The sequence below is a fragment of the Thalassophryne amazonica genome, chromosome 17 (genome assembly GCF_902500255.1).
Source record: "Thalassophryne amazonica chromosome 17, fThaAma1.1, whole genome shotgun sequence".
Classification (NCBI taxonomy): Eukaryota; Metazoa; Chordata; class Actinopteri; order Batrachoidiformes; family Batrachoididae; genus Thalassophryne; species Thalassophryne amazonica.
The window spans coordinates 68,338,353-68,410,441 of NC_047119.1; the positions used below are offsets into that span (position 1 = coordinate 68,338,353).

Consider the following 72,089-nt stretch of genomic DNA (forward strand, 5'->3'; position numbering starts at 1 on the left):
CATAGTACTCCCACATTCAAACCTGTCGGGAGGAGTGACGTATGGTGGTGGTGTGGGGATAACAGAATCTTTGACAGACTGCCACGGAATGTGTCAGGTTATTGTGCATTAATATCATTATTGTTACCAGTTGAAGCCATACCCATGACCCCTGAAGACTTTACGACATATGCAGCCTCTCTTATTCCTGAAGATTGGCAGAAAGGCATAGCCAGACATAGAGTAAAAAGAGATTGGAAAGGAGTGGGAAATCCAACATATATTGACGCAATAGGAGTCCCCAGGGGAGTGCCTGACGAGTATAAACTGGTTGATCAAATAGGAGCTGGATTCGAATCTTCCATCTGTTGGTGGTGTTCAATTAATAAAAATGTGGACAGAATAAACTACATCCACTACAATGTACAGAAATTAGGAAATTGGACTGAGGAAGGATTTAAGGCTGTCCATTCACAGTTAGAAGCCACGTCCCTTATGGCCTTCCAGAATCGTATTGCTCTGGATATGTTGTTGGCAGAGAAAGGAGGTGTTTGTGCCATGTTCGGAGAACAATGCTGCACATTCATTCCCAACAACACGGCTGCAGACGGCAGTCTCACTCAAGCCATTGACGGGCTGAGGACGTTGAACAGGAAGATGAAAGAGCACAGTGGAGTAAACACCGAAGGCTGGGATTGGTGGCTGGAAGGGATGGGAAAATGGAGGTCTTTGATTTCTTCACTATTAGTGTCTATAGCAGTATTTGCTGCAATTCTAACATTGTGTGGATGTTGTTGTATTCCATGTCTCCGAGGCCTTGTAAATAGAATGATAACCACAGCAATAAGTCCAGGACCAGGAGGGGGTCCGGCATCATATCCACTTCTGGGGACAGACGACGACAAGGAGGACGACGGCTCTCCTGACCTGTACCCAGACCAATGGAAGTATGATGACCCAGACACCGATGATGGTGACAATGATGACATCACCTCTGGGGTGTAAGCCTATAGAGAAAACATACCATGATGAACCTCTTAGTGAAAATCTCAAAAAGAAGTGCTAAGCTGAGTGATGCCTACTGTATGTTTAACAGGCGATAAACAGGAGGGGAATGTTAAAGATTTTGTATATATGTTATCACTGTTAAACATTTGTACATTTGTCTTCTTTCTCATGAGAACGGTGTTGTGCTGTTTTGCACTTCACCCTGAGAATGTACGTGTTATTCAACCTTGTTTTAGCTTTGTCTTCTTTCTCATGAGAACGGTGTTGTGCTGTTTTGCACTTCACCCTGAGAATGTACGTGTTATTCAACCTTGTTTTAGCTTTGTCTTCTTTCTCATGAGAACGGTGTTGTGCTGTTTTGCACCTGTCTTAACCAAGCCTGAGAATTCAATTTTGTTTTAGCACTCTGGGGTCAATCTGAGCTGGGAATGAAGGGCTGGATGTACTTATTATAATATAACTTTGTTTTCGCAGCCTCTAACGACTGGGAGTAAGAGAACGTTTTGACTGTTGTGATGTGGTGCTTAGTGTGAAGGAGTGTGAAGGACAGGACACTTCAGGCAGATGCAGAACAGCTGATAACTGCAACAGACGAACGAGATGTGCTGACCTGTGTAAAAGAAAGTGTTCTTCCTTACAGCTGCACTTATTGACGTATGCGTTTATGTTACGGGAAGAAACTTGTCTTGCGTCATCACCCCCACCCTTAGGACAAGTTTTTTGTTTATGTGATGAGGGCGTCTCTTAATAAAAAGAGCGGAAAAGCAGGCCAGACTTTAGTGTAGCCTTGGTGTACAGCCTGACTGCACTCCGCGCGTAAAATTTGACTTTCTGTCTCACTGGTGTTTCTTGACTCTGTTTGTCTTGTTAAAGGTTTTAAAAATGTTTGGAGGAGAAAATACCCAACAGGGTACTAGACTGGCCTGCCTGCAGTCCAGACCTGTCACCCATTGAAAATGTGTGGCGCATTATGAAGCGCAAGACACAACAACAGAGACCCCGGACTGTTGAACAACTGAAGTCGTACATCAAGCAAGAATGAGAAATAATTCCACCTATAAAGCTTCAACAATTAGTGTCCTCAGTCCCCAAATGCTTATTGAGTGTTGTTAGAAGGAAAGGTGATGTAACACAGTGGTAAACATACCACTGTCCCAGCTTTTTTGAAGCATGTTGCAGGCATCCATTTCAAAATGAGCAAATATTTGCACTAAAACAAAAAAGTTTATCAGTTTGAACATTAAATATATTGTCTTTGTGGTGTATTAAATTAAATATAGGTTGAATGTATAAGAGGATTTTCAAATCATTGTATGTTTTTATTTACATTTTACACAAGGTCCCAACTTAATTGGAATTGGGGTTGTATTCCATGTGCCTTCTGGCCAAATGTAGCTGAAATTTCACATCTTTTTTTTTTTTTTACGAAAATCCATCTCTGTTGTTGCATCAGACAAAACAAAACAAAACAAATCTAAAATTATCTTTTAAAATCTGTGTGGAGTGGACAGTTCTCAAAAACTGAGTGACTGTGCAAGAAGGAGAAGAGTGAGGAAAGCCACCAAGACACCCAGACAACCCAGAAGAGGCTCCAGGCTTCTGTGGCTGTGATTGGAGAAACTGTGCACAGTGCATGTTCTGCATTTTGTATCCCCAGTTATACAGCTTCATGATGAAGTGGTACAGTATGGAGCTAAATCAAGGCCAAAAGTTTTGTAATCTGAAAACAAAAAAGATTGAAAAAATAAATTTTGAAACTGGAAATTAAAGTTTTGTTCTTGAATTTGATAGCCATTTAAAAAGTATTATCAAAATAAAAATAAGTGTAAGATATATATTTTTCAGTTTAAATACATTTTTGATTCAGCTCTGTAATTTTTTTGATCAAATAATTTATTTTCATTCATATTTCTTTTTTTCACCTTCAGCTCTTTTTTTCACTTTCAGATCTAATTTTTTTCAGTTTCAAACTTTTGGCCCCGTTCTGGTGTGGGAGGGCGTGGCTTCGATTGAGAGGGGCGTGTAATTGTGAGTGACAGCAGAGCAATCAGTCCTCACATGATGTTGCTTTCAGGAAACGTGGGTACTTTGATAGCTAATGACTTAACACTTTCTCTCCACTGTATTGTCTTGATACCTGTAAATAAAGTGATGCTAAACATGTCTATTACAAGTAATTCTACAAGCTGCCCTTCCAGCACCTGGTGAGAGAAATCGCTCAGGACTTCAAGACCAACCTCCGCTTTCAGAGCTCCACTGTGACGCTCTGCAGGAGGCCGGCGAGGCTGACCTGGTCGGCAGCTTGCGGATCAGCAGCTCGGTGGATTTCTGGTACCGGCGGATCTCTCTCAGTGCCACGGTGCCGCGCCTGTAACGTTGGGGCTTCTTCTGGGCGGCTTTGGATTTGGATTTATGGGCGGTCAACTTTGTTACATCGTCATTAAATTCACTATCCAGTACAACATACAGATCCACTGAACCAACTGCTACACATCAACCATAATAAACAGCTTTATCTCGAGGGTTTAAAGCCTCGTAATAAACTTTCATTCTATTTTCTTTCACGCGCCAACCGCGTAGTAATCCACGATGGAGATGGCAGCAGAGTCATTATCTATCAAAGTACCCACATTTCCTGAAAGCAACATCATGTGAGGACTGATTGCTCTGCTGTCACTCACAATTCCACGCCCCTCTCAATCGAAGCCACGCCCTCCCACGCCAGAACGGGGCCAAAAGTTTGAAACTGAAAAAATAAGATCTGAAAGTGAAAAAAGAGCTGAAGGTGAAAAAAAGAAATATGAATGAAAATAAATTATTTGATCAAAAAAATTACAGAGCTGAATCAAAAATTTATTTAAACTGAAAAATATATCTTACACTTATTTTTATTTTGATAATACTTTTTAGATGATTATAAAATTCAAGAACAAAACTTTAATTTTCAGTTTCAAAATTTATTTTTTCAATCTTTTTTATTTTCAGATTACAAAACTTTAATTTTCAGTTTCAAAATTTATTTTTTCAATCTTTTTTATTTTCAGATTACAAAACTTTAATTTTCAGTTTCAAAATTTATTTTTTCAATCTTTTTTTATTTTCAGATTACAAAACGTTTGGCCTTGATTTAGCTCCATAGTACAGAGGAGGGTTTTCTTAAAAGGAAGACCTGAAAGTTCAGCTACAGTTGCCACAAGGTACATCTGAGATGCAAGCCTAGATTTGATGTTTTGGTGAAAGAAAACCCTCCTCTATACCACTTCATCATGAAGCTAACTGGGGATACAAAAGACATATTCATATTCATGCAGATTGTATTACATTTGCAAATACTTTTGCTACAATAATGACCCATAGCCGTGCATCAATTAAATATCGTTGATTGATTGAATTTATTTTGTAAAAGCAAAATAAACAGACAGATTAACATTGACTACGATAACATGCCGTTAATATTCGGGTTAAGGTCAATATTCCGGTTTCTGAATCATTAGGAATAACCCGTTTACATGCTTAAGCAGACAGCGTTACTCCTGTATACATGGTCATTGGTATCATTTGGAATATCCCCATCTAAACAGCAACGCACGTCTTCCACCGGTGCTTAATTTGGTCTGGCGTTCGTGCAAATCATGCTTCGTGTAAAACCCCTCACAACACACTTTATACACTTTTCTCAAACAGGCATTAACATTTTCTCACTTTTCTCTCCTGTGTAAACACTCTCTTTTTCCTTCTGGGTGAGAAGATTATAAACAGACACACGCAGAACACAATGCGCGTGCTCTCCCTTCACTCACTGCCTCCGCGGGTACGGATGGGGGACCCGCAAAAAATCCAAGTCATGGCCACGGAGCTCTGCGGCTGCAGTTACTGAGACCCTGCGGCGCTGTGGATTTTTTTCTGCAAGAAATCTATCCTTGCAGGCTGCCTCCGCATCAAAACAGTGAGCGTAGTCTCTGGACCTGTTGGCAGAGTTGGCGCAGCTCTGCACAGCAGAGAGGGGGGCGGTGTGAGTGGCCCGCTGCGGCGTTTACTGAGCCTGCAGACTCAGTAAGCGCATCGGAGGCAGTGCGAACAATCGCGGTGATGCCGACCGGTGCCGCGACTGGCCCGCCTGATAAGGACGCAGAACACAGTGCGCTATTTACCTCTGCTTCTGTGGTGTCCGGTGGGTTGCGCGTGCCGCATACAAGTAGTTGGCGTACTCAAAAGACCAAGATTCCTTGCGGAGAGGACATGCGCAGAACACAAAATAATGTTCCTTTCTATGGGGATATCCCAATGCACGTTTATATGACCTGATATTCGGGTTAGAAAAGGAGTATCCCAGGGGTCTTATTCGGGTTTTTAAAAAACAGAATGGGCCTCATGTATCAATGTTGCGTACGGCGATATTTGAGAGTATATGGGGTGTATGCCAAAACGGCTGCGCCACTTGGCATTTATCAATGTGGTCGTTGACGTACGCTGCGCTGAAAATATACACCAGGTCGAGAGGTGGCGTAAATTATACACTAAAATGCACCAGCGCTGGAATCCACATAAAAATGAAGATGATCAACATGATAAACAGTGCCATTATACAAATCAATGCATATGTTACATAAATAACACTTTCCTGATTATACTACATAATAATCAATACAAATCCCGCCTTTGCGGGATTGTTACGGAGCACAATCCGTGCTCACAGCGCTGACTGCAAAGAAAGCGCTGCTCGCCTTTTTCTCCAGACTTCGAGCCTGGAGCCAGAGCAGCGCTGATCTTAACTTCATGTGGTGTGATCGTTTTAGACAATGAAATTGATAATAACAACTGTAGTTTCGTCATTCCCTTAATTCGCCCGTGCTGCAACCAGGTTTTGTCGTCTCCATTTGGTTGTCACAATAAAATAAATACAGAAATCGCTATAACGCCGTTCACCTGTCGTGGCCTCGGAGTCTCGCGGAGTATTTAGTCCAATTTTGCATGCCTTTTTTTTTTTTACAGTGTTCTGTGTTCTGCGTATCTGTTTATAAGAATCTTGTTGCCCAGAAGAGAAAAGAGCGCCAACAACTACTCATAACTATGTTTGTCACTTGGAAACAGACACCTGCTGCAGCCAGGTGTGAGTGGAAAAAGGCGCGGCATCAGGACACAGAGGCGCGATTTGTGACATACTGGTGAGTCACTATTAATAATTTCTTATGTGTCCGACCTCATTTATTGATCGTTAAAATTAATTCGTTAGTTCTAAATGCCATCATAATTATTTATAGGAAAACATTCTATTTTTATTTCTCAAACAAATGTTTGGGCCTGAAAACAGTTTGGTATTATTTTCCTACTCAGGTTTGAACTTTGAGAGTGTTTACACACGAGAGAAAAGTGAGAAAATGTTCATGCCTGATTGAGAAAGTGTATAAACTGTGTAGTGAGGGGTTTCACAGCTTTGAAACGTCTATAATAATTGTAAAAAATAACACTGACTACCTCGCGGTTTCACGTATTATGGGCTATTTTTTAGAACGTAACTCCAGCGATTAATGAGGGACCACTGTAACACTTTATTGATTATATACTACAAAACAATTGATACGACGGCCGCTTCTGACGCTCTATTGGCACGCGTCGTGATTGGTGGAGTTCTTTTTCATTGCCGTCTCCCGGCTTCCATGTCGTAAAATGAGGGTGTGTCTGAAGCAGAGTCTGAATATTTATGGGCGTGTTTATTATAATTACGATCGTTTCCACCCACCGCATTTATCAAGATCATGTCAGGCGTACGCCAGAAATTGGCAGGTGCGCACTGCTTGATACATGTCACGGCGACTTTGGTGTATTTCAAGTTTATGCCGTAAATTTACGCCACAAGTGCGCAACATTGATACATAAGGCCCAATATGAGCATATTGGGGTTTTTGCGGGTGTTTACATGGCCGTGCACAACCGGGTTATTGCTAATATTCTGGTTATGAAAGGGTTATTCGCTGCATGTAAACGTAGTCACTGACTCCGTACATATATGCAATTTGCATTTAACGAAACTAATGAGGTTTTGGCTCCAATAACCGTCTATTTATAGATACTGCATGCAAATTAAATTGTGTGAGTCCCCGTCTGTGATTGGTAGATGTCTCAGGGACTGTGTGTTTTCATTTGACCTTTTCTGCATAAATGACACTGTTGGATTGTTTACTTGGAAAATTGTCTCGTCTTTTCCAGCCCGACATTTACCTTTTGGTCATTTGTGGGGCCATTATTGTAGGAAAAGTATTTGCAAATGTGTATTTTGATCTCTTCGATAGACCAGCCAGGCTTAAAAAGACAGCGGTGAGCGATGTCATTGGTGCTTGTGCCGTCTGATGGTATGAAGCTGTTTAACCACAGAGGCACACAGACAAGTCTCCGCACAAGTACAAATCACTTCACGCATTTACAGATCTAAGGGCCCTGTCCCACCTTAGCAGGATTTGCGAATGGATTGCGCACAAAATTGGCCCATATTCACCAAACATCCGCAATATCCGTGTAACATGCCTGTATGAGTCGGCCGTCATCCGAACATGCCCATGATCATCCGCAGAGGCACACATGTCCGCAGCCAGGATTTTTGAGTAGCTCAAAAATCTGGATGCGGATAATATCCGCCTTACATACTCCATACATACTCAATTCATACAATACATACTCACTCTATGCGCTGTATATCTGCCGTTAACCGGTGATTTCCGCAACTGACAGGGATTTGTGGCTTGGCAGCGGACCGGGACAGTGTGTAAAACAGATATATATCGTGCCCATCATGTCCACATCACAAACTAAAATAAGTTGTAGCGAATGCATACAGATTGGCCACGAATAAAGCGTTGTTATTACATCTGCTTTGCAGCTGACTTACGGACAATCTGTGAATGCATAACAAACACGACACATAAACCCAAACTATTATATGTGGCAGAAAGTGACATACCTGCCAGTCAGTGCCGGTCCAGTTGTGTAAATCCACAACCATGTAATAGCTGCTGCAATCCAGGACATTTATTTAACACCAACAAAAGGGAGAGTTGCTGTTTAGCCACAACTCACTCTGAAGTCTGTTTTCTGTGAAACTCTCAAAAAAACAAACACCGTCTCACACCCCGAGCGGCTTCCCCCCTCCCGCTCCCCAAACTCATGAACAGTTAACCCTCACATGACAAAATCAACATTAACTGAGTCAATCAATCAATCAATCAATCAATCAATCAATCAATCAATCAATCAATCAGTCAATTTTATTTATATAGCGCCAAATCACAACAAACAGTTGCCCCAAGGCGCTTTATATTGTAAGGCAAGGCCATACAATAATTATGTAAAAACCCCAACGGTCAAAACGACCCCTTGTGAACAAGCACTTGGCGACAGTGGGAAGGAAAAACTCCCTTTACAGGAAGAAACCTCTAGCAGAACCAGGCTCAGGGAGGGGCAGTCTTCTGCTGGGACTGGTTGGGGCTGAGGGAGAGAACCAGGAAAAAGACATGCTTTGGAGGGGAGCAGAGATCAATCACTAATGATTAAATGCAGAGTGGTGCATACAGAGCAAAAAGAGAAAGAAACACTCAGTGCATCATGGGAACCTCCCAGCAGTCTAAGTCTATAGCAGCATAACTAAGGGATGGTTCAGGGTCACCTGATCCAGCCCTAACTATAAGCTTTAGCAAAAAGGAAAGTTTTATGCGTAATCTTAAAAGTAGAGAGGGTGTCTGTCTCCCAGATCTGAATTGGGAGCTGGTTCCACAGGAGAGGAGCCTGAAAGCTGAAGGCTCTGCCTCCCATTCTACTCTTACAAACCCTAGGAACTACAAGTAAGCCCGCAGTCTGAGAGCGAAGCGCTCTATTGGGGTGATATGGTACTATGAGGTCCCTAAGATAAGATGGGACCTGATTATTCAAAACCTTATAAGTAAGAAGAAGAATTTTAAATTCTATTCTAGAATTAACAGGAAGCCAATGAAGAGAGGCCAATATGGGTGAGATATGCTCTCTCCTTCTAGTCCCTGTCAGTACTCTAGCTGCAGCATTTTGAATTAACTGAAGGCTTTTCAGGGAACTTTTAGGACAACCTGATAATAATGAATTACAATAGTCCAGCCTAGACGCAATAAATGCATGAATTAGTTTTTCAGCATCACTCTGAGACAAGACCTTTCTAATTTTAGAGATATTGCGCAAATGCAAAAAAGCAGTCCTACATATTTGTTTAATATGTGCATTGAATGACATATCCAGATCAAACATGACTCCAAGATTTCTCACAGTATTACTAGAGGTCAGGGTAATGCCATCCAGAGAAGGATCTGGTTAGACACCATGTTTCTAAGATTTGTGGGGCCAAGTACAATAACTTCAGTTTTATCTGAGTTTAAAAGCAGGAAATTAGAGGTCATCCATGTCTTTATGTCTGTAAGACAATCCTGCAGTTTAGCTAATTGGTGTGTGTCCTCTGGCTTCATGGATAGATAAAGCTGGGTATCATCTGTGTAACAATGAAAATTTAAGCAATGCTGTCTAATAATACTGCCTAAGGGAAGCATGTATAAAGTGAATAAAATTGGTCCTAGCACAGAACCTTGTGGAACTCCACAATTAACCTTAGTCTGTGAAGAAGATTCCCCATTTACATGAACAAATTGTAATCTATTAGATAAATATGATTCAAACCACCGCAGCGCAGTGCCTTTAATACCTATGGCATGCTCTAATCTCTGTAATAAAATTTTTTTGGTCAACAGTATCAAAAGCAGCACTGAGGTCTAACAGAACAAGCACAGAGATGAGTCCACTGTCTGAGGCCATAAGAAGATCATTTGTAACCTTCACTAATGCTGTTTCTGTACTATGATGAATTCTAAACCCTGACTGAAACTCTTCAAATAGACCATTCCTCTGCAGATGATCAGTTAGCTGTTTTACAACTACCCTTTCAAGAATTTTTGAGAGAAAAGGAAGGTTGGAGATTGGCCTATAATTAGCTAAGATAGCTGGGTCAAGTGATGGCTTTTTAAGTAATGGTTTAATTACTGCCACCTTAAAAGCCTGTGGTACATAGCCAACTAATAAAGACAGATTGATCATATTTAAGATCGAAGCATTAATTAATGGTAGGGCTTCTTTGAGCAGCCTGGTAGGAATGGGGTCTAATAGACATGTTGATGGTTTGGAGGAATTAACTAATGAAAATAACTAAGACAGAACAATCGGAGAGAAAGAGTCTAACCAAATACTGGCATCACTGAAAGCAGCCAAAGAGAATGATATGTCTTTGGGATGGTTATGAGTAATTTTTCTCTAATAGTTAAAATTTTATTAGCAAAGAAAGTCATGAAGTCATTACTAGTTAAAGGAATACTCAGCTCAATAGAGCTCTGACTCTTTGTCAGCCTGGCTACAGTGCTGAAAAGAAACCTGGGGTTGTTCTTATTTTCTTCAATTAGTGATGAGTAGTAAGATGTCCTAGCTTTACGGAGGACTTTTTTTTTATAGAGCAACAGACTCTTTTTCCAGCCTAAGTGAAGATCTTCTAAATTAGATGATAAGATGATAATGCATCTTGCCATAGAGCAAAAACTGTGAAAACATACCTTGCAAAAAGACACATAGGGTCAATGTCATGGCCTGCAAATAGTCCGGATCTTAATCCAATTGAAAATCTTTGGTGGAAGTTGAAGAAAATGGTCCATGACAAGGCTCCAACCTGCAAAGCTGATCTGGCAACAGCAATCAGAGAAAGTTGGAGCCAGATTGATGAAGAGTACTGTTTGTCAATCATTAAGTCCATGCCTCAGAGACTGCAAGCTGTTATAAAAGCCAGAGGTGGTGCTACAAAATACTAGTGATGTGTTGGAGCGTTTTGTTTTTCATGATTCCATAATTTTTTCCTCAGAATTGAGTGATTCCATATTTTTTTCCCTCTGCTTGGTCTAAAAAAGTAACCGTTACTGACTGCCACAATTTTTTTTCCTGATTTCTTATAGTGTTTCTTAAAGCCAGAAAGTTGCCATTTGAAATGACTTTAGTTTTGTGTCATGTCTGTGATCTGCTTTTTTTCTACAAAATTAAACAACTGAATGAACATCCTACGAGGACGGTGATTCCAAAATTATTGCCAGGGGTTGTATGTATACAGTAGTGTTCAGAATAATAGTAGTGCTATGTGACCAAAAAGATTAATCCAGGTTTTGAGTATATTTCTTATTGTTACATGGGAAACAAGGTACCAGTAGATTCAGTAAATTCTCACAAATCCAACAAGACCAAGCATTCATGATACACACACTCTTAAATCTATGAAATTAAGCTATTAGTAAAAAAAAGTAGAACAGGGGGTGTTCACAATAATAGCATTGTGGCATTCAGTCAATGAGTTCATCAATTTTGTGGAACAAACAGGTTTGAATCAGGTGTCCCCTATTTAAGGATGAAGCCAGCATCTGTTGAACATGCTTTTCTCTTTGAAAGCCTGAGGAAAATGGGACGTTCAAGACATTGTTCAGAAGAACAGCGTAATTTGATTAAAAAGTTGATTGGAGAGGGAAAAACTTTTTTGCAGGTGTAAAAAATTATAGGCTGTTCATCTACAATGCTCTCCAATGCTTTAAAATGGACAAAACAAACAAACAAACAAACAAAAAAAAAAACAGACCTGCGTGGAAGAAAATGGAAAACCACCATCAAAATGGATACAGGATCCAATCCAATCCAAATCCAATCGTAGGGCAGATTCACCTCACGTGACACACCAAAGATTGTTTTTAGGAGTGATGTGTTCCTTGTTTATTATAGTTTGCTGTGAGTTTTGAATAAATGTGTGGAAAATTATTTACCACTTTACTTTTCCTTTCTTATTTCTGATTGTAAACCTTTATTACATTTATAAAACACAACTATATATATTTTGAAAGTACAGGTTGTCCTGAAAAAAAAAAGAGACATAAAACTTGATTGTGGGATGCAGGGAGAGCTGTAACAGCAATAATAAAACATTTATGACAGGCGAGTGAACTGTCCAAAAAATGCCTTCGGGCCCCAGAGGGTTAACCACTGAATCTGAAACATAATGGTAGATGCAGGAAACGACATGGAATAAGTCTCTTTGCCAAATGTTATTCCATGTGAAGTCATTGACTCTATGGCCTTGGGGGAGGTTTGCGCTCTCCGTGTGCTTCTAGTTTATGGTCTTCTCCTTTTTCTGCCCCTGACCAAGGCAGCATCTACAGTAATAGTAGTGCTATGTGACTAAAAAGATCTAGGTTTTGAGTATATTTCTTATTGTTACATGGGAAACAAGGTACCAGTAGATTCTCACAAATCCAACAAGACCAAGCATTCATGATATGCACACTCTTAAGGTTATGAAATTGGTCTATTAGTAAAAAAAGTAGAAAAGGGGGTGTTCACAATAATAGTAGAGTGGCATTTAGTCAGCGAGTTCGTCAATTTTGTGGAAGAAACAGGTGTGAATCAGGTGTCCCCTATTTAAGGATGAAGACAGCACCTGTTGAACATGCTTTTCTCTTTGAAAGCCTGAGGAAAATGGGACGTTCAAGACATTGTTCAGAAGAACAGCGTAGTTTGATTAAAAAGTTGATTGGAGAAGTGAAAACTTATATGCAGGTGCAAAAAATTATAGAAGAATGGATAGAAGAATAGCCAGAATGGCAAAGGCTCACCCACTGATCAGCTCCAGGATGATCAAAGACAGCCTGGAGTTACCTGTAAGTGCTGTGACAGTTAGAAGACGCCTGTGTGAAGCTAATTTATGTGCAAGAATCCCCCGCAAAGTCCCTCTGTTAAATAAAAGACATGTGCAGAAGAGGTTACAATTTGCCAAAGAACACATCAACTGGCATAAAGAGAAATGGAGGAATATTTTGTGGACTGATGAGAGTAAAATTGTTCTTTTTGTGTCCAACGACCGCAAACAGTTTGTGAGACGACCCCCAAACTCTGAATTCAAGCCACAGTTCACAGTGAAGACAGTGAAGCATGGTCGTGGAAACATCATGATATGGGCATCTTTCTCCTACTATGGTATTGGGCCTATATATCACATACCAGGTATCATGGATCATTATGGATGTCAAAATACTTGAAGAGGTCATGTTGCCTTATGCTGAAGAGGACATGCCCTTGAAATTGTTGTATGGCTGGGGGGCCTGGCTGCCTTTTTGTTTCTGTCTTTTGTTTTTCCTTCCAGGTGGCTTGCATTTGGGACTGAGTGGCTGTGTTGCTGAGGTTATCAGGACCTCACCCTGATCACCTGCGGCTCGTCAGGACTCACAGCTGTGGTGCATCTATATGGATTGGAACATGGTGGCATTTAAGACTGGAGTATACAGTGTGTATTTGCCAGAGACTCGACCTTGTGACCAGACGGGTGAGATCGTCGTCTCGGGAGCCATCTCATCATCAGTGGATGCAGAGAACGTCCAGGGTTTGATGCACGGTCTGTGAAAGAGGAGGGGGTGAGGTCTCACGCTCATCAGCACACTTCCTGAGGTACGTTAGATTTTGTGACTAACGTTTATACAGTCAGTAAATGTGGTGTCCCTCACACCTTATTATATTGAGCTGTACGTTAGTCATGTATCGGCTTCCACTGCAGTGGAGTTTTGTGAACTGGATGTTCCATGCCTGCAGGTTGGGAAGCTGATTAGTAATTAAGCCAGGAAGTGTTTGCTGTTTATGTACACCTTTGAGTGGTCTCTCTGTGTGTAGAGTGTGGACTCACATAATGGTTCCTTCTTTCACAGACTCGGTTTGTTGCGGCCACCTGGGGGGTGTCGGCGGGGTCCTTGGGTCCAAACGGCTTCTGGCTCCGGACCGTTAGCGCTGCTGGGAGCGCACCGTATCACCACCACGCCAGACCGCACACTCTTTTGTTGTTTTGTATCACATCACTGTTATGTATTAAATTCAGTTAGCCTTTGTACCGTGCTCTGCTTATTTCATACTGGGTCCTTCAAACGCTGGTCGGTTCTCCGAGCTGCGTCCGACACATAACAGAAATGGGTGTTTCAACAAGACAATGACCCCAAGCACACTAGTAAACAAGCAAAATCTTGGTTCCAAACCAACAAAGTTAATGTTTTGGAGCGGCCTGCCCAATCCCCGGAAATCCAAATCTAAATCCAATTGAGAACTTGTGGGGTGACATAAAAAAAAAGCTGTTTCTGAAGCAAAACCAAGAAATGTGAATGAATTGTGGAATGTTGTTAAAGAATCTTGGAGTAGAGTAACAGCTGAAAGGTGCCACAAGTTGGTTGACTCCATGCCTTGCAGATGTGAAGAAATAATGAAAAACTGTGGTTATACAACTAAATACTAGTTTAGTGATTCACAGGATTGCTAAAAAAGCAGTTTGAACATAATAGTTTTGTGTTTGTAGCATCAACAGCAGATGCTACTATTATTGAGAACATCCCTTCTACATTTTTTTTTAACTAATAGCCCAATTTCATAGCCTTAAGAGTGTGCATATCATGAATGCTTGGTCTTGTTGGATTTGTGAGAATCTACTGGTACCTTGTTTCCCATGTAACAATAAGAAATATACTCAAAACCTGGATTAATCTTTTTAGTCACATAGCACTACTATTATTCTGAACACTACTGTACATCTGGAGTTGGTCCCCGGGTGCCGGAGTGTGGCTGCCCACTGCTCCTAGTGGTTGGATGGTATCTAACTGTAATTAGAATGGGTTAAATCCAGATGATCAGTTTTGTTGTATGTATGTACAGGGTGGGCCAATAAAATGTTACAACGTTTTTAATTCGTACAATTAGAGAGCGTACTGCAACAACCCACAGACCATTGAGGCCCTGAAGACCAACATCTGTCAGGAAATTCGGAGAATCCCTCTTGAGATGTGTGGCAATGTCATCACAAACTTCAATGTGCGTGTTGCAGCTGTAATCCAAATGAAGCAGCAGGACCTTCGTGGCCGGGACGACGGTGGGGGATCGAACCCACGCGGCTCGCACCAAAAGACCGTTCCTCTACCAGGTCAGCCAAAGGGGAACTCCCCGTTAGCCAAGCTAGCGGGAACGTCTTTTCAATTGGGACCCGGGACTTTCATCCCGCTACACAAAGAAAAGCAGCGTGGATCGAACATGCCATCAATTATTGAACTATGCAGAAAACAAGAGACAAAGTGGGAAACCTTTGGTATCAAATGTTAATTTGATGCTTGTTACAAGTCTGTAAATAAAACTTTCAAATAAGTTCTCATTTCAAAAACTTGTGTACGATCAATAAGTGGTAACATTTCATTGGCCCACCCTGTATATATGTGCAATGACAATAAAGATTCTATTATTCTATTCATATCTCCAAGGACTGCGTATGCACTTTAAATTACTTTGAATAAGCTCAATGTTGAATCACTGCTGAATTTGCATAAGTCAAAATGCGACCACCAGGTACCTCACTGACCACATTCTACTGTCTGCTGTATTAGGCCCCATAAAAAAAAACATTCATTTATCATCCCCGCCCGCATACCAAAATCGGCCCGCCTCAATTTTTTTTGGGACAAATTTCATTGATGGCGATACGTCTGGTGCAATAACTGGCACAACCGCTAGATGGCGAGTATGCTTTAGCTGAAGATGGCTGAAGTTTATTTACCAAGCTGGACCTGGTCTCGCCAACCGAACAGTCCACCTTAAAAATTGGTCAACCTTTTGCATCTGCGCATGCGTCATTAGCCGCGGTACATGGATTTAAACTTCGTTTCTGCTTCAAACTGCACTCATCATCTGTCTCAGCAACATACGAGGTCTGTGAGAAAAGTATCCGACCTTTTTATTTTATGCAAAAAATATATGGATTTGATTCATATGTTTTTACGTCAGCCAAGCTTGAACCTTCGTGCGCATGCATGAGTTTTTTCACGCCTGTTGGTTGCGTCATTCGCCTGTGGGCAGGCTTTGAGTGAGCACCGGTCCACCCCTCTCGTCGTTTTTTCATTGTGAGGAAATGGCGGAATAATTTGGGCTTTGATCCATCAGAATTTTTTCAGAAACTGTTAGAGACAGGCAGCTGGAAACCATTCGGAAAATTCACATGGCTTTCGGTGAAAATTTTATGGGCTTCACAGAGATTAAGGAGTGTTACTACAGCTTTAAGGATGGGCCACAATGGCCCAGCTCTCCACAATTTCTCTTATACTCACTCGACTGTGCTATGAGCATTCTGACAGTTAGTGTGACTCGGGGGTGTTGACTCATTTAAACTAACATATTCATCCTGCTGTAACCTGGTTTCTATAAGGTAGAATAAATCAATATGTTGATCAATTATTATATCATTTACTGCTCCATCCAAAGTGGGATGGATGTCGTCTCTCCTAACAAGACCAGGTTTTCCCCAGAAGCTTTGCCAATTATCTATGAAGCCCACCTCATTTTTTGGACACCACTCAGACAGCCAGCAATTCAGGGAGAACATGCGGCTAAACATGTCACTGGGCCCCTCCCCAATCGGGGAGTGGACCAGAGAAAACTACAGAGTCCGACATTGTTTTTGCAAAGTTACACACTGATTCAATGTTAATTTTAGTGACCTCCGATTGGCGTAACCGGGTGTCATTACTGCCGACGTGAATTACAATCTTACCAAATTTACGCTTAGCCTTAGCCAACAGTTTCAAATTTCCTTCAATATCGCCTGCTCTGGCCCCCGGAAGACAACTGACTATGGTTGCTGGTGTCGCTAACTTCACATTTCTCAAAACAGAGTCACCAATAACCAGAGATTGATCCTCGGCGGGTGTGTCGCCGAGTGGGGAAAAACGGTTAGAAATGTGAACGGGTTGGCGGTGTACACGGGGCTTCTGTTTAGGACTACGCTTCCTCCTTACAGTCACCCAGTCGGCCTGCTTTCCCGGCTGCTCGGGATCTGCCGGAGGGGAACTAACGGCGGCTAAGCTACCTTGGTCCGCACCGACTACAGGGGCCTGGCTAGCTGTAGGATTTTCCACGGTGCGGAGCCGAGTCTCCAATTCGCCCAGCCTGGCCTCCAAAGCTATGAATAAGCTACACTTATTACAAGTACCATTACTGCTAAAGGAGGCCGAGGAATAACTAAACATTTCACACCCAGAGCAGAAAAGTGCGGGAGAGACAGGAGAAGCTGCCATGCTAAACCGGCTAAGAGCTAGTAGCTGCGCTAAGCTAGCGGAGTCCTAAAAACACGCAAAGTGAATAATGTGTAAATAATTTAGAGGTGATTCAGCAGAGGGAGTGCTGTAGTTAAGGCACGTGAAGATTACACTGTGAAACAAATTGTTATCTAGTTAACTAGATCAATCTAACTGCGCAGATTAAACAGCTAACAGATACAGCAAAACACCGCTGTGCTCCGGAACAGGAAGTGATACAATACCGCAGTGAGAGCCAACCACCAGTTGAGGCAACCAACCAATCCAGCATGTGGCTCAGCATGTGGCTTTGTAAACTTGTAGCATCGCCTGCTACATTGATTAGCACTTACATTAGTTATGGACATGTTCTACGGTCTTCTGGGATTTTTATACATTTACTTGCCCATCAAAATAAGCGAACTTCGTCAAGTAATTTTTTAGTGCATGCATGTGCAGTTACACGAGGCACCTCATCTCGACAGAACAACGGCCCCTCGTGTAAAAAAGGAAAGAAAAAAATATATCCTTCATGTGTGGTTTTTGTGGAACTTCACTGATTAAGTGCTTTTCTTCCAAGTGACTCGTTCTCTGCTGCTGCCAGCGTCTGTTAGCAGCTGGTTGTCGGTCCTCCGGGCCGCAGGTCCGACAGATAAAAATCCCCCCTCCGGATGGGGAGGAGAAGGACCGTGGCTCATGGCAACCAGTAAACAGAGCGGAGAGGCATGAAAATTCACATCGTCCCTTCCTCCACAGTCCACACTGACATTGCTGCTGCTTTGATTAAAGCAGAATGGGATGTTGCTTTGACAGTGAGACCATCATATTTCGGCCCCAAAACACGTATTACACAATGTGTGCGTGCGTATGTGTGGTTAAATTTTCCAAATGACGGAAATCCGTCATGGTGACGGAGAACTTTAACCCATGTATTACCCCCAAAACACACCCAGGATTACTGAAGAACTTTGATTGATTTAGACTGTGTGCTATGGATTGTCAAGCTCGGGGCCAAAATATATTTTGAGTAAAACAATGGCTGAATCTCAATTCTCCCCCTTACCCCTTCCCCTCCGTTTTGCGTGGGTACGAGAGACAGAGGGGTGTCTCAATTCTCTGTTTGGAGCGAGGCGGAGGGCTACAAACCCCTTCAAACGGAGTGAATCTGAATGCACACTCCGTTTGGAGGGTAGGAAGAGCTTACCGCTGTCTCCAAAGAAACAAACATGAAAGAGCCGCACAAATGAAACGGCTTTCATTACAAATTACGCTGTTTAGAAAGTTATAACTTGCCAAAAAACTTTACAGGCAATTGCCTGTTACAGCAACATGTATGCTGCTGGATGCATGTTGTGTATGTCGTCGTTCTGAAGAATATCGTAATTTTGCTTGTGTGCTGAGGCGTTATAATGCATATACACACGAACACTACGATAACACACTTTTATATCTCACAATGGAGAAAATCATGATAAAGTGTAAGCAGGTTAATTTGTATGTTCATAAATCTTTGGATAATATCAATCCCTGCTGTTGGATTTCAAGGTCTGTAACGTGTGCATTTTGTAAACAAACAGGGAGCCCTGAGCACACTCGTCTCCTAATAAACTTTCAGGCAGAAAATGAGGAGAAGTTTCATCAATGGGAATAAGTTGGAAAATATATACAGACACAGTGTTACAAGATTTTCTGTTCTTAACACGCCGTGAACATGGTGAGTGTTTAACCAGCAACTTACAGGTTAAATGAGGTTTTTAAAGCTACAGTGTGCAGGATTTAGGGCTGTTCACATGTTCAATAGTGTATAATTACCTGCAACAAGTGTAAGAACTTTCATTTTAATCAAATGGAGGATCAAACATATTGATTATCACATGAGAAGCCATGAACCAAAAACACGGCAGGAAAAAAAAAAATCAGGATCAGTGATGGCATAAAAAGGTTCAGCCTTTTGGGGATGCACCACAAAATGTGTGGTGCATTATGAAGCGCAAAATATGACAACAGAGACTCTGGACTGTTGAACAACTGAAGTCGTACATCAAGCAAGAATGGGAAATAATTTCACCTACCCATTTTTATTTACATTTTACACAACGTTCCAACTTCATTGGAATTGGGGTTGTACCAAGTTTTAACATAATATATGAGAGACATGCATATAAAGTGGCATTTCATATACCGGTGTATCAAAAAAGGGTGAACTTGTAATGCTTAATTAATTTTTATTAACATCAGATGTAATTTCTTGGAGAAGACCTATCAAGACAATCTTTGTGTCATATTAAAACTTAGGATGTTCTCTTTCCAGTGATATGTATTTCATAACATTTGCACATAAATCAAGGAACTTCTGGTCTGTTAAAATAATTTTGTCAGGGGTGAACTCGGCGGTGGTGATTCAATAAACATACAAATTGCTAATATATTTGTCATTCTTGTGTTAGTTTTTGATTCTGCCAACACGTGTCACTAGATGAGAAGCCACACATCAAGGTCAAGGTGAAAAAATTGAAGTCATGTGCTTGATTGCAAGCTATAATTAATCCATTTTCTCTTCATTATTTCCACATTGTTCTTGATCAAACAAGGTTAGAAGTATTCTTTAATTTATAGAGCCCACATTTGTCACATATATGAAGTATATAATCCCTGCTGAGAGTATCCTATATGTTGGAATTGATATTAATTCCCAACACAAGTAGCTGACTATAGTACTATCAATGAACTTGGTAATCAGAGTTCTAAGGTATGGAACAACACAACATGCAATCAATGTCATTACTAAGAACACAAACAAAAATATCATAGCAATCTTGATCATCCATTGTCTCCAACCTTCTGAAAATAACCAGTTAAATAATCCCCCTTCATCTTGCACATATCCCTTTTCAATTGCATCCCGAATTTGAGTCAGATTAGCTTTGGCTTGAGCAATGACACCACTGTTACCTGAATTGTCTGGAATGAATGTACAACAGTCAGGTCCCACAATTACCTTCAACCAGATCCAGTCTCCTGGATCTATTTTCGGCACTCAACCCAAAACACAGTAAGTTATAGTTAGCATTATAGATACAGTTAGCATTTATGTTTTTCATGTGTGCTATAAATTTAAGCATTTTTAACTGAAATTTAAAGGTGGAGTCCACTTTGATTTTTTTAACAAAAATTGATGAAATTGACTTTCTGTTGACATGTAGTTACTGTAAAATACCATTAATTTTTGTGGTACACAGCAAAATTACAGCAAATTTTATTGTGAGTAAACTATTTGGTGGGGGGGTGCAATTTTTTGACAATAACAATAATTTAGGTCGTCATTATCACATTTACTATAAAAAATAAAATGCTTTAATATATTGCAAAGAAAAGGTCATGTGACAGTGATGAAGTCACAAACAGAGATCACCCCCCTTTATGACAAATGAGGATAACAAAGACAAAAACTTTCATGTAATGCATTTAGTTTAAGTCAGACATCCACAGAGAGAGCAGACAACTGTTTTACCTAACAGCTATTTACTGCACTCAACCAAAAACACAGTAAGTTATAGTTAGCATTATAGATACAGTTAGCATTCATGTATTTCATGTGTGCTATAAATTTAAGCCTTTATAACTGAAATTTAAAGGTGGAGTCCACTTTGATTTTTTTTTTTTTTAATTGATGAAATTTACTTTCTGTTGACATCTAGTCACGGTAAAATACCTTTAATTTCTGTGGTACACAGCAAAATTACAGCAAATTTTATTGTGAGTAAACTATTTGGTGGGGGGGGGGGGGGCAATTTTTGGACAATAACAATAATTTAAGTCGTCATTATCACATTTACTATAAAAAAATTTAAGGTTTCATTATACTGCAAAGAGGAAAAAGTCATGTGACACTGATGATGTTATAAAGAGAGATCACCACCTTTATGACATTTGAGGGTAACAAAGACAAAAACTTTCATGTAATGCATTTAGTTTAAGTCAGACATCCACAGAGAGAGCAGACAGTAGTTTTAGTCAACAACTATTTACTGCACTCAACCCAAAACAGTAAGTTATAGTTAGCATTATAGATACAGTTAGCATTTATGTATTTCATGTGTGCTATAAATTTAAGCCTTTATAACTGAAATTTAAAGATGGAGTCCACTTTGATTTTTTTTTAACAAAAATTTATGAAATTTAGCTGCTTTCTGTTGACATCTAGTCACTGTAAAATACCATTAATTTCTGTGGTACACAGCAAAATTACAGCTAATTTTAATGTGAGTAAACTATTTGGCGGGGCGGGGGGGGGGAGCAATTTTTGGACAGTAACAATAATTTAAGTTGTCATTATCACATTTACTATAAAAAATTTAAGGCTTCAATATACTGCAAAGAGAAAAAGTCATGTGACAGTGATGATGTCACAAAGAGAGATCACCACCTTTATGACATTTGAGGATAACAAAGACAAAAACTTTCATGTAATGCATTTAGTTTCAGTCAGACATCCACAGAGAGAGCAGACAACTGTTTGACTCAACAACTATTTTCTGCACTGAACCCAAAACACAGTAAGTTATAGTTAGCATTATAGTTACAGTTAGCATTTATGTACGAGGTCTTTTAGAAAAGTATCTGACCTTTTTATTTTTTGCAATAACTTTATGGATTTGAATCACGTGTGACTGCATCAGCCAAGCTTGAACCATCGTGTGCATGCGTGAGTTTTTTCACGCCTGTCGGTTGCGTCATTCACCTGTGAGCACGCTTTGAGTGAGCACTGGTCCTCCCTCGTCGGATTGTCATTGTGAAGAAAATGTCTGAACGGCTGGAGCAGCGCTGCATCAAATTTTTCCAGAAACTGTGAGAGACAGCCAGGTGGACACAATTCGGAAAATTCAGATGGCTTTCAGGGATGATTTTATGGGCATCACACAGATTAAGGAGTGGTACAGCTGGTTTAAAGATGGTGCACAATGGCAGAGGGCGCGCCGCGCTCCGAGCGGCGATCGACAGGCTGAAACGACCAGATCATTTCCAAACTGAATGCTGTGTTGATCCGGGACGTCGTCTGACTACCACAGAAATGGCAGAAAAGGTGGACATAGCACTTTCCCGGCACATTACACTGTTAAAGGAGATTTTGTCATGAAAACAGGAGTGGAGGAATTCGCCACGGAGCCGCTAATGGCGCGGAATGAAAGCACCTCCGTGTTGGTCTCACAGGACATGTTGTGACATGTTCAGCTCTTCGACACTTTCTCGGATACTCACTCGACTGAAAAGCCACCCAAAGCCGTCTGAATCTGAATGGTGGAAGAGCTGGGCATGTCCCGTGAGACTTCCAACACAGAGGTACTTTTTGTTGTGCGCCATTAGCGGCTATGTCCTGACGCGCGAATTCCGCCGTACGTCTTTCATTACAAAATCTCCTGTAACAGTGTAATGTGCAGAAAAAGTGCTATGTCCACCTCTCTTGCCATTTCTCTGGTAGTCAGACGATGTCCTGGATCAACACAGCCTTCACTTTGGAAATGATCTGGTCGTTTCAGCCTGTCGATGGCCGCTCGAAGCGCGGCGCGCCCTCAGCCACTGTGGGCCGTCTTTAATCTGGTTGTAATGCTGCTTAATCTGTGTGATGCCCATAAGATCTTCACCGAAAGCCATCTGAATTTTCCGAATGGTTTCCACCTGGCTGTCTCTCACAGTTTCTGAAAAAAATTTCATGCAGCAAAGCGGCAGTCGCTCAGCCATTTTCCTGACAATGAAAATCCGCCGAGGGGGCTGGACCACTCCTCCCACAAAGCGTGCTCACAGGCGAATGACGCAACCGACAGGCGTGAAAAAACTCACGCATGCGCACGAAGATTCAAGCTTGGCTGATGCAATCATACGTGATTCAAATCCATAAAGTTATTGCAAAAAATAAAAAGGTCCGAAAATTTTCTAACAGACCTCGTATTTCATGTGTGCTATAAATTAAAGCATTTTTAACTGAAATTTAAAGGTGGAGTCCACTTTGATTTTTTTTTTTTTTTAATTGATGAAATTTACTTTCTGTTGACATCTAGTCACTGTAAAATACCTTTAATTTCTGTGGTACACAGCAAAATTACAGCTAATTTTATTGTGAGTAAACCATTTGGTGGGGGGGGCAAATTTTGGACAATAACAATAATTTAAGTTGTCATTATTACATTTACTATAAATTTAAGGTTTCAATATACTGCAAAGAGAAAAAGTCATGTGACAGTGATGATGTCACAAAGTGAGATCACCCCCCTTCTTGACAAATGAGGACAACAAAGACAAAAACTTTCCTGTAATGCATTTAGTTTAAGTCAGACATCCACAGAGAGAGCAGACAACTGTTTTACTCAACAGCTATTTACTGCACTCAACCAAAAACACAGTAAGTTATAGTTAGCATTATAGTTACAGTTAGCATTTATGTACGAGGTCCTTTAGAAAAGTATCTGACCTTTTTGTTTTTTGCAATAACTTTATGGATTTGAATCACGTGTGATTGCATCAGCCAAGCTTGAACCTTCGTGCGCATGCGTGAGTTTTTTCATGCCTGTCGGTTGCGTCATTCGCCTGTGAGCACGCTTTGAGTGAGCACTGGTGCTCCCCCCTCGTCGGATTTTCATTGTGAGGAAAATGTCTGCTGGAGCAGCGCTGCATCAAATTTTTCCAGAAACTGTGAGAGACAGCCAGGTGGACACAATTCGGAAAATTCAGATGGCTTTCAGGGACGATTTTATGGGCATCACACAGATTAAAGATATCAAGAAGGTGTTTTGTCTCATTAACCGGGTTAATGAGGCAAAAAGCCTTCCTGATATCTTTATCCTGAACAGCAAAGATATAGAGGAACATAATAAAACAAGTTTCAATGAAATCCAAAGGAAGTGCACCGAGATATGGCCAAATGTAAATCACCAAAATTCTACGTTCTTAACAAAAAGATCGCCACCTATGCAAAAGCACCCTAACTAAGCCACCGCCATTTATGCAAATTTGGAAAGAACTTGTCCCAGTGTATCCAAATATGCATAAATGAGCAAGGCTTATTCAGGGTGCAGGCCCTGGGAGGGTCCCAAATGTAGCCCAAAATGCCAAAAGTGCCTTGAAAAATATAACGCTAAATGGGAGAAGTCCATCCATACATTCATATACCATAAGATCAATGAGGCTTTAAGAGGGCACACAAACATATTCAAAGGTCAAAATCCACATTTTGACTATGTCACTGTTTTGGCCCCTTTAACCCCTACCCTAAAAAGGGCCATAATTTTCCTCCCGAAGGAATTTTTGGATAAAAAAAAAAAGTAATTTTTGTACATTTGGACAATACATCTTCTCCTAAAAAAACTTCAGTGGCCTACTGAAACATGATATATCACCACCCATTTGAAAGTTACAGATTTCAGCTCTTAAGAAGTGCCACACAGAAGCACATTTCCAATATGGTCCAGCTTCATTAAAGAAATATTTACGAGCTGCATGGCGCATACGGAACAGTTCCATTTTAAATTATGACCTTAATATTTCATGGGTCCAGTTTTCACAATAACTGTACATGCACATGCATTACATTGCTTGGTGATGGGGAGCTGATAGTCTCATGGTTAAGCACTGGGCTTCAGACTAGAGGATCTTTGGTTCAAAACCCAGCCAGACTGGCCGATCACTAAGGACTCTTGGGAAAGGTCCTCAATCCCCAAGTTGCTCCAGGTGTGTAATCACCCAGGGTTCTGAACACTGGCACCCCACAAGGGTGTGTCTTGTCACCTCTGTTATTTTCCCTTTATACCAACAACTGTACATCAAATTCTGCATGTGTCAAACTACTTAAGTTTGCAGATGACACCACTGTTATAGGTCACATATCCAATGGGGACAAATCTACCTATCGGAGTGAGGTCGATCAGCTAGTGCAGTGGTGTGAAAACAATAACCTAATCCTGAATGCAACCAAAACCAAAGAACTCATAGTTGACTATAGGAAAAAGCCAGACCAGTACGTTCCCATCTCCATTAATGGCCAAGTAGTGGAGTGGGTCCCCTCCTTCCGTTTCTTGGACACCACCATCCATCAGTCTTTATCATGGAATCTGATCACCAGTCTCATTATTTCCAAAGCCCATCAGAGAGTACACTTCCTCCATCAGCTGAGGAAATCTGGGGTCAGTCAAGCAGGCATGACCCTCTTCTATCGTGCTACCATCGAAAATGTGCTCACCTTCTCTATCCTGATCTGGTATGGTAGTGCTTCCAGCCAGGACAAACAACATCTTGAGGGGCTAGTATGCAGGGCCTCTAAAATCATTGGCTGTAGTCTACCTTCCATAGCCTCATACTATAACACCAGGATTTCTAGGAAAGCAAGTAACATCACCTCTGACCCCTCCCATCCAGCACACCATCTATTCACCCTCTTACCATTAGGAAGAGGGACAGAAGTGTCACATGTAAAAACATCACGCTTTAGGGATAGTACTTATCCACCAGCTATTCGTCACCTGAATATGCACTGAGCACTTCATGGTTTACCTCATAACCATGGTCTACCTCTCTGCACTTTATGCACCACTGAATCTTACTTCTGCTATTCTCTGCAGCCATGCTCTTTTCTATGCATATTAGTGTTGTATCTACTTTTTATTTATGTGCCTTTTTTGGCTTCTTGTCTTGTATATGTTGTGTTGTCATTGTGGTGTGAGCACATTCCTGTCAACTGTATTTTATTATATTGGTGAAATGGCTATAATAAACTTGAGCTTGTGTGTTGTAAGCACCTCACATGACAGCACCCTGACATCGGTGTGAATGTGAGGCATCAATGTAAAGCGCTTTCAGCTTCCAATTCAGATGGAAAAAGTATGATATAAATGCAGTCCATTTACCATTGCTTGTAATTTTGTGTTGTTTCAAACAATGCTATTTTAATAATGAATAAATCAAATGAAAACGCTGTATCATGTGTTTGGAAAGACTAAAGCAATTCAGGCCAAAGGTAATTAATCAGACAAAATAATCTTCAGCCTCACTGTCAATTAAAAAAAAAACTATATGCATTGGAAATTATTTTGTCATGTCATATATTAACACATCATAGCATTTCTGTATTATATTGAGGAAATTATTGTTTCAATAGAGTGAAAGAAGTGAATAACTTTAAACAATCGTATGAAAACAGTAGCATTTACAGAAAAGTGCTAAATGAAGCAGGTCACACTAATCGTGTAAGTCGTATGAAAACCGTGTACCAAACTTTAAAAATTCCCAACCAGATCGACATAAAGGAATAAATTACAGTATAATGCCCTGAAATGAAGATTTTATCTTACGCCTTAGACTGAAACCCCGAGTCATAAACCAAAGATTGATTCAGCATATCGAAGCGTGGTTTGTTTTTACTTCTGTTGTCTGTACAACGGTTGCCAACCAGCTTTTAGGTGAAATACTGACACCTGCAGGATTGGAGTGTACATAACGTTTGTTTTCCGAAAGAATTCCCCCCGCCCTCCCCGAAAACACGCTGCCACGTCATACAGCAAAGCGTTTAGTCTAAACGTTAGTGATTAACCATCAACATTTATTTTGTGTGTGTGTGGAAGCAGCAGGTTTTCTGGTTTTCTGTTCCTGTTGCTGTTTTCTGACTCAGTACTGCCATCGCTTGGAGGACAGAGGTAAATGCTCTTGCTTCAAAATACTTCCAAATGTTTACATGATGTTTTTAAATTACGACGGATGTTTTAGAGTTTACACAAACTACTCAACCATGATTTTATTTTATTTTTTCTTCAAAATTGATAGTAGCGTGATATTTGGGCCAAGGTGGAAAATATTAACTTTTTTTTAGTGGATCAGGTATTATCATTATGAGACCTTTGAAAAATGTATTTAGTTTGGTGAAGATTCCTACAAAAGATCCATATTTTGTAGATTAAAAATATGAATTTTAAGGGGGTAAATTGAATGAGTAGTAATTTAAGTGGTCTCTGAACTCGCTCTTTACTCACAAAATAATATTTATTTCTTATGGCATGAACACACAAAATATTTAAACTTAAAGTACTCAGTTTTTGTTTTTGTTTTTTTTATATGTACCCGGCCTTGTTGGTGATTTTAGTACATATTTCAGCATAATGTGAGTTTCAAGAGTGGTTTTGCAGCTTGAGGTTTCATTAAACAGTTGCTACCATTAGCCAAAAAGCTAACCTGCTAATGAAAGAGCTAACTTTGCAAATTAGCTGCACTGTGCTCCATACATGGTGAGTCACAGTGAGATAAAAATACACACAGGTAGGGAGAAAAAAGTGACTATGGACACAATCTGATGAGGATTAACTAAACAGCCTCTGGGGTGCTGAAAAATGAAGCCAACACAGAAGTGCCAAAACCTCCAGTTCCTTGACTGGCCACTTGATGCTGGCTCCAACAGCGAGTCAATCCCTAAGTGACTGGAAAAGGCCAAAGTGATGTTTTGGCTGCTGCAAACTGACGGCTGCTTTTAGGAGAGCGGGTTGGACCGCGGGTCTGCCAGCTGGGTTCTCGGTTTGGATCTGGGTTGGTTTTGTGAGGTGGTGGAGGAGGCAGCAGGCAGCATCGTACAGGTTTCGTGTTTGCACACCAGCACTGAGGCCTTAATGTTTCTGTGTTGATTTTTTGGTTATTTCACAGCTCAAAATGGCGCTGACCACTTTGTTTGTTGTGTACGTGAGCGTCCTGCTCGGTTCCTCCCTCGGCTGCTCCCGGTGTTTCGTCAACCGTGATGATTTCCCCATGATGTGCCAGAAACACCGCCACGACGTCGGCCTGTGTGAGCGGAGAGTGGACCAGTTCTTCACTCACAACCAGAGGGTGATTGAGGCTGGAAAAGTGGGTGCGTACGACTCAGATTTTGTCTTTTTCCTTCAATCCACTCGTCATAAACACTGAGGTGATGAAAGGGTGAAGGTGTCTGATGTCACTCGTGTCCCTTTTGCAGGGTGGGGCTACCACAGACGTCTGGGGGACATCCTCAGACGAGAGATTCTGCCCATTGCGACGGACTTTAAGGACAACTTCCGAGGAGGTAGGAAGGAAATTAGGGTCTGAATTGTTGAATCAGATCATAAACATGAAGTAGTTGGAGAAAACAAAGTGCAGACATTTCAGCAGAATATGTTTGTTTTCCTCCTTTTCCATCCATCAGTGGCAGAGTTGGACAGAAGGCTGCAGACAGCAGCCGAAAACTTCATCACAGCTGCTTCCAAACTGCCTAGAAGTGAGACACGATCACAACTCTCCTACATCTGCTCACATATTGTTTTATCTTGATAATCAACATATTAGCTCTAAATTAATACATATATTATGTATTGTCCTGATTATCATATCATGAAATTCATTTCTATATATTATTTATGAATATATGATCATTTAATATTTGTATTTATATAAATTAGATTGTATCATTTATATCTTATTTTTTATATTGCTATATATTGCTTTATTATATTATTTATATTTGCATAATTTATATACAAAATAAATATTTCAGCATTTCGATTGATTAAAATAAGTGTAACGAAACCATTTTCTTTTCTTTTGACAGAAACCGGATGCGTCCCTCCTTGTGGTGAGTGCTTTAATTTTTTTCATTGCTTCTGTCATAAAGCTACAGTGTGTCGGATTCAGTGTCATCTAGTGGTGAGGTTGCAGATTGCATTATGCCATCACTGATCCTGATTTGTTGCAGGTAATTATACACTATTGAACACTTGAACAGCCCTAAATCCTGCACACTGTAGCTTTAAAAACCTCATTTTAACCTGTAAGTTGCTGGTTAAACACTCGCCATGTTCACGGCGTGTTAAGAACAGAACATCTTGTAACACATGTTGTTTTCCTGCTGTCAGGTTACCAGAACCCAACGGCTGAGTACAGCTGTGCTCGCTGCCGGTACCAGTCCTGTGGGTTCCCTCTGGACTGTCCAGGTACGTATCAGTGTGACGTCACAACGTTCACACAGTCCAGACCTTCAGAACAACACAATCCTTGTTCATTCAACCGTTTTTAGCACAAAGTCAGCAGAGGTAATGTTTAGATTTCCACATGTGTTTGTTTCAGTCGAAAGTCTGCAAGTGATGAAGAACCACATGGCCGAGCTGTGGTGTGACGCCCCGTTCTCTATACGCGGTGAGGTGGTGAGGATCTGGAGTTTTGCAGCAAAGGTACGCGTTGCTCACAGACACCATTCAGGCTCCTTCGTCTGTGAAATGTGTGTGTGCAGCTGTGCAGAGAAGCATCACTGATCTGTGTGTGTGTCACAGGTAAACACCACCAATCTGGCGTCTTTTGAGGAGGTAACGGCGGGGGAGGACAGACTTTTTCATTTCCCGTGTGTCGGACAGGAGCATGAGGGGACGTACCGCTGCCAGGTCGTCGGAGAGGACGGGCCAGTTGTCAGCCTCTACTTTTACCTCACAGGTGCCACCGCTTTGTCACAGTTTGATGTTTAGCTGCTTTTTACCGCTTCATCTCATAAACCGTGTCTCCTTCGAATGTCTCCTTCTCATCACTGTGTCCTCTGTGTCCTTTTAAGTGACCCCGTCCTCTCGTGAAGCGTACTTGCAAGAAGCCCGGGAATTACAGGAGCTGTATGAACAGATTGTGCTGACAGGGGGCGATGTGACGACCACCGGCTCCTCTGACCTGCCGCCGTCTCCTCTGCTGGTCACTGCGTGTCTGTCTGCATTGTTCTTCCTGTTCCTCCTTTCCCTGTGGTAAGTCAACATGATAAATTCCACAAAATACAAACCCACACAATAAACACGCTGCTGCTGGTTTGATGCTTTTTTTAACTGCTTGGAAAATCTTTTCTTATTGGACGATTTTTCTTTTCCTGTTGCAGGGCTCTCTACCTCAGAGTCCGTCCACCTCAGGCCAGAATTAAATATTATTGTGTTCTGCGTCTTGCAGAACACGATCCTGTTTGATCCTGACCCATGAAGCCTGTGTCTGACTCTTCCCACCACCAGAGGGCAGGACTGCATTACTGGTGAGTTATTATTTTACTCAAATACATTTTGGACTCTATATTGTCAGTCCATAGCACACAGTCTAATGCTGCGTTCAAAATCCTCGGAAGGTCAGAGATTTCGCCTGTAGCTTGGGGAAAAATGCCTTGAATGTCTTGTCTGTCTGGAATTTTCACTCACACGTGTGAAAATTGAGCAACCCGAGGTATCTGAGTTGGCATCAAAGCCATGGCAGCTGCATTTGCGACGAGTGAGACAACAGCATTACTAATGTGGAAATGCATGAATTTTACTATATGTAATAAATTTACATTCTGTGTACAAATTAGTTAAGCGAGCGGCACCACATATCAGCAAAAAAAAAAAAACAACAACAAAAACATTTAGCCCTAAAGATAACGTTAGCCTCGCTCTGGCATATATGAACGCACTTTTTCCAGAAGTAGAGTTGTTTTTTTTTATTTCAGGTCTTTCTAAGCTTATGAAGGTTCTGAATGCATGATATGAAATAAATCAGTTATGGGGTCATCTGGCTTTTCTTTTAAGATCTGTGTGAAATTAAAGTTAGCACATTGCTGTTTAGATGGTGGACTCAGAAGTGAGACGTTTTTTGGCGAGGAAACAGATCTGCATGCAAATTGCCAAAGTGCACGTGCACTTACGGTGCCATTATTAGAAATTAAATCATTTATATGTGTCATCAGTCTACTGGCGGACTACTGAATGCATCTGCTTCGGACGTTTATCTGGGCGATAATCAGCAACTGAAAGATTTGAAGTGATTGTAGTAATGGCCGTGAGACAGACTGGCGTCCTGTCCGGGGTGTATCCTGCCTCACGCCCTGTGACTGCTGGGATAGGCTCCAGTCCATGAAGTCGTTGAAAGCCTGGATCTCAATCTTAATCCAGGTCCATCACAAACCCAGATGCTATGGTTCCTCAATCATCTTCCCAAGTGCCCAAGTGATCCTGCAAAGGTCGCAACATCATCTGTGATCAGTCAACCATTCAGTGCCAACAAAGGTGCCTATGCTTCTGGTTTCCACAACCCCAACCAACACCCAATCCATACAGTCTTTGAACAGCACCAGCAGGTGTCAGTACAACATGCAACGTTTTCGTTTTCTGGGATAATAGTTCGAAACAGACGGTTCAAAGGTTTCCTGACATTTTGAAATTATATTTTGAGTCATTTGCAGTACTGATGAAGAGTTTTGGTGTCATCCTCAGCCATACATTCTATTGATTCTTTCATGATTCTACTTTCCTGATTTGTTTGTCTCATATTTGCTGATGTTGTGGTCACCATGTTTTTCCCTGTGGGCGCGACCTTAATGTTAGCTCACATGCAGGCAGGCGCCACATCCAGCAGTAAACATTTATTGGAAGGAGTGTTTTCTTAGTGCAAAATGAAGACTAAAGAGTTCTCAACACCTGTTGAAGGAATATCTTATCCAGAATCAATATATGGGATGTCTTCATAAAAATATTGTTGTATTTTTGCTTTTGCATTGAAAACTTTTGTTTCTAAGTATAAATCTTTTGTTTCATATATAAATTTTGTCCTCTGTTTATGTCTGCAGGTATTACACTGTGGCGTCCCTCATGTTGAAGCAGCTGACTGGCGCCCTGACTCACCCCGTGGTGCAGCTATAGTGCTTACAGAAGTGTGCGCGCCCTTACCACAGCTCCACGTACGCTGCTGTTCTCATTGGCCAAATTGGGCTCCTCTGGTTACTGTGGACCATCTCTTGTGGGACAGTGTCAGCACCTTTTCTGCATGCAGCCATCTGCAGAGATGAAGACCAAGAACGTCCTGAAGAGTCGCTGCACAGATGGTTTCGGCGTGAGACGGGGGGATTACATTTGTATGTGTATACTGCAAGATGCATCCAAAATACAAGCGGAGGACAGACTAAAATCCTCCACAATAACAGAGAACTGATCAAAATGTTTGACGTTGAAGAGTTAATATAATAAAGTGTTTGCTTCACAACCTTGCATATGTCCGTTTCAACTTTTCATCTTTTTTTTGTTGAATCATATATATATATATATATATTGAACACCCTGCGGTTTTGCAAGTTCTCCCAATTAGAAATCATGGAGGGGTCTGAAATTTTCATCTTAGGTGCATGTCCACTGTGAGAGACATAATCTAAAAAAAAAAAAATCCGGAAATCACAAAGTATGATATTTTAATAATTTATTTGCATGTTACTGCTGCAAATAAGTATTTGATCCCCTACCAACCAGCAAGAATTCTGTCTCTCACAGACCTGTTAATTTTTCTTTAAGAAGCCCTCTTATTCTGCACTCTTAACCTGTATTAATTGCACCTGTTTGAACTTGTTACCTGTATAAAAGACACCTGTTCACACACACAATCAATCACACTCCAACCTGTCCACCATAGCCAAGACCAAAGAGCTGTCTAAGGACACCAGGGACAAAACTGTAGACCTGCACAAGGCTGGGATGGACTACAGGACAACAGGCAAGCAGCCTGGTAGAAGACAACAACTGTTATGATTATTTATTAGAAAATGGAAGAAACACAAGATGACTGTCAATCTCCCTTGGTCTGGGATTCCATGCAAGATCTCACTTCTGAGAATTTCTGAGAAAGCTCAGAACTACACAGGAGGACCTGGTCAATGACCTGAAGGGAGCTGGGACCACAGTCACAAAGATTACATTAGTAACACATGATGCTGTCATGGTTTAAAATCCTGCAGGGCAGCAAGGTCTCCCTGCTCAAGCCAGCACATGTCCAGGCCCGTTTGAAGTTCACCAGTGATCATTTGGATGATCCAGAGGAGGCATGGGAGAAGGTCATGTGGTCAGATGAGACCAGAATAGAGCTTTTTGGAATCAACTCCACTTACCATGTTTAGAGGATGTGAACAACCCCAAGAAAACCATCCCAACTGTGAAGCATGGGGGTGGAAACATCATACTCTGGGGGTGCTCTTCTGCAAAAGGGACAGGACGACTGCACCGTATTGAAGGGAGGATGGATGTGGTCATGTATTGTGAGATTTTGGCAAACAACCTCCTTCCCTCAGTAAGAGCATTGAAGATGGGTCATGGCTGGGTCTTCCAGCATGACAATGACCACAAACACACAGCCAGGACAACTAAGGAGGGGCTCCATAAGAAGCATTTCAAGGTCCTGGAGTGGCCTGGCCAGTCTCCAGACCTGAACTCAACAGAAAATCTTTAGAGGGAGCTGAAACTCCAAACCTGAAAGATTTGGAGAAGATCTGTATGGAGGAGTGGACCAAAATCTCTGCTGCAGTGTGTGAAAACCTGGTGAAAAACTACAGGAAATGTTTTACCTCAGTAATTGCAAATAAAGGCTACTGTACCAAATATTAACACTGATTTTCACAGGTGTTCAAATACTTATTTGCAGCAGTAACATACAAATTTATTAAAAAAAAAAATCACACACTGTGATTTCAGGCATTTTTTTTTTTTTTTAGATTATGTCTCTCACAGTGGACATGCACCTTTCAGACCCCTCCATGATTTCTAGGTGGGAGACCTTGCAAAACCGCAGGGTGTTCAAATACTTATTTTCCTCACTGTATATATATATATATATATATATATATATATATATATATATATATAGTCATGATTGCAGCCTTGGTAGTGTTCTGATTCACATTCCATTCCAGGAGGTGGCGATGATGCACATAAACATTGTTTGCTAACCAACACAGAAGAAGAAGTTTTCAAACATGGCATCAGTAGTGGGTGAAGTCTTGTCCTTCAACAAAAACATAAAGGTTTTTTGTGTCAGTTTTACGATTGCCTGCTGCACCAGTTTGTTGTTGTAGTGTAGACGTTTCCGTACTGGAGAACAGCTTTTATTCAGCACAACGGAGGCTTTTCTGGCCGAGTTAGCTTAGTTTAGCCCCACATATGATGACTGTGGTTTGAATGGTTTCCCGCATACTTCACACTGAGCGCCCTCTTGTGGCCATTTCACCTAAACATTAGGTCTCTCTCTTCTAAGTCCCTGTTAGTAAATGATATAATAATTGATCAACATATTGATTTATTCTGCCTTACAGAAACCTGGTTACAGCAGGATGAATATGTTAGTTTAAATGAGTCAACACCCCCGAGTCACACTAACTGTCAGAATGCTCGTAGCACGGGCCGAGGCGGAGGATTAGCAGCAATCTTCCATTCCAGCTTATTAATTAATCAAAAACCCAGACAGAGCTTTAATTCATTTGAAAGCTTGACTCTTAGTCTTGTCCATCCAAATTGGAAGTCCCAAAAACCAGTTTTATTTGTTATTATCTATCGTCCACCTGGTCGTTACTGTGAGTTTCTCTGTGAATTTTCAGAACTTTTGTCTGACTTAGTGCTTAGCTCAGATAAGATAATTATAGTGGGCGATTTTAACATCCACACAGATGCTGAGAATGACAGCCTCAACACTGCATTTAATCTATTATTAGACTCTATTGGCTTTGCTCAAAATGTAAATGAGTCCACCCACCACTTTAATCATATCCTAGATCTTGTTCTGACTTATGGTATGGAAATTGAAGACTTAACAGTATTCCCTGAAAACTCCCTTCTGTCTGATCATTTCTTAATAACATTTACATTTACTCTGATGGACTACCCAGCAGTGGGGAATAAGTTTCATTACACTAGAAGTCTTTCAGAAAGCGCTGTAACTAGGTTTAAGGATATGATTCCTTCTTTATGTTCTCTAATGCCATATACCAACACAGTGCAGAGTACCCACCCGGAAGCGAACATTTGCAAACATCAAACAAATGTTCATATAATGTTTGTTTACTGTTCAGCAAGTTTGCAAACGTTCATGTAATGTTCGTGATGTTTGTCTGTTTGCATGGAAGTGAAAATTTGCGAACATCAAGTGAACGTTCATAGAATGTTCATTTACTGTTCAGCAAGTTTGCAAATGTTCATATAATGTTTGTGATGTTTGTCTAATGTTTGCATGAAAGCAAACATTAGACAAACATGTAAGCAAACATTTGCAAAAATCAATCAAATGTTTATAGAATGTATGCTTAATGTTCAGTGTGTTTGCGAACATTCACATAATGTTCATGTTGTATGTGTAAAGCTTGCCTCTAAATAAAAGTATAAATTAAATTATTATTTAATTATTACAATTATTTTGTAAAATTTCATATTACAGGAAAACATTAAATATCATTTACTGCCTACAGAAAGTTAATGTTGGACTCCATTTAAATTATGTGTGCAAACATAGGTAGAATGAACAATAGGAAATGATTTCAACACTCATGGTAACCAATAATATGTCGATTTATGATTTATTCAGACCTACTGAATATACGAGGGTAGGCTGAAAAGTTCTAAGGCTCCCCATGAAGGAGTAATGCATTAACTGCATTATAGTGAGCCTTAGAACTTTTCAGCCTACCCTCGTATAATTTCAAGATTACTGTGATAAACTGACAGAGCTAACTCAGAAACATGTCTTGGGGCAACTTGCATAAACATGCACTCTGTTAATTGGAATATTATTTTTGCAATAAAAAATTTACATCACTACAAACTGATTGTCAGCTACTGAAATATGTTTTTTTATGGAAACAGATTGCAATGGCAGCTTATTATCCAGAAGTCCGACAGACCTGAGTTACATACATTTTGCCATATTTTCTAAAAGCATAATATCTTTAGCATTTTTGGAAATAAGGAAAAATACATTAAAGGTATTAAAATTGATTTACAACATAATGTTTTCAACATGCATGAGCAGGAAACATTGACATTTAAATAAAACAGCTCATAGACAAATAATATTTTTTACTGGTCACTTCACAACTTGCAGTTCAAACATTATCAGACATGTTTTTAAACAAACATGCTGAACATGAGATGAATAGTCACATGTCACAGTCTAACAGTGTTTGGTGGGAATTATTACCATAACATATTTCTTCCTTTCTGATTCCTTTAATTTCAGCTGCTCAATTCATGTTTTCAGTGAGGCATGATATTATAATTATCCAGGGTAAAACATGTACATTGTACACATTATAACACCTGGATACAATCATTTCTGAATGTAAAATGCAACATTCTCATTCTGGTAAAAAAAAAAAAAAAAAAAAAAAAGCTTGTAGTGCTCTCCACCAAACAGTTGGTGGCAGTGGTGCACCGAGTTGGGTTAAAACCCGCTGTTTAACAAAGAAGAAGAAGAAGAACAAGAACAACACGACTTGGCTAACTAACAGTGCTGCATGCTCTCCGTTCTCTTTTGGCAAATAAAAGTTTATGTTGAAGACGTTAATTTGCCTGTTCAGTCTCTATACTACGATTAAGAGACCACTGAGAGCAGAAGAGGAGACTAACGCTGGATGATCATCGACTGGATCACAGAAAACCAACACAACCACGAGTTAGCAGCTAGCTTCAAATGGCGAGGCCTTCCTACAGTCATCACGAGGTAACGGAACCTGATGTGAGCACAAACCCATTTTAGACAGAAAAGACAGAACTTGCTTGAAGCTTGATTATGCCAGACATGGACTAATGGGAACCAAACCAGCACATTTTTGACTAGCACGGAGCTAACGTTAGCTACAGAGAGGCACAGGCCTAATTCATATTTTGTCCATGTTTTAATTTATTCTGATATTAAGCCAGAAGCCTAAAGGTGTCAGTAAGGTGTGTGTGGGCATCTCACTTCCAAGGACATGCAGGTTGGGTGAATTGGAAACTTTATAATTGTCCAGGTCTCACTTATAAAAGAGGTGTCGATCTCAAAGGGACTAATTTGCTTAAATAAATGCTAAATTTAAAATATACATAACTTTTTATGACCATGACTAATATATATACTCAGTCTTTAAGTTTAAGTAATGTCAGTGCCCAGAAAGAGACTTTATAAAGATAAGTTTGATAATATTTTCGATCATTGTTTGTTCCCCACCACAGTAACCATGCCTGCTGCCTTAAGAGTTGTTAAATCACTGAATCCTCCATCTGACCAGTCGGTTGAGTGTGTGCCTTCAGTTGATTCACATCAGCCCGATCTTTATCCCGAGGTTTGTACTATAATGGTTAAATAAGATTGTTCAGTGTCTTGTGCCAGAAGATTCTAAAAATTCACATTCAGCAAGCAAAATATTCAAAATTTCTGGCAAGAAATATTCTGTTCTATTTGGGATATAATTTGAAAATACAGTAAAATCTGCCAGTAATGAAGTTGTATATACTAACTTTCCTTATTTAAAGAAATAATTTACAGGTCTTGTTACTTAATTGACATGTTTATTTATTGCTGATATAAAGTTACAGAATTCCTTTTATAAAAACTCAGTTTCTATGTCCCTTGCATAATGTTTCATTTGCATAGTGTGTGCATACTGTCTATGGTACCATACACTTGAAACAGGAGGACTTGTATGCTATACTACTGAGGTTTACCACCTTATCTGGTGTGGGAAAAGTGATCTGTCCAAAAAAAAAAAATTTTTGAGATTCTTTTGGTGGGTAAATAGACCTGAGAAAGCACCAGAATTAGGGCTGAAACGATGAGTCGAGTAACTTGAATAATTCGATTACAAAAAATGTTTGAGGCAAATTCTGTGCCTCGAAGCTTCGTTTAATGTTGTAGCACATATGTCAGGCCTGTGTGTGGCGCTGCAACATCCGCAGAAAAAAAAAACAAAAGGCGAGCATAACAGCTAATCAAATTAGCAACGATAGCTACCGCTTTCCAACGTGACACATAGAGTAAAATAAAGCCTTTTAAGAGAAAGATGGTCCATACTGATCATCTGAAATAGACTTACTGTGCATTTAAAGCGAAGCAGTGTGTTTGTCTATTTTTCTGCTCTACGTGGGGAGGGACTATTGACCCGGTGGCCAGCTGCTGTCTCTCTCTGCCCAGCGTGAGGAGCTCTCAGACCGGGCGAGTCACAGCTCTGTCCCCGGCTACATTGACAAACAGCAGAAGTCCACTCTTTCTTCTGTGTTTACCTCAGACTCACACTGAGTGTTTCACTTTTTAATGATGCATTTTTGGGCAACACACAACACTTCACGAACACGGTAACTTAAATAATAAAAAACTGACTGCGATGCTGCATGTTCAACCTCCAGCTGAAATGCATCTGCTGAAGAGAAAGAGGGATAAAAAAATCACGCAGGGACCCAGTCCATCAACCTTTATTTAAAAAAAAAAAAAAACTTGGTTAATTTTTACAAATTGGACAAAACAAAATAGAAGGCTACATCCCATCACCATTTCAGCAAAATGACAGTGACATTGTGTCATTGTTTATAGACAGCCCATTGATGTTTAAAACGCAAAAGTACTTTTTATCCGATTACTCGATTAATCGCCAGAATAATCGATAAAATACTTGACTGCTAAAATAATTGATACCTACAGCACTAACCAGAATGCATTTGAGATTTCACATTTTTCTGGGGGACAACCACCTGACCAACCATCAGGGCCTTGCCAAGATCTTTCAAGTTTGTTTTTTTGTTTTTTTTTTGTTGTTGTTTTTTTCCTCCATGGCTCACTTTCATCACTGAGTGGTGGCCAAGTGGTTAATGCGCTTGGTTTCAGTGCAAAAGGTTCCGGGCTCTCCATGTAATGCTTTCTCCATGTAATGTGGAGTTGCATCAGGAAGGGCATCCGGCGTAAAACCTGTGCCAATTCAACATGCAGATCCACCTCAGATTTGCTGTGGCGACCCCGAGTGCAAACAAGGGAGCAGCTGAAGGGACTTACTTACCTACTTACTTTCCTCACTCAGTTCATTCACAGATTTGTCCGTGCTGAAGATGAGAGGTCAACAGCATTGGTTTAATCCTTTGTGAAGCATAGGATTTAATGTAAAGTGAGAACTTCTGTATTAAGGTTGTAACATATGGATCTATATACATTTTGTGTTCCAGGAGAAGCAGAATGACATCATTCACAGTATCAAACAGCTAAATGACAGAGTTGGTGCACTGCATCCTTGGACTGTCCCTGAAAGTGTCGGTTCCCAGACATACCAGGAGAGAGAACAATGTGGACGCTGCTAAGATGATCATCCGAAGAATGGCCAGCTAAACGACAAGTGTGGGCTTGAACCAATTCCAAGCAGTGCCTGGAAGTAATGGGCCTTCCAGTAAAGTCACTCAAAGAAGTGAGTTAATGTGTTTTCTGTTTGTTAGATCCTCATCACCTTAATAAAGTTTTGCTGTTTCATTTTTTACACAGTATATTATGAAACATGCTGTATTTATGGAAATACGGTAACTAAAGCCTTTCACATTGCATGCTTTATACGCATCAGGCAACGTGTCGCGTCAACGCCTCCCACACCCCCGACGCGTTCCGTGTGGCAAGGGGACGGAGACTTTTGCTCAGATGTTTTTTTTTTTTTTTTTCTTTCTTTCTCCAGAGGAAAGCTGAGTGATCGCCATGTTGTATGTGCGTCGATGAACCACGAAAAAGCTTTAATACAGCAGTCAAATTAATTTTGAGGTTTAAAAAAAAACATTTGCAAGGATTTTTCTTCAGAAAACTGCTCTGTATAAATGAGCAGTCCTGTGACACCTTCCTGTTTTGTAGGCATCAGTGGTTTCTGCCGCTAGTCTTCCATGTTTGGACCCGACACATTGTTTCTTTTGGACAGTGTGAAGCTTTGTCACAGTTCAGAGCGGCAAAAGTTGGATTGGGTTGAACTTTTACCACGTCAGCCTGTTGACAAGCAGGAATGTGCACACTCCCGGCAGAAGCGATGGTTTAGCTCGGCTTTTGACGTGACGCTTTAGACACCTCTAAAAAGCAATGCGTTTCATTGAAAATACTTTTTAGACCGATTTGTTGCGCCTCTGATGCTTCCAAAGCATGTGGTGTGAAAAGTCCTTTACACAAATAACAGTGGGTACAGAGGATTAATCATTTTTGTCTGATCTGCTTTCACCTGTGTGGTATACCTAATTGATAACTAAATTGAGAAAATTCTGGAAGCAATATAAACAGCTTGTTAAAAATATAGGGCCTGTCCAATAAGGTGCTGAGTTGAATACCAGTTATGACCATGTAGCTCAAATTATACAATATCTGAACAGAAAAATGTATATAATTGCTTATGACTAACAAAGGAAATTTTCAACTTGCAGCTCAAGAGTACTAATGACAGACTTGATGGTGAGGACGAGGGAACCAGGCACCAGAGGAATGCCCTAATCAATACCTTAACTGCATACACCCCTGGAATGGAACAAGGGAAGTATACAGTAACAGTCATTGTCAGGGGCGGCTTGAACGCTACGGCTCCTGTTTATCTTTGGCAGCCAGGACAAGTCAGGAACTGTCAATTGCCAGGGACGTGCCACAGATTTAGAGTTGTCATGGCAACTGCAATAAAAATCACATCAATGGACAGTACTACCATTATTTCTACAATTGTGCCATAATCCGAAGATGTCCTGTCCGAGTAGAATCAAAGAAGTATAGACGGGACCATCCTGAACTTTTTCCTGACCCAGATTACAGGTTTGAAGAACTAACAATCTTGCAAATCTGTTTTTTTTTTGGGGGGGGGGGGGGGGGGCAGTCACAGTAGAGAGGCACCGTGACGTACCGTGACGTCTGGTCTCTGGCTGCGAATCCAACATGGCAGAATCCACTTCAAAACAGCTTCATTTCTGTGTAAATGTAACATGTCTATCATATATTATGTAAAAGCTACTGAAAAACACTTTGAAAACACTGTTTTCACAACCTGATAACACCTCTGCAGTGATTTACAAGGAGCCACCAAGACACCCAGACAACTTAGGAGAAGTTAATAGGCTTACGTGGCTGTGACTGGAGAAATTGTGCACAGTGCAAGCTTTGCATTTTGCATCACTAATCTTAGCTTCATAGTGGAGTAGAGCACAGAAGGATTTTCTTTCACCAAAACAGATCAAATCCAGGCATCTCAGGTGTATCTTCTGGCAATTTGTAGCTAAAGGTTCAGGTCTTCTTTTTTAAGAAAATCCTCCTCTATACAACTTCATCATGAAGATGGATAACTGGTGATACAAAATGCAAAGCTTGAACTGTGCATAATTTCTCCAATCACAGCCACGTAAGCCTATAACTTCTGGGGTGTCTGGGTGTCTTGATGGCTTTCCTCACTCTTCTTCTTCTTGCACACTCACTCAGTTTTTCAGAACTGTTCATGCAGATTTACCATAGAGTGCCATATTGTTTGTATTCTTCATAATTGATGTAAATAAAGTCCAAACCATTCAGTGGCAGCTTTACCCTCAGAGAGCCTCATCCACAGCCACCACAAAAGACAGGCAGTACATGGTATTAAGAAGAGGGGTATGTAATCTTTTGATCAGGTTAATTTGAGTAGTTTGTGTTGTCATTATGATTTGAAAAGAGTAAACACTGTTGTTTGCCAGTAAATGGCTTCACCCAACCATGAACCATGAGCGAAAAAAAAGTTTTTGTTATTGTTCATATTCTCTGAAAAATGGCCAAAAAAAAAAACTAAACTTCTGCCAGGGTATGTAAACTTTTGGCCCCACCTGTATACATATAGATTCCAATTAAATAATTATTAAGAAGACTGCACATATGGCTGAGGGTATTTTATATGATATCGGGGTTTATGTTCTATAATATCAAAGCTTATGGTCAGATTAGTAGCATTACTTAATTTGCATTGTACATGGAATATTTTTGATAAAATTTAATTTTACCTCCAGAGAACCTTTTTATTTGGGGATTAAACATTAATTTAAATTAATAATTTTGTATTATTTTTGTATATTTTTTTCATCGTGAATTTCCTCAGGAAATTTATTGATTGTAATATGTTTGTGTTAAACTGTTCAGTTTCGCTAACTGACTAATCTGACTAATGTCAACCTGAGTCTTCAAATCTGCGATTAAAAACTTCCATAGGAATTTTCTCAGGGAATTTATTGATAGTAATGTTTGTGTTAAAACTGTCCACAGTTTTGCTCTTAAGTATGACTTTTATTAATTGTATGTAGATGTCTAAAAGATTGTTGTAGTTTTTGTTTCAAGTGGTGATTTATGTTTAAGTTGAATTTATTTTTGCTCCTAAAATGTGTATTATTGGTTGTATGTAGATAAATAGATGAATTATTATTATTTTTTTTTTTTTTTAAGGTTTCATTATTAATTCTAGAAGTTATTCTTATATCTGAACATTTTTTTGGAGTAGCGTTTGTGGTTTACCGCTTAAGAAATGTTTTGTAACGTTGAAAATTTTTCAGTTTATGTGCTTTTTGAGCAATGATGTTTAATTCTGTAAAGATGAATTCCTTTATCAATTAAGTGATTTCAAAAGTTTGTCCATTACTTATTTTATATGTTCCACAATATAATTCCACATTGCAAGTCACTATTGAAATCAAACCTATTGAATTTTAAAACATTTATAAAGTTTGTTTTACTTATTTTTTTTTTTTAGTTCTCAATAGGAACAATCACAAAAATTGTAGGTAATTGAGCAAGAACATTGCATGAACATATGAACAAAGAATGAGGACAGGTAATGTTCGCATGCGAACACTACAAATGTTCATTTAATGTTCTGCTGCAACTGTTCATTTGGTGTTTGTGAACACTTGTGAACGTTTGTATAATGTTCATTGAATGTTCGCATGCAAACATTACCTGTCCTCATTCTTTGTTCATATGATGTTCATGCAGTGTTCATGCCACGTTTGCAAACGTTCAATGAACATTCAAAGAACATTTGGTTTCTGGGTGGGTAGCTACCTAAACTCTGTAAGTGAGATAGAGTATCTCGTCAATAGTTTTACATCCTCATTGAAAACAACTTTGGATGCTGTAGCTCCTCTGAAAAAGAGAGCTTTAAATCAGAAGTGCCTGACTCCATGGTATAACTCACAAACTCGCAGCTTAAAGCAGATAACCCATAAGTTGGAGAGGAAATGGCGTCTCACTAATTTAGAAGATCTTCACTTAGCCTGGAAAAAGAGTCTGTTGCTCTATAAAAAAGCCCTCCGTAAAGCTAGGACATCTTACTACTCATCACTAATTGAATATAAGAACAACCCCAGGTTTCTTTTCAGCGCTGTAGCCAGGCTGACAAAGAGTCAGAGCTCTATTGAGCTGAGTATTCCTTTAACTTTAACTAGTAATGACTTCATGACTTTCTTTGCTAATAAAATTTTAACTATTAGAGAAAAAATTACTCATAACCATCCCAAAGACGTATCGTTATCTTTGGCTGCTTTCAGTGATGCCGGTATTTGGTTAGACTCTTTCTCTCAGATTGTTCTGTCTGAGTTATTTTCATTAGTTACTTCATCCAAACCATCAACATGTCTATTAGACCCCATTCCTACGAGGCTGCTCAAGGAAGCCCTACCATTATTTAATGCTTCGATCTTAAATATGATCAATCTATCTTTATTAGTTGGCTATGTACCACAGGCTTTTAAGGTGGCAGTAATTAAACCATTACTTAAAAAGCCATCACTTGACCCAGCTATCTTAGCTAATTATAGGCCAATCTCCAACCTTCCTTTTCTCTCAGAAATTCTTGAAAGGGTAGTTGTAAAACAGCTAACTGATCATCTGCAGAGGAATGGTCTATTTGAAGAGTTTCAGTCAGGTTTTAGAATTCATCATAGTACAGAAACAGCATTAGTGAAGGTTACAAATGATCTTCTTATGGCCTCAGACAGTGGACTCATCTCTGTGCTTGTTCTGTTAGACCTCAGTGCTGCTTTTGATACTGTTGCCAATAAAATTTTATTACAGATTATTAGAGCATGCCATAGGTATTAAAGGCACTAGGATCAATTTTATTCACTTTATACATGCTTCCCTTAGGCAGTATTATTAGACGCCATTGCTTAAATTTTCATTGTTACGCAGATGATACCCAGCTTTATCTATCCATGAAGCCAGAGGACACACACCAATTAGCTAAACTGCAGGATTGTCTTACAGACATAAAGACATGGATGACCTCTAATTTCCTGCTTTTAAACTCAGATAAAACTGAAGTTATTGTACTTGGCCCCACAAATCTTAGAAACATGGTGTCTAACCAGATCCTTACTCTGGATGGCATTACCCTGACCTCTAGTAATACTGTGAGAAATCTTGGAGTCATTTTTGATCAGGATATGTCATTCAAAGTGCATATTAAACAAATATGTAAGACTGCTTTTTTTGCATTTACGCAATATCTCTAAAATTAGAAAGGTCTCAGAGTGATGCTGAAAAACTAATTCATGCATTTATTTCCTCTAGGCTGGACTATTGTAATTCATTATTATCAGGTTGTCCTAAAAGTTCCCTGAAAAGCCTTCAGTTAATTCAAAATGCTGCAGCTAGAGTACTGACGGGGACTAGGAGAGAGCATATCTCACCCATATTGGCCTCTCTTCATTGGCTTCCTGTTAATTCTAGAATAGAATTTAAAATTCTTCTTCTTACTTATAAGGTTTTGAATCTTATCTTATCTTAGGGACCTCATAGTACCATATCACCCCAATAGAGCACTTCGCTCTCAGACTGCAGGCTTACTTGTAGTTCCTAGGGTTTGTAAGAGTAGAATGGGAGGCAGAGCCTTCAGCTTTCAGGCTCCTCTCCTGTGGAACCAGCTCCCAATTCGGATCAGGGAGACAGACACCCTCTCTACTTTTAAGATTAGGCTTAAAACTTATAGTTAGGGCTGGATCGGGTGACCCTGAACCATCCCTTAGTTATGCTGCTATAGACGTAGACTGCTGGGGGGTTCCCATGATGCACTGAGTGTTTCTTTCTCTTTTTGCTCTGTATGCACCACTCTGCATTTAATCATTAGTGATTGATCTCTGCTCCCCTCCACAGCATGTCTTTTTCCTGGTTCTCTCCCTCAGCCCCAACCAGTCCCAGCAGAAGACTGCCCCTCCCTGAGCCTGGTTCTGCTGGAGGTTTCTTCCTGTTAAAAGGGAGTTTTTCCTTCCCACTGTCGCCAAGTGCTTGCTCACAGGGGGTCGTTTTGACCATTGGGGTTTTTACGTAATTATTGTATGGCCTTGCCTTACAATATAAAGCGCCTTGGGGCAACTGTTTGTTGTGATTTGAATTTTATGGTCAACAGTATCAAAGCAGCACTGAGATCTAATAGAACAAGCACAGAGATGAGTCCACTGTCTGAGGCCATAAGAAGATCATTTGTAACCTTCACTAATGCTGTTTCTGTACTATGATGAATTCTAAAACCTGACTGAAACTCTTCAAATAGACCATTCCTCTGCAGATGATCAGTTAGCTGTTTTACAACTACCCTTTCAAGAATTTTTGAGAGAAAAGGAAGGTTGGAGATTGGCCTATAATTAGCTAAGATAGCTGGGTCAAGTGATGGCTCTTAAGTAATGGTTTAATTACTGCCACCTTAAAAGCCTGTGGTACATAGCCAACTAATAAAGATAGATTGATCATATTTAAGATCGAAGCATTAATTAATGGAAGGGCTTCCTTGAGCAGCCTGGTAGGAATGGGGTCTAATAGACATGTTGATGGTTTGGATGAAGTAACTAATGAAAATAACTCAGACAGAACAATCGGAGAGAAAGAGTCTAACCAAATACCGGCATCACTGAAAGCAGCCAAAGATAACGATACGTCTTTGGGATGGTTATGAGTAATTTTTTCTCTAATAGTTAAAATTTTATTAGCAAAGAAAGTCATGAAGTCATTACTAGTTAAAGTTAAAGGAATACTCGGCTCAATAGAGCTCTGACTCTTTGTCAGCCTGGCTACAGTGCTGAAAAGAAACCTGGGGTTGTTCTTATTTTCTTCAATTAGTGATGAGTAGTAAGATGTCCTAGCTTTACGGAGGGCTTTTTTATAGAGCAACAGACTCTTTTTCCAGGCTAAGTGAAGATCTTCTAAATTAGTGAGACGCCATTTCCTCTCCAATTTACAGGTTATCTGTTTTAAGCTGCGAGTTTGTGAGTTATACCACGGAGTCAGGCACTTCTGATTTAAAGCTCTCTTTTTCAGACGAGCTACAGCATCCAAAGTTGTCTTCAATGAGGATGTAAAACTATTGACGAGATACTCTATCTCACTTACAGAGTTTAGGTAGCTACTCTGCACAGTGTTGGTATATGGCATTAGAGAACATAAAGAAGGAATCATATCCTTAAACCTAGTTACAGCGCTTTCTGAAAGACTTCTAGTGTAATGAAACTTATTCCCCACTGCTGGGTAGTCCATCAGAGTAAATGTAAATGTTATTAAGAAATGATCAGACAGAAGGGAGTTTTCAGGGAATACTGTTAAGTCTTCAATTTTCATACCATAAGTCAGAACAAGATCTAAGATATGATTAAAGTGGCGGGTGGACTCATTTACATTTTGAGCAAAGCCAATTGAGTCTAATAATAGATTAAATGCAGTGTTGAGGCTGTCATTCTCAGCATCTGTGTGGATGTTAAAATCGCCCACTATAATTATCTTATCTGAGCTAAGCACTAAGTCAGATAAAAGGTCTGAAAATTCACAGAGAAACTCACGGTAATGACCAGGTGGACGATAGATAATAACAAATAAAACTGATTTTTGGGACTTCAATTTGGATGGACAAGACTAAGAGTCAAGTTTCAAATGAATTAAAGCTCTGTCTGGGTTTTTGATTAATTAATAAGCTGGAATGGAAGATTGCTGCTAATCCTCCGCCTCGGCCCGTGCTACGAGCATTCTGACAGTTAGTGTGACTCGGGGGTGTTGACTCATTTAAACTAACATATTCATCCTGCTGTAACCAGGTTTCTATAAGGCAGAATAAATCAATATGTTGATCAATTATATCATTTACTAACAGGGACTTAGAAGAGAGAGACCTAATGTTTAATAGACCACATTTAACTGTTTTAGTCTGTGGTGCAGTTGAAGGTGCTATATTATTTTTTCTTTTTGAATTTTTATGCTTAAATAGATTTTTGCTGGTTATTGGTGATCTGGGAGCAGGCACTGTCTCTATGGGGATGGGGTAATGAGGGGATGGCAGGGGGAGAGAAGCTGCAGAGAGGTGTGTAAGACTACAACTCTGCTTCCTGGTCCCAACCCTGGATAGTCACGGTTTGGAGGATTTAAGAAAATTGGCCAGATTTCTAGAAATGAGAGCTGCTCCATCCAAAGTGGGATGGATGCTGTCTCGAGTGGGGAAAAACGGTTACAAATGTGAACGGGTTGGCGGTGTACATAGGGCTTCTGTTTAGAACTATGCTTCCTCCTTACAGTCACCCAGTCGGCCTGCTTTCCCGGCTGCTCGGGATCTGCCAGAGGGAAACTAACAACGGCTAAGCTACCTTGGTCCGCACCGACTACAGGGGCCTGGCTAGCTGTAGAATTTTCCACGGTGCGGAGCCGAGTCTCCAATTCGCCCAGCCTGGCCTCCAAATCTACGAATAAGCTACACTTATTACAAGTACCGTTACTGCTAAAGGAGGCCGAGGAATAACTAAACATTTCACACCCAGAGCAGAAATGTGCAGGAGAGACAGGAGAAGCCGCCATGCTAAACTGGCTAACAGCTAGTAGCTGCGCTAAGCTAGCGGATTCCTAAAAACACACAAAGTGAATAATGTGTAAATAATTTAGAGGTGATTCAGCAGAGGGAGTGCTTTAGTTAAGGCACGTGAAGATTACACTGTGAAACAAATCGTTATCTAGTTATCTAGATCAATCTAACTGCGCAGATTACAGCTAACAGATACAGCAAAACACCGCTGTGCTCCGGAACAGGAAGTGATACAGAGACACACTGATGAACATTTAACACACCCACATGTTTGCAATTATATAGATGGATATAAAAAAGCACCTGCAAAGTGATGTGCAAAATGGCCCGAACAATGGCTACATTAGCGCTGTTAAAGCACGTTGCAAATGGTTCAATCCAATGTGAGCGTGAACTCATGGAATGCGAGGATTTAGTTGCAAATGATGTTAATGGGCTCATAAACTGATTTCGTTTACCAAGGCCAGAGCGCAATACGGCGACGGTTGTCTGTGCCCACAGAGGTGCTGACCACACTGGGCGTCCTGGCATCAGGGGCATTCCAGCGTGAGCTGGCTGATCAGTCAGGTGTGAACCACTCAACGTTGCGCTGAGCCGTGCCATCTGTGTGGAACACAATCATCTGAATCTCATCCAGGTACATTTCAACATTACAGTGCATTTTGCAGTGACAGGCGGTTTCCCGAATGTACAACCCCAATTCCAATGAAGTTGGGACATTGTGTGAAATGTAAATAAAAACAGAATACAATGATTTGCAAATCCTCTTCAACCTATATTCAATTGAATACACCACAAAGATGATATTTAATGTTCAAACTGATAAACTTTATTATTTTTGTGCAAATATTTGCTCATTTTGAAATGGATGCCTGCAACACATTTCAAAAAAAGCTGGGACGGGGCAACAAAAGACTGGGAAAGTTGAATGCTCGAAGAACACCTGTTCCACAGGTGAACAGGTTAATTTGAAACAGGTGAGTGTCATGACTGGGTATAAAAGGAGCATCCCCAAAAGGCTCAGCTGTTCATAAGCAAAGATAAGATAAGACTTTATTGATCTCACAGTGGAGAAATTCATATTATGTCAGCTATTAAAAAACACAGAAGATGAGTGCGAGTAGAGGAAAATGTGCATCAAACAGCGTGTACAGGCGACTCTGGCCTTTTTTGTACAGGGCGTTGGTGTTGCAAGTCCAGTCCAGTTTGTTGTTGAGGTGAACACCCACGTATTTGAAACTCAATTTCAATTTTCAATTTATTTTCATTTATATAGCGCCAAATCACAACAGAGCTGCCTCAAAGCACTTCACACCGGTAAGGTCTAACCTTACCAACTCCCAGAGCAACAGTGGTAAGGAAAAACTACCTCTGAGGACGAAACCTCAAGCAGACCAGACTCAAAGGGGTGACCCTCTGCTTGGGCCATGCTACAAAACATAAATTGCAGAACAATTCACAGAACAATTCACGGACGAATATACAAGAAATGCTATTGGTGCACAGGACAGGAGGGTTGCCAACACAAATACAACTCCCATCTCTGGATGGAGCTGCACCTTAAACAGAGAGAAAAAACAGAATCAGACACCAGAAAGACAAAAAAAAAAAAAAAAACTGTATAATTTGCCAGCATTAAACAATAAGAAATACAGAGAAATACTAAGGTGATCGCCGGCCACTAGCCATAAACTTCACTAAAAGACCCAGAATTTAGGTAAAGTTGAGGTCGCAGCCCGCTCCAATTACTAATAAATGAATTAAAAGTAAAAAGCGTAAAACAAAACTGTACCAGTATGCTAGCCATATGAAAGGGAAAATAAGTGCGTCTAAGTCTGGACTTGAAAATCTCCACAGAATCTGACTGTTTTATTGACGCAGGGAGATCATTCCACAGAATAGGGGCATGATAGGAGAAAGCTCTGTGACCCGCAGACTTCTTATTCACCCTAGGGACACAAAGTAGTCCTGCACCCTGAGAACGTAAAGCCCAGGCCGGCACGTAAGGTTTAATTAGGTTAGTTAGGTAGGGAGATGCCAGTCCATGAATAATTTTATAGGTTACTCTGTGAGAAACTGTCCACATTTTCTATGTCCTCCCCCTGGATGTTCACCGGTGGATGAGGTGGTGGTTTCCACCTGAAGTCGATCACCATCTCCTTTGTCTTACTGATGTTGAGACACAAGTGGTTGCGCTCACACAAGTCCACAAAGTCTATGATGACTGACCGGTATTCCCCTCAGATACATGACCCACAATGGCGGAGTCATCAGAGAACTTCTTGAGATGGCAGCTGTCTGTGTTGTAGGTGAAGTCAGAGATGTAAAGGGTGAAGAGGAACGGCGAGAGGACAGTGCCCTGGGGGGCCCCAGTGCTGCACCTTAGCACCTCAGACAGACAGCCGTGCAGCCGAACGTACTGCGGGCGGTCAGTGAGGTAGTCGATGATCCAGGCGATGAGATGTCCATCCACACCTGTGTCCTCCAGTTTCCCCCGCAGCAACACCGGTCTGATGGTGTTGAAAGCGCTGGAGAAGTCAAAGAACATGACTCTCACGGCGCTCCCGCCTGTCTCCAGGTGGGTGAGCACTCGCTGCAGCAGGTAGATGACAGCGTCATCTACCCCGATGTTGGGCCTGTAGGCGAACTGCAGCGGGTCTAGGATGTTGCTCACCACGGTGCGGAGGTGAGACAGAGCAAGCCGCTCCATGGTCTTCATGAGGTGTGAGGTCAGGGCAACTGGTCCGTAGTGGGCCAGTTCCTTGGCGTGCAGTGTTTTGGGAACTGGGACCACACAAAAGGTCTTCCACAGGGTGGGGACCACCACTTTGTGAACAACTGTGTGAAAAAAAGTCCAACATTTTTAGAAAAATGTTTCTCAATGTTCAATTGCAAGGAATTTAGGGATTCCATCATCTACAGTCCATAATATAATCAGAAAATTCAGAGAATCTGGAGAACTTTCCACATGTAAGCGGCAAGGCCAAAAACCAACATTGAATGCCCATGACCTTTGATCCCTCAGGCGGCACTACATTAAAAACCGACATCATTGTCTAAAGGATCTTACCGCATGTGGCTTGGCAAGACAATGCCAAGCCACATTCTGCACATGTTACAACAGCATGGCTTCATAGTAAAAGAGTGCGGGTACTAGACTGGCCTGCCTGCAGTCCAGACCTGTCACCCATTGAAAATGTGTGGCGCATTATGAAGCGCAAGACACAACAACAGAGACCCCGGACTGTTGAACAACTGAAGTCGTACATCAAGCAAGAATGAGAAATAATTCCACCTACAAAGCTTCAACAATTAGTGTCCTCAGTCCCCAAATGCTTATTGAGTGTTGTTAGAAGGAAAGGTGATGTAACACAGTGGTAAACATACCACTGTCCCAGCTTTTTTGAAGCGTGTTGCAGGCATCCATTTCAAAATGAGCAAATATTTGCACTAAAACAAAAAAGTTTATCAGTTTGAACATTAAATATCTTGTCTTTGTGGTGTATTAAATTGAATATAGGTTGAATGTATAAGAGGATTTGCAAATCATTGTATGTTTTTATTTACATTTTATACAAGGTCCCAACTTAATTGGAATTGGGGTTGTATTCCATGTGCCTTCTGGCCAACTGTAGCTGAAATTTCACATCTTTTTTTTTTTAAAGAAAATCCATCTCTGTTGTTGCATCAGACAAAACAAAACAAAACAAATCTAAAATTATCTTCTAAAATCTGTGTGGAGTGGACAGTTCTCAAAAACTGAGTGACTGCGCAAGAAGGAGAAGAGTGAGGAAAGCCACCAAGACACCCAGACAACCCAGAAGAGGCTCCAGGCTTCTGTGGCTGTGATTGGAGAAACTGTGCACAGTGCATGTTCTGCATTTTGTATCCCCAGTTATACAGTTTCATGATGAAGTGGTACAGTATGGAGCTAAATCAAGGCCAAAAGTTTTGTAATCTGAAAACAAAAAAAGATTGAAAAAATAAGTGAAACTTTGAAACTGAAAATTAAAGTTTTGTTCTTGAATTTTATAATCATATTTTTTCAATCTTTTTTTATTTTCAGATTACAAAACCTTTGGCCTTGATTTAGCTCCATAGTACAGAGGAGGGTTTTCTTAAAAGGAAGACCTGAAAGTTCAGCTACAGTTGCCACAAGGTACATCTGAGATGCAAGCCTAGATTTGATGTTTTGGTGAAAGAAAACCCTCCTCTGTACCACTTCATCATGAAGCTAACTGGGGATACAAAAGACATATTCATATTCATGCAGATTGTATTACATTTTCAAATACTTTTGCTACAATAATGACCCCATAGCCGTGCATCAATTAAATATCGTTGATTGATTGAATTTATTTTGTAAAAGCAAAATAAACAGACAGATTAACATTGACTACGATAACATGCCGTTAATATTCGGGTTAAGGTCAATATTCCGGTTTCTGAATCATTAGGAATAACCCGTTTACATGCTTAAGCAGACAGCGTTACTCCTGTATACATGGTCATTGGTATCATTTGGAATATCCCCATCTAAACAGCAACGCACGTCTTCCACCGGTGCTTAATTTGGTCTGGCGTTCGTGCAAATCCTGCTTCGTGTAAAACCCCTCACAACACACTTTATACACTTTTCTCAAACAGGCATTAACATTTTCTCACTTTTCTCTTCTGTGTAAACACTCTCTTTTTCCTTCTGGGTGAGAAGATTATAAACAGACACACGCAGAACACAATGCGCGTGCTCTCCCTTCACTCACTGCCTCCGCGGGTACGGATGCGGGACCCACAAAAAATCCAAGTCATGGCCACGGAGCTCTGTGGCTGCGGTTACTGAGACCCTGCGGCACGGTGGATTTTTTTCCGCAAGAAATCTATCCTTGCGGGCTGCCTCCGCATCAAAACAGTGAGCGTAGTCTCTGGACCTGTTGCCAGAGTTGGCGCAGCTCCGCACAGCAGAGAGGGGGGCGGTGTGAGTGGCCCGCTGCGGCGTTTACTGAGCCTGCAGACTCAGTAAGCGCATCGGAGGCAGTGAGAACAATCGCGGTGATGCCGACCGGTGCCGCGACTGGCCCGCCTGATAAGGACGCAGAACACAGTGCGCTATTTACCTCTGCTTCTGTGGTGTCCGGTGGGTTGCGCGTGCCGCATACAAGTAGTTGGCGTACTCAAAAGACCAAGATTCCTTGCGGAGAGGACATGCGCAGAACACAAAATAATGTTCCTTTCTATGGGGATATCCCAATGCACGTTTATATGACCTGATATTCGGGTTAGAAAAGGAGTATCCCAGGGGTCTTATTCGGGTTTTTAAAAAACAGAATGGGCCTCATGTATCAACGTTGCGTACGGCGATATTTGAGCGTATATGGGGTGTACGCCAAAATGGCTGTGCCACTTGGCATTTATCAATGTGGTCGTTGGCGTACGCTGCGCTGAAAATATACACCAGGTCGAGAGGTGGCGTAAATTATACACTAAAATGAACCAGCGCTGGAATCCACATAAAAATGAAGATGATCAACATGATAAACAGTGCCATTATACAAATCAATGCATATGTTACATAAATAACACTTTCCTGATTATACTACATAATAATCAATACAAATCCCGCCTTTGCGGGATTGTTACGGAGCACGATCCGTGGTCAGAGCGCTGACTGCAAAGAAAGCGCTGCTCGCCTTTTTCTCCAGACTTCGAGCCTGGAACCAGAGCAGCGCTGAGCTTAACTTCATGTGGTGTGATCGTTTTAGACAATGAAATTGATAATAACAACTGTAGTTTCGTCATTCCCTTAATTCACCCGTGCTGCAACCAGGTTTTGTCGTCTCCATTCAGTTGTCACAATAAAATAAATACAGAAATACATTTAAAAAATAAAGAAATCTGACAGATTAGGCGTGTCTTATTAATTGAGCGAGCAAATATCCACATGTCAAGAATTATTGACATGTGAAAAGAGAATACAGTGGTCCCTCGCTATAACGCCGTTCACCTGTCGTGGCCTCGGAGTCTCGCGGAGTATTTAGTCCAATTTTGCATGCCTTTTTTTTACAGTGTTCTGTGTTCTGCATATCTGTTTATAAGAATCTTGTTGCCCAGAAGAGAAAAGAACGCCAACAACTACTCATAACTGTGTTTGTCACACGGAAACAAACACCTGCTGCAGCCAGGTGTGAGTGGAAAAAGGCGCGGCGTCAGGACACAGAAGCGCGATCTGACATACTGGTGAGTCACTATTAATAATTTCTTATGTGTCCGACCTCATTTGTTGATCGTTAAAATTAAATTCGTTAGTTCTAAAAGCCATCATAATTATTTATAGGAAAATATTCTATTTTTATTTCTCAAACAAATGTTTGGGCCTGAAAACAGTTTGGTATTATTTTCCTACTAAGGTTTGAACTTTGAGAGTGTTTACACATGACAGAAAAGTGAGAAAATGTTCATGCCTGATTGAGAAAGTGTATAAACTGTGTAGTGAGGGGTTTTACAGCTCTGAAACGTCTATAATAATTGTAAAAAATAACGCTGACTACGTCGCGGTTTCGCGTATTATGGGCTATTTTTTAGAACGTAACTCCAGCGATTAATGAGGGACCACTGTAACACTTTATTGATTATATACTACAAAACAATTGATACGACAGCCGCTTCTGACGCTCTATTGGCACGCGTCGTGATTGGTGGAGTTCTTTTTCATTGCCGTCTCCCGGCTTCCATGTCGTAAAATGAGGGTGTGTCTGAAGCAGAGTCTGAATATTTATGGGCGTGTTTATTATAATTACGATCGTTTCCACCCACCGCATTTATCAAGATCACGTCAGGCGTACGCCAGAAATGGGCAGGTGCGCACTGCTTGATACATGTCACGGCGACTTTGGTGTATTTCAAGTTTACGCCGTAAATGTACGCCACAAGTGCGCAACATTGATACATGAGGCCCAATATGAGCATATTGGGGTTTTTGCGGGTGTTTACATGGCCGTGCACAACCGGGTTATTGCTAATATTCTGGTTATGAAAGGGTTATTCACTGCATGTAAACATAGTCACTGACTCCGTACATATATGCAATTTGCATTTAATGAAACTAATGAGGTTTTGGCTCCAATAACCGTCTATTTATAGATACTGCATGCAAATTAAATTGTGTGAGTCCCCGTCTGTGATTGGTAGATGTCTCAGGGACTGTGTGTTTTCATTTGACCTTTTCTGCATAAATGACACTGTTGGATTGTTTACTTGGAAATTTGTCTCGTCTTTTCCAGCCCGACATTTACCTTTTGGTCATTTGTGGGGCCATTATTGTAGGAAAAGTATTTGCAAATGTGTATTTTGATCTCTTCGATAGACCAGCCAGGCTTAAAAAGACAGCGGTGAGCGATGTCATTGGTGCTTGTGCCGTCTGATGGTATGAAGCTGTTTAACCACAGAGGCACACAGACAAGTCTCCGCACAAGTACAAATCACTTCACGCATTTACAGATCTAAGGGCCCTGTCCCACCTTAGCAGGATTTGCGAATGGATTGCGCACAAAATTGGCCCATATTCACCAAACATCCGCAATATCCGTGTAACATGCCTGTATGAGTCGGCCGTCATCCGAACACGCCCATGATAATCCGCAGAGGCACACATGTCCTCAGCCAGGATTTTTGAGTAGCTCAAAAATCTGGATGCGGATAACATCCGCCTTACATACTCCATACATACTCAATTCATACAATACATACTCACTCTATGCGCTGTATATCTGCCGTTAACTGCTGATATCCGCAACTGACAGGGATTTGTGCCTTGGCAGCGGACCGGGACAGTGTGTAAAACAGATATATATCGTGCCCATCATGTCCACATCACAAACTAAAATAAGTTGTAGCAAATGCATACAGATTGGCCACGAATAAAGCGTTGTTATTACATCTGCTTTGCAGCTGATTTACGGACAATCTGTGAATGCATAACAAACACGACACATAAACCCCAACTATTATATGTGGCAGAAAGTGACATACCTGCCAGTCAGTGCCGGTCCAGTTGTGTAAATCCACAAACATGTAATAGCTGCTGCAATCCAGGATGTTTATTTAACACCAACAAAAGGGAGAGTTGCTGTTTAGCCACAACTCACTCTGAAGTCTGTTTTCTGTGAAACTCTCAAAAAAAAAAAAAAAAACACCGCCTCACACCCCTCTTCCCAAACTCATGAACAGTTAACCCTCACATGACAAAATCAACATTAACTGAGTGATCAACTTGTCCAAGTCCAGCAAATGCTCCAGAGGCTGTATTGTTGGTGTGAATAGTGATGCCGAAAGGAGCGAGTGCGCTTCTTTTATGACCGCAATGCAGATGCACGCGCAACATGTTTACGATGCATTCATAATACACCCGTAATACTGCTGTGATAATCTCAATGTGTCGCATCAGTTTCCTCACTACATGCGTTATATAACCGTGATTGTTCATCATATATTTGTTATATATTATTAATATATCCGTAAATTATACTGGGACATTTGTCATTTTTGGCCATTTCTGTTGCGGATGACAACGAACGCCCGTAATTTGTATACTCAATTCATGTGCAATTAATCCTTTCCCCAGTGGGACAGGGTCCTAACGTGGCAGAACTGTAGCAAATGTCACGTGTAAGAACACATCCAATTGAGTGGCCCAATTTTCACAGACACACGGATACATTTTTTACACGTTTACAAACACATCAATCAATCAATCAACTTTTTTCTTATATAGCGCCAAATCACAACAAACAGTTGCCCCAAGGCGCTCCACATTGCAAGGCAAGGCCATACAATAATTATGAAAAACCCCAACGGTCAAAACGACCCCCTATGAGCAAGCACTTGGCCACAGTGGGAAGGAAAAACTCCCTTTTAACAAGAAGAAACCTCCAGCAGAACCAGGCTCAGGGAGGGGCAGTCTTCTGCTGAGACTGGCTGGGGCTGAGGGAAAGAACCAGGAAAAAGAGATCGATCACTAATGATTAAATGCAGAGTGATGCATACGGAGTAAAAAGAGAAAGAAACAGTGCATCATGGGAACCCCCCCACAGTCTACGTCTAAAGCAACATAACCAAGGGATGGTCCAGGGTCACCCGATCCAGCCCTAACTATAAGCCTTAGCGAAAAGGAAAGTTTTAAGCCTAATCTTAAAAGTAGAGAGGGTATCTGTCTCCCTGATCTGAATTGGGAGCTGGTTCCACAGGAGAGGAGCCTGAAAGCTGAAGGCTCTGCCTCCCATTCTACTCTTACAAACCCTAGGAACTACAAGTAAGCCCGCAGTCTGAGAGCGAAGCGCTCTAATGGGGTAATATGGTACTACGAGGTCCCTAAGATAAGATGGGACCTGATTATTCAAAACCTTATAAGTAAGAAGAAGAATTTTAAATTCTATTCTAGCATTAACAGGAAGCCAATGAAGGGAGGCCAACACGGGTGAGATATACTCTCTCCTGCTAGTCCCCGTCAGTACTCTAGCTGCAGCATTCTGAACCAATTGAAGGCTTTTTAGGGAACTTTTAGGACAACCTGATAATAATGAATTACAATAGTCCAGCCTAGAGGAAATAAATGCATGAATTAGTTTTTCAGCATCACTCTGAGACAAGACCTTTCTGATTTTAGAGATATTGCGTAAATGCAAAAAGGCAGTCCTACATATTTGTTTAATATGCGCTTTGAATGACATATCCTGATCAAAAATAACTCCAAGATTTCTCACAGTATTACTAGAGATCAGGGAAATGCCATCCAGAGTAACGATCTGGTTAGACACCATGCTTCTAAGATTTGTGGGGCCAAGTACAATAACTTCAGTTTTATCTGAGTTTAAAAGCAGGAAATTAGAGGTCATCCATGTCTTTATGTCTGTAAGACAATCCTGCAGTTTAGCTAATTGGTGTGTATCCTCTGGCTTCATGGATAGATAAAGCTGGGTATCATCTGTGTAACAATGAAAATTTAAGCAATACCGTCTAATAATACTGCCCAAGGGAAGCATGTATAAAGTGAATAAAATTGGTCCTAGCACAGAACCTTGTGGAACTCCATAATTAACTTTAGTCTGTGAAGAAGATTCCCCATTTACATGAACAAACTGTAATCTATTAGACAAATATGATTCAAACCACCGCAGCGCAATGCCTTTAATACCTATGACATGCTCTAATCTCTGTAATAAAATTTTATGGTCAACAGTATCAAAAGCAGCACTGAGGTCCAACAGAACAAGCACAGAGATAAGTCCACTGTCCGAAGCCATAAGAAGATCATTTGTAACCTTCACTAATGCTGTTTCTGTACTATGATGAATTCTAAAACCTGACTGAAACTTTTCAAATAGACCATTCCTCTGCAGGTGATCAGTTAGCTGTTTTACAACTGCCCTCTCAAGAATCTTTGAGAGAAAAGGAAGGTTGGAGATTGGCCTATAATTAGCTAAGATAGCTGGGTCAAGTGATGGCTTTTTAAGTAATGGTTTAATTACTGCCACCTTAAAGGCCTGTGGTACATAACCAACTAACAAAGATAGATTGATCATATTTAAGATTGAAGCATTAAATAATGGTAGGACTTCCTTGAGCAGCCTGGCAGGAATGGGGTCTAATAAGCATGTTGATGGTTTGGATGAAGTAACTAATGAAAATAACTCAGACAGAACAATCGGAGAGAAAGAGTCTAACCAAATACCGGCATCACTGAAAGCAGCCAAAGATAACGATACATCTTTGGGATGGTTATGAGTAATTTTTTCTCTAATAGTCAAAATTTTGTTAGCAAAGAAAGTCATGAAGTCATTACTAGTTAAAGTTAATGGAATACTCAGCTCAATAGAGCTCTGACTCTTTGTCAGCCTGGCTACAGTGCTGAAAAGAAACCTGGGGTTGTTCTTATTTTCTTCAATTAGTGATGAGTAGAAAGACGTCCTAGCTTCACGAAGGGCTTTCTTATAGAGCAACAAACTCTTTTTCCAGGCTAAGTGAAGATCTTCTAAATTAGTGAGACGCCATTTCCTCTCCAACTTACGGGTTATCTGCTTTAAGCTACAAGTTTGTGAGTTATACCACGGAGTCAGACACTTCTGATTTAAAGCTCTCTTTTTCAGAGGAGCTACAGCATCCAAAGTTGTCTTCAATGAGGATGTAAAACTATTGACAAGATACTCTAACTCCCTTACAGAGTTTAGGTAGCTACTCTGCTCTGTGTTGGTATATGACATTAGAGAACATAAAGAAGGAATCATATCCTTAAACCTAGTTACAGCGCTTTCTGAAAGACTTCTAGTGTAATGAAACTTATTCCCCACTGCAGGGTAGTCCATCAGGGTAAATGTAAATGTTATTAAAAAATGATCAGACAAAAGGGAGTTTTCAGGGAATACTGTTAAGTCTTCTATTTCCATACCATAAGTCAGAACAAGATCTAAAATATGATTAAAGTGGTGGGTGGACTCATTTACTTTTTGAGCAAAGCCGATAGAGTCTAATAATAGATTAAATGCAGTGTTGAGGCTGTCATTCTCAGCATCTGTGTGGATGTTAAAATCGCCCACTATAATTATCTTATCTGAGCTAAGCACTAAGTCAGACAAAAGGTCTGAAAATTCACAGAGAAACTCACAGTAACGACCAGGTGGACGATAGATAATAACAAATAAAACTGGTTTTTGGGACTTCCAATTTGGATGGACAAGACTAAGAGACAAGCTTTCAAATGAATTAAAGCTCTGTCTAGGTTTTTGATTAATTAATAAGCTGGAATGGAAGATTGCTGCTAATCCTCCGCCCCGGCCCGTGCTACGAGCATTCTGACAGTTAGTGTGACTCGGGGGTGTTGACTCATTTAAACTAACATATTCATCCTGCTGTAACCAAGTTTCTGTTAGGCAGAATAAATCAATACGTTGATCAATTATTATATCATTTACCAACAGGGACTTAGAAGAAAGAGACCTAATGTTTAATAGACCACATTTAACTGTTTTAGTCTGTGGTGCAGTTGAAGGTGCTATATTATTTTTTCTTTTTGAATTTTTATGCTTAAATAGATTTTTGCTGGTTATTGGTGGTCTGGGAGCAGGCACCGTCTCTACGGGGATGGGGTAATAAGGGGATGGCAGGGGGAGAGAAGCTGCAGAGAGGTGTACAAGACCACAGCTCTGCCTCCTGGTCCCAACGCTAGACAGTCACAGTTTGGAGGATCCCAAAAAATTGGCCAGATTTCTAGAAATGAGAGCTGCTCCCTCTAAAGTGGGATGGATGCCGTCTCTCCTAGCAAGACCAGGTTTTCCACAGAAGCTTTGCCAATTATCAATGAAGCCCACCTCATTTTTTGGACACCACTCAGACAGCCAGCAATTCAAGGAGAACATGCGGCTAAACATGTCACTCCCGGTCCGATTGGGGAGGGGCCCAGAGAAAACTACAGAGTCCGACATTGTTTTTGCAAAGTTACACACCGATTCAATGTTAATTTTAGTGACCTCCGATTGGCGTAACCGAGTGTCATTACTGCCGACGTGAATTACAATCTTACCAAATTTACGCTTAGCCTTAGCCAGCAAATTCAAATGTCCTTCAATGTCGCCTGCTCTGGCCCCCGGAAGACAATTGACAATGGTTGCTGGTGTCGCTAACTTCACATTTCTCAAAACAGAGTCGCCAATAACCAGAGTTTGATCCTCGGCGAGTGTATCGTCGAGTGGGGAAAAACGGTTAGAGATGTGAACGGGTTGACGGTGTACACGGGGCTTCTGTTTAGGGCTACGCTTCCTCCTCACAGTCACCCAGTCAGCCTGCCTTCCCGACTGCACGGGGTCTGCCAGGGGGGAACTAACGGCGGCTAAGCTACCTTGGTCCGCACCGACTACAGGGGCCTGGCTAGCTGTAGAATTTTCCACAGTGCGGAGCCGAGCCTCAAATTCACCCAGCCTGGCCTCCAAAGCTACGAATAAGCTGCACTTATTACAAGTACCGTTACTGCTAAAAGAGGCCGAGGAATAACTAAACATTTCACACCCAGAGCAGAAAAGTACGGGAGAGACAGGAGAAGCCGCCATGCTAAAACGGCTAAGAGCTAGTAGCTACGCTAAGCTAGCGGATTCCCAAACAGGGAATCCGACACTAGACAGGCTGTGGAGCAGCACAGGTAACGCATGACAACAGTGCTAAAATAAAATAAAAATCCACTAGACAGGCTGTGGAGCAGCACAGGTAACGCACAACAACAGTGCTAAAAAATAAAATAAAAATAAAAATCCACTGGACAGGCTGTGGAGCAGCACAGGCAACGCACGACAACAGTGCTAAATAAAAATCCACTGGACAGGCTGTGGAGCAGCACAGGTAACGCACGACAACAGTGCTAAAAAAAATAAAATCAAAATCAAAATCCACTGGACAGGCTGTGGAGCAGCACAGGCAACGCACGACAACAGTGCTAAAAAAAATAAAATAAAAATAAAAATCCACTGGACAGGCTGTGGAGCAGCACAGGCAACGCACGACAACAGTGCTAAATAAAAATCCACTGGACAGGCTGTGGAGCAGCACAGGCAACGCACGACAACAGTGCTAAATAAAAATCCACTGGACAGGCTGTGGAGCAGCACAGGTAACGCACGACAACGGTGCTAAAAAAAATAAAATCAAAATCCACTGGACAGGCTGTGGAGCAGCACAGGCAACGCACGACAACAGTGCTAAAAAAAATAAAATAAAAATAAAAATCCACTGGACAGGCTGTAGAGCAGCACAGGCAACGCACGACAACGGTGCCAAAACAAAACAAAAAACCACTAGACAGGCTGTGGAGCAGCACAGGTAACGCACGACAACGGTGCCAAAACAAAACAAAAAACCACTACACAGGCTGTGGAGCAGCACAGGTAACGCACGACAACAGTGGTAAAAAATAAAATAAAAATCCACTGGACAGGCTGTGGAGCAGCACAGGTAACGCACGACAACAGTGCTAAAAAAAATAAAATAAAAATCCACTGGACAGGCTGTGGAGCAGCACAGGTAACACACGACAACAGTGGTAAAAAATAAAATAGAAATCCACTGGACAGGCTGTGGAGCAGCACAGATAACACACGACAACAGTGGTAAAAAATAAAATAAAAATCCACTAGACAGGCTGTGGAGCAGCACAGGTAACACACGACAACAGTGCTAAAAAAAATAAAATAAAAATAAAAATCCACTGGACAGGCTGTGGAGCAGCACAGGTAACACACGACAACAGTGCTAAAAAATAAAATAAAAATCCACTGGACAGGCTGTGGAGCAGCACAGGTAACACACGACAACAGTGCCAAAAAACAAAACAAAAATCCACTGAACAGGCTGTGGAGCAGCACAGGTAACGCACGACAACAGTGCCAAAAAACAAAACAAAAATCCACTGAACAGGCTGTGGAGCAGCACAGGTAACGCACGACAACAGTGCCAAAAAATAAAATAAAAATCCACTGGACAGGCTGTGGAGCAGCACAGGTAACGCACGACAACAGTGCCAAAAAATAAAATAAAAATCCACTGGACAGGCTGTGGAGCAGCACAGGTAACGCACGACAACAGTGCTAAAAAAAATAAAATAAAAATCCACTGGACAGGCTGTGGAGCAGCACAGGTAACACACGACAACAGTGGTAAAAAATAAAATAGAAATCCACTGGACAGGCTGTGGAGCAGCACAGATAACACACGACAACAGTGGTAAAAAATAAAATAAAAATCCACTAGACAGGCTGTGGAGCAGCACAGGTAACACACGACAACAGTGCTAAAAAAAATAAAATAAAAATAAAAATCCACTGGACAGGCTGTGGAGCAGCACAGGTAACACACGACAACAGTGCTAAAAAATAAAATAAAAATCCACTGGACAGGCTGTGGAGCAGCACAGGTAACACACGACAACAGTGCCAAAAAACAAAACAAAAATCCACTGAACAGGCTGTGGAGCAGCACAGGTAACGCACGACAACAGTGCCAAAAAACAAAACAAAAATCCACTGAACAGGCTGTGGAGCAGCACAGGTAACGCACGACAACAGTGCTAAAAAATAAAATAAAAATCCACTGAACAGGCTGTGGAGCAGCACAGGTAACGCACGACAACAGTGCTAAAAATAAAATAAAAATCCACTGAACAGGCTGTGGAGCAGCACAGGTAACACACGACAACAGTGCTAAAAAAAAAAAAAAAAAAATCCACTGAACAGGCTGTGGAGCAGCACAGGTAACACACGACAACAGTGCTAAAAAATAAAATAAAAATCCACTGAACAGGCTGTGGAGCAGCACAGGTAACGCACGACAACAGTGCTAAAAAATAAAATAAAAATCCACTGGACAGGCTGTGGAGCAGCACAGGTAACACACGACAACAGCGCTAAAATAAAATAAAAATCCACTAGGCAGGCTGTGGAGCAGCACGACAACAGTGCTAAAAAATAAAATAAAAATAAAAACGAAAGCGTTAGCAAGCTAGTTAGCTTGCCAACGCTGATGAAGGTTAGCTGATAAAAGTGCTCCGTCGCGATGCTTCGACCGTTAGAGGTCTTCTTTAGGCGTTGGAGCACGGTGAAAAAGTAAAAAAAAGTAAAAAAGTCTTGAAAAAGACTGTTAATTCAAAGAACTCAAACAGCTCAGTTCAAACAGCTAACAGATACAGCAGAACACCGCTGTGCTCCGGAACAGGAAGTCAAGACCTGCTGAAACACATAGATTGCTCTTTAGGAGTGACGAGAATGAACAAGATTAGGAATGAACATATCAGAGGGACAGCTCAGGTGGGATGGTTGAGATGGTTTGGACATGTGCAGAGGGGGGACCCGGGGTATATAGGGAAAAGGATGATGAGGATGGAGCCACCAGGCAGAGGGAGAAGAGGGAGGCCAAAGATGAGGTTTATGGATGTGCTGAGGGAGGACATGCAGGTGGTTGGTGTGACAGAGGAAGATACAGAGGACAGGGTGACATGGAAATGATTAATCTGCAGTGGCGACACCTAACGGGAAGAGCCGAAATACGAAGAAGAACAACAAACACACAGATTGCTATACGCATTTGTAGATGTATTTACACACACAGATTGCTGTATGCGTATGTGGATCTGTTTACACACACACACACACACACACACACACACACACACACACACACACACACACACACACACACACACACACACACACACACACACACACACACACACACACACACACACACACAGAGAGAGATCAAAATACACATTTGCAAATACTTTATGTACATTATTTGTATTGAGCTCTGCAGTGTTTTCACTGAGAAAAACCGTCCCTTGAGGTTAAATGCCCGGATGACTGACCTTGAGAATATGTGTGACGCCTTCTAAAGTGTTAGCTTCCATTGCTATATTGATTAGCTCCACGTCTTCTGCATTTTTTGTCGTGTTACAGCACTACATACAGGCCTGACATATGTACTACAGCATTTTCACGCGGTTTCACTGGATCTGTGAAAACAGATATATTTCTTGAATGGAAGACTTCTTTAATAATATTCAATATTTTTATTATTATTATGGCTGCTGGGATAGGCTCCAGCCCCCCCGCGACCCTTAAATGGACTAAGCGGTGGAAGATGAATGAATGAATTTTTATTTTATGATCAAACTGTGATTTTTTTTCAATTATTGATTTATTTTTGATTGGCATTTTTTCCACATAAAGTTAAACAATGTTGATTAAGGTGTCTGTGTGCATGTGTGTGTGCATGTGTGTGTGACTGAGTGAGAGAAACAGGTTGTTCTAAGACTGTTTATTTTTTAATGATCTGTGTAAACTTGGTGATTCATGCAAACATCCAGTGATGGCAAACAGGGAAATAATATGTCAGCCTTGTTTACTGTATTCTTCTCAAAAGCACATCATTCAGTACGAGCAAAGTTCTCCAACTGACTTTATATCACCAGCCAAAAGAGCAAACGAACTGTTAAAAAAAAAAACCCGCGGAGTGGAGGCAGTGACCAGTGGTGGGCACAGCTAAACAAAAAGTTAGCTTCGATAACAGATAATCAGCTAACTGAAAAGTTATTTTTATGAAGCTAAACCAATAAACAATTAAAAAAATATCGGAAGCTACAACTAACCAATAACATTCATTATTATCACTTTACCGAGGCATTGCCGGTATCGTAGATGCACATCGACGCTACCTGGCTATACCTGCCCGCTGTGCGTAAACAAATCAATCAATCAATCAATCAATTTTTTTATATAGCGCCAAATCACAACAAACAGTTGCCCCAAGGCGCTTTATATTGTAAGGCAAGGCCATACAATAATTATGTAAAACCCCAACGGTCAAAATGACCCCCTGTGAGCAAGCACTTGGCTACAGTGGGAAGGAAAAACTCCCTTTTAACAGGAAGAAACCTCCAGCAGAACCAGGCTCAGGGAGGGGCAGTCCTCTGCTGGGACTGGTTGGGGCTGAGGGAGAGAACCAGGAAAAAGACATGCTGTGGAGGGGAGCAGAGATCGATCACTAATGATTAAATGCAGAGTGGTGCATACAGAGCAAAAAGAGAAAGAAACAGTGCATCATGGGAACCCCCCAGCAGTCTACGTCTATAGCAGCATAACTAAGGGATGGTTCAGGGTCACCTGATCCAGCCCTAACTATAAGCTTTAGCAAAAAGGAAAGTTTTAAGCCTAATCTTAAAAGTAGAGAGGGTGTCTGTCTCCCTGATCTGAATTGGGAGCTGGTTCCACAGGAGAGGAGCCTGAAAGCTGAAGGCTCTGCCTCCCATTCTACTCTTACAAACCCTAGGAACTACAAGTAAGCCTGCAGTCTGAGAGCGAAGCGCTCTATTGGGGTGATATGGTACTACGAGGTCCCTAAGATAAGATGGGACCTGATTATTCAAAACCTTATAAGTAAGAAGAAGAATTTTAAATTCTATTCTAGAATTAACAGGAAGCCAATGAAGAGAGGCCAATATGGGTGAGATATGCTCTCTCCTTCTAGTCCCCGTTAGTACTCTAGCTGCAGCATTTTGAATTAACTGAAGGCTTTTTAGGGAACTTTTAGGACAACCTGATAATAATGAATTACAATAGTCCAGCCTAGAGGAAATAAATGCATGAATTAGTTTTTCAGCATCACTCTGAGACAAGACCTTTCTGATTTTAGAGATATTGCGTAAATGCAAAAAAGCAGTCCTACATATTTGTTTAATATGCGCTTTGAATGACATATCCTGATCAAAAATGACTCCAAGATTTCTCACAGTATTACTAGAGGTCAGGGTAATGCCATCCAGAGTAAGGATCTGGTTAGACACCATGTTTCTAAGATTTGTGGGGCCAAGTACAATAACTTCAGTTTTATCTGAGTTTAAAAGCAGGAAATTAGAGGTCATCCATGTCTTTATGTCTGTAAGACAGTCCTGCAGTTTAGCTAATTGGTGTGTGTCCTCTGGCTTCATGGATAGATAAAGCTGGGTATCATCTGCGTAACAATTAAAATTTAAGCAATACTGTCTAATAATACTACCTAAGGGAAGCATGTATAAAGTGAATAAAATTGGTCCTAGCACAGAACCTTGTGGAACTCCATAATTAACTTTAGTCTGTGAAGAAGATTCCCCATTTACATGAACAAATTGTAATCTATTAGACAAATATGATTCAAACCACCGCAGCGCAGTGCCTTTAATGCCTATGGCATGCTCTAATCTCTGTAATAAACTTTTATAGTCAACAGTATCAAAAGCAGCACTGAGGTCTAACAGAACAAGCACAGAGATGAGTCCACAGTCCGAGGCCATAAGAAGATCATTTGTAACCTTCACTAATGCTGTTTCTGTACTATGATGAATTCTAAAACCTGACTGAAACTCTTCAAATAGACCATTCCTCTGCAGATGATCAGTTAGCTGTTTTACAACTACCCTTTCAAGAATTTTTGAGAGAAAAGGAAGGTTGGAGATTGGCCTATAATTAGCTAAGATAGCTGGGTCAAGTGATGGCTTTTTAAGTAATGGTTTAATTACTGCCACCTTAAAAGCCTGTGGTACATAGCCAACTAATAAAGACAGATTGATCATATTTAAGATCGAAGCATTAAATAATGGTAGGGCTTCCTTGAGCAGCCTGGTAGGAATGGGGTCTAATAAACATGTTGATGGTTTGGATGAAGTAACTAATGAAAATAACTCAGACAGAACAATCGGAGAGAAAGAGTCTAACCAAATACCGGCATCACTGAAAGCAGCCAAAGATAACGATACATCTTTGGGATGGTTATGAGTAATTTTTTCTCTAATAGTTAAAATTTTGTTAGCAAAGAAAGTCATGAAGTCATTACTAGTTAAAGTTAATGGAATACTCAGCTCAATAGAGCTCTGACTCTTTGTCAGCCTGGCTACAGTGCTGAAAAGAAACCTGGGGTTGTTCTTATTTTCTTCAATTAGTGATGAGTAGAAAGATGTCCTACTTTTACGGAGGGCTTTTTTATAGAGCAACAAACTCTTTTTCCAGGCTAAGTGAAGATCTTCTAAATTAGTGAGACGCCATTTCCTCTCCAACTTACGGGTTATCTGCTTTAAGCTACAAGTTTGTGAGTTATACCACGGAGTCAGACACTTCTGATTTAAAGCTCTCTTTTTCAGAGGAGCTACAGCATCCAAAGTTGTCTTCAATGAGGATGTAAAACTATTGACAAGATACTCTAACTCCCTTACAGAGTTTAGGTAGCTACTCTGCTCTGTGTTGGTATATGACATTAGAGAACATAAAGAAGGAATCATATCCTTAAACCTAGTTACAGCGCTTTCTGAAAGACTTCTAGTGTAATGAAACTTATTCCCCACTGCAGGGTAGTCCATCAGAGTAAATGTAAATGTTATTAAAAAATGATCAGACAAAAGGGAGTTTTCAGGGAATACTGTTAAGTCTTCTATTTCCATACCATAAGTCAGAACAAGATCTAAAATATGATTAAAGTGGTGGGTGGACTCATTTACTTTTTGAGCAAAGCCGATAGAGTCTAATAATAGATTAAATGCAGTGTTGAGGCTGTCATTCTCAGCATCTGTGTGGATGTTAAAATCGCCCACTATAATTATCTTATCTGAGCTAAGCACTAAGTCAGACAAAAGGTCTGAAAATTCACAGAGAAACTCACAGTAACGACCAGGTGGACGATAGATAATAACAAATAAAACTGGTTTTTGGGACTTCCAATTTGGATGGACAAGACTAAGAGACAAGCTTTCAAATGAATTAAAGCTCTGTCTAGGTTTTTGATTAATTAATAAGCTGGAATGGAAGATTGCTGCTAATCCTCCGCCCCGGCCCGTGCTACGAGCATTCTGACAGTTAGTGTGACTCGGGGGTGTTGACTCATTTAAACTAACATATTCATCCTGCTGTAACCAAGTTTCTGTTAGGCAGAATAAATCAATACGTTGATCAATTATTATATCATTTACCAACAGGGACTTAGAAGAAAGAGACCTAATGTTTAATAGACCACATTTAACTGTTTTAGTCTGTGGTGCAATTGAAGGTGCTATATTATTTTTTCTTTTTGAATTTTTATGCTTAAATAGATTTTTGCTGGTTATTGGTGGTCTGGGAGCAGGCACCGTCTCTACGGGGATGGGGTAATAAGGGGATGGCAGGGGGAGAGAAGCTGCAGAGAGGTGTACAAGACCACAGCTCTGCCTCCTGGTCCCAACGCTAGACAGTCACAGTTTGGAGGATCCCAAAAAATTGGCCAGATTTCTAGAAATGAGAGCTGCTCCCTCTAAAGTGGGATGGATGCCGTCTCTCCTAACAAGACCAGGTTTTCCCCAGAAGCTTTGCCAATTATCAATGAAGCCCACCTCATTTTTTGGACACCACTCAGACAGCCAGCAATTCAAGGAGAACATGTGGCTAAACATGTCACTCCCGGTCCGATTGGGGAGGGGCCCAGAGAAAACTACAGAGTCCGACATTGTTTTTGCAAAGTTACACACCGATTCAATGTTAATTTTAGTGACCTCCGATTGGCGTAACCGAGTGTCATTACTGCCGACGTGAATTACAATCTTACCAAATTTATGCTTAGCCTTAGCCAGCAATTTCAAATGTCCTTCGATGTCGCCTGCTCTGGCCCCCGGAAGACAATTGACAATGGTTGCTGGTGTCGCTAACTTCACATTTCTCAAAACAGAGTCGCCAATAACCAGAGTTTGATCCTCGGCGAGTGTATCGTCGAGTGGGGAAAAACGGTTAGAGATGTGAACGGGTTGACGGTGTACATGGGGCTTCTGTTTAGGGCTACGCTTCCTCCTCACAGTCACCCAGTCAGCCTGCCTTCCCGACTGCACGGGGTCTGCCAGGGGGGAACTAACGGCGGCTAAGCTACCTTGGTCCGCACCGACTACAGGGGCCTGGCTAGCTGTAGAATTTTCCACAGTGCGGAGCCGAGCCTCAAATTCACCCAGCCTGGCCTCCAAAGCTACGAATAAGCTGCACTTATTACAAGTACCGTTACTGCTAAAAGAGGCCGAGGAATAACTAAACATTTCACACCCAGAGCAGAAAAGTACGGGAGAGACAGGAGAAGCCGCCATGCTAAAACGGCTAAGAGCTAGTAGCTACGCTAAGCTAGCGGATTCCCAAACAGGGAATCCGACACTAGACAGGCTGTGGAGCAGCACAGGTAACGCATGACAACAGTGCTAAAATAAAATAAAAATCCACTAGACAGGCTGTGGAGCAGCACAGGTAACGCACAACAACAGTGCTAAAAAATAAAATAAAAATAAAAATCCACTGGACAGGCTGTGGAGCAGCACAGGCAACACACGACAACAGTGCTAAATAAAAATCCACTGGACAGGCTGTGGAGCAGCACAGGTAACGCACGACAACAGTGCTAAAAAAAATAAAATCAAAATCAAAATCCACTGGACAGGCTGTGGAGCAGCACAGGTAACGCACGACAACGGTGCCAAAACAAAACAAAAAACCACTAGACAGGCTGTGGAGCAGCACAGGTAACGCACGACAACAGTGGTAAAAAATAAAATAAAAATCCACTGGACAGGCTGTGGAGCAGCACAGGTAACACACGACAACAGTGGTAAAAAATAAAATAAAAATCCACTAGACAGGCTGTGGAGCAGCACAGGTAACACACGACAACAGTGCTAAAAAAATAAAATAAAAATCAAAATCCACTGGACAGGCTGTGGAGCAGCACAGGTAAAAATCCACTGAACAGGCTGTGGAGCAGCACAGGTAACACACGACAACAGTGCTAAAAAATAAAATAAAAATCCACTGGACAGGCTGTGGAGCAGCACAGGTAACGCACGACAACAGTGCCAAAAAACAAAACAAAAATCCACTGAACAGGCTGTGGAGCAGCACAGGTAACGCACGACAACAGTGCTAAAAAATAAAATAAAAATCCACTGAACAGGCTGTGGAGCAGCACAGGTAACGCACGACAACAGTGCTAAAAAATAAAATAAAAATCCACTGAACAGGCTGTGGAGCAGCACAGGTAACGCACGACAACAGTGCTAAAAATAAAATAAAAATCCACTGAACAGGCTGTGGAGCAGCACAGGTAACGCACGACAACAGTGCTAAAAAATAAAATAAAAATCCACTGAACAGGCTGTGGAGCAGCACAGGTAACACACGACAACAGTGCTAAAAAAAAAAAAAAAAAAATCCACTGAACAGGCTGTGGAGCAGCACAGGTAACGCACGACAACAGTGCTAAAAAATAAAATAAAAATCCACTGGACAGGCTGTGGAGCAGCACAGGTAACACACGACAACAGTGCTAAAAAATAAAATAAAAATCCACTGAACAGGCTGTGGAGCAGCACAGGTAACGCACGACAACAGTGCTAAAAAATAAAATAAAAATCCACTGGACAGGCTGTGGAGCAGCACAGGTAACACACGACAACAGTGCTAAAAAATAAAATAAAAATCCACTGGACAGGCTGTGGAGCAGCACAGGTAACACACGACAACAGCGCTAAAATAAAATAAAAATCCACTAGGCAGGCTGTGGAGCAGCACAGGTAACACACGACAACAGTGCTAAAAAATAAAATAAAAATCCACTGGACAGGCTGTGGAGCAGCACAGGTAACACACGACAACAGTGCTAAAATAAAATAAAAATCCACTGGACAGGCTGTGGAGCAGCACAGGTAACGCACGACAACAGCGCTAAAATAAAATAAAAATCCACTAGGCAGGCTGTGGAGCAGCACGACAACAGTGCTAAAAAATAAAATAAAAATAAAAACGAAAGCGTTAGCAAGCTAGTTAGCTTGCCAACGCTGATGAAGGTTAGCTGATAAAAGTGCTCCGTCGCGATGCTTCGACCGTTAGAGGTCTTCTTTAGGCGTTGGAGCACGGTGAAAAAGTAAAAAAAAGTAAAAAAGTCTTGAAAAAGACTGTTAATTCAAAGAACTCAAACAGCTCAGTTCAAACAGCTAACAGATACAGCAGAACACCGCTGTGCTCCGGAACAGGAAGTCAAGACCTGCTGAAACACATAGATTGCTCTTTAGGAGTGACGAGAATGAACAAGATTAGGAATGAACATATCAGAGGGACAGCTCAGGTGGGATGGTTGAGATGGTTTGGACATGTGCAGAGGGGGGACCCGGGGTATATAGGGAAAAGGATGATGAGGATGGAGCCACCAGGCAGAGGGAGAAGAGGGAGGCCAAAGATGAGGTTTATGGATGTGCTGAGGGAGGACATGCAGGTGGTTGGTGTGACAGAGGAAGATACAGAGGACAGGGTGACATGGAAATGATTAATCTGCAGTGGCGACACCTAACGGGAAGAGCCGAAATACGAAGAAGAACAACAAACACACAGATTGCTATACGCATTTGTAGATGTATTTACACACACAGATTGCTGTATGCGTATGTGGATCTGTTTACACACACACACACACACACACACACACACACACACACACACACACACACACACACACACACACACACACACACACACACACACACACACACACACACACACACACACAGAGAGAGATCAAAATACACATTTGCAAATACTTTATGTACATTATTTGTATTGAGCTCTGCAGTGTTTTCACTGAGAAAAAACCGTCCCTTGAGGTTAAATGCCCGGATGACTGACCTTGAGAATATGTGTGACGCCTTCTAAAGTGTTAGCTTCCATTGCTATATTGATTAGCTCCACGTCTTCTGCATTTTTTGTCGTGTTACAGCACTACATACAGGCCTGACATATGTACTA

The 72,089-nt window shown here is 41.0% G+C and overlaps 1 protein-coding gene and 2 long non-coding RNA genes across 3 annotated transcripts; 2 read left to right on the top strand and 1 right to left on the bottom strand.

Annotated features, from left to right (window-relative positions):
• Positions 1–7,331: 7,331 nt before the first annotated feature.
• On the bottom strand, positions 7,332–25,614 carry LOC117529824. The gene is made up of 3 exons (XR_004566115.1): positions 25,603–25,614; positions 25,488–25,497; positions 7,332–7,413 (listed from the first exon to the last, which is right to left on the bottom strand). It is a non-coding gene; the product is annotated as an uncharacterized LOC117529824 (long non-coding RNA).
• Positions 25,615–27,837: 2,223 nt separating this feature from the next.
• Positions 27,838–29,934, top strand: LOC117529596 (sperm acrosome membrane-associated protein 6-like). The gene is made up of 8 exons (XM_034192423.1): positions 27,838–28,032; positions 28,138–28,224; positions 28,345–28,416; positions 28,747–28,770; positions 29,051–29,128; positions 29,262–29,365; positions 29,465–29,621; positions 29,737–29,934. The coding sequence occupies exons 1-8, from the start codon at positions 27,933–27,935 to the stop codon at positions 29,919–29,921; spliced, it is 807 nt and encodes a 268-aa protein (XP_034048314.1). The 5' UTR covers positions 27,838–27,932; the 3' UTR covers positions 29,922–29,934.
• A 6,652-nt stretch (positions 29,935–36,586) lies between these two features.
• LOC117528954 lies at positions 36,587–39,177 on the top strand. The gene is made up of 3 exons (XR_004565911.1): positions 36,587–36,653; positions 37,145–37,254; positions 39,122–39,177. It is a non-coding gene; the product is annotated as an uncharacterized LOC117528954 (long non-coding RNA).
• The last annotated feature ends 32,912 nt before the right edge of the window (positions 39,178–72,089 follow it).

Excerpts from the sequence above, each read along its gene's own strand:
- LOC117529596 (XM_034192423.1), top strand. The coding sequence starts at position 27,933 with ATGATGTGCCAGAAACACCGCCACGACGTCGGCCTGTGTGAGCGGAGA. Across the intron at positions 28,225-28,344 it reads TAAGGACAACTTCCGAGGAG|TGGCAGAGTTGGACAGAAGG; the intron begins GTAGGAAGGAAA and ends TCCATCCATCAG. Across the intron at positions 28,417-28,746 it reads TGCTTCCAAACTGCCTAGAA|AAACCGGATGCGTCCCTCCT; the intron begins GTGAGACACGAT and ends TTCTTTTGACAG.